General features: G+C 31.6%; 4 protein-coding genes, 1 non-coding gene and 1 pseudogene across 14 annotated transcripts; 2 read left to right on the top strand and 4 right to left on the bottom strand.

The window, feature by feature from the left end:
- Positions 1–6,614: 6,614 nt before the first annotated feature.
- Positions 6,615–12,401, top strand: LOC105777201 (WD repeat-containing protein PCN). The gene is made up of 11 exons (XM_012600318.2): positions 6,615–6,837; positions 6,915–7,058; positions 7,485–7,797; positions 7,886–7,949; positions 8,705–8,818; positions 8,949–9,111; positions 9,339–9,489; positions 9,625–10,238; positions 10,711–10,892; positions 11,072–11,347; positions 11,874–12,401. The coding sequence occupies exons 1-11, from the start codon at positions 6,673–6,675 to the stop codon at positions 12,184–12,186; spliced, it is 2,499 nt and encodes an 832-aa protein (XP_012455772.1). The 5' UTR covers positions 6,615–6,672; the 3' UTR covers positions 12,187–12,401.
- An 11,266-nt stretch (positions 12,402–23,667) lies between these two features.
- On the bottom strand, positions 23,668–25,137 carry LOC105778219 (putative oxygen-evolving enhancer protein 2-2). 2 transcript variants are annotated; one of them, XM_012601880.2, is made up of 4 exons: positions 24,838–25,137; positions 24,431–24,718; positions 24,293–24,343; positions 23,668–24,153 (listed from the first exon to the last, which is right to left on the bottom strand). In XM_012601880.2, the coding sequence occupies exons 2-4, from the start codon at positions 24,668–24,670 to the stop codon at positions 23,893–23,895; spliced, it is 552 nt and encodes a 183-aa protein (XP_012457334.1). In that variant the 5' UTR covers positions 24,671–24,718; positions 24,838–25,137; the 3' UTR covers positions 23,668–23,892. The 2 variants fall into 2 exon arrangements, with proteins under 2 accessions (XP_012457334.1, XP_012457333.1); XM_012601879.2 differs by having other exon boundaries at positions 24,431–24,663; positions 24,838–25,136.
- Positions 25,138–27,662: 2,525 nt separating this feature from the next.
- LOC105776515 (reticulon-like protein B8) lies at positions 27,663–32,782 on the top strand. 6 transcript variants are annotated; one of them, XM_012599198.2, is made up of 7 exons: positions 27,663–27,769; positions 28,042–28,065; positions 28,562–28,780; positions 28,858–29,038; positions 29,170–29,311; positions 29,894–29,963; positions 32,481–32,782. In XM_012599198.2, the coding sequence occupies exons 3-7, from the start codon at positions 28,600–28,602 to the stop codon at positions 32,648–32,650; spliced, it is 744 nt and encodes a 247-aa protein (XP_012454652.1). In that variant the 5' UTR covers positions 27,663–27,769; positions 28,042–28,065; positions 28,562–28,599; the 3' UTR covers positions 32,651–32,782. The 6 variants fall into 6 exon arrangements, with proteins under 6 accessions (XP_012454652.1, XP_012454651.1, XP_012454653.1 ...); XM_012599199.2 differs by having other exon boundaries at positions 27,681–27,769; positions 28,590–28,780; XM_012599197.2 differs by lacking the exon at positions 28,042–28,065 and having other exon boundaries at positions 27,666–27,769.
- Positions 32,783–33,168: 386 nt separating this feature from the next.
- Positions 33,169–48,378, bottom strand: LOC105775310 (zinc finger CCCH domain-containing protein 63-like; annotated as a pseudogene).
- A 1,037-nt stretch (positions 48,379–49,415) lies between these two features.
- On the bottom strand, positions 49,416–50,912 carry LOC105776516 (uncharacterized). Its single transcript, XM_012599201.2, has 2 exons — positions 50,701–50,912; positions 49,416–50,030 (listed from the first exon to the last, which is right to left on the bottom strand). The coding sequence occupies exons 1-2, from the start codon at positions 50,863–50,865 to the stop codon at positions 49,530–49,532; spliced, it is 666 nt and encodes a 221-aa protein (XP_012454655.1). The 5' UTR covers positions 50,866–50,912; the 3' UTR covers positions 49,416–49,529.
- A 5,946-nt stretch (positions 50,913–56,858) lies between these two features.
- LOC105776517 (uncharacterized) lies at positions 56,859–60,578 on the bottom strand. Of its 4 annotated transcripts, none has more exons than XR_008190126.1 (6): positions 60,393–60,578; positions 59,939–60,085; positions 57,939–58,003; positions 57,641–57,835; positions 57,203–57,255; positions 56,859–57,121 (listed from the first exon to the last, which is right to left on the bottom strand). It is a non-coding gene; the product is annotated as an uncharacterized LOC105776517 (transcript). The 4 variants fall into 4 exon arrangements; XR_008190125.1 differs by having other exon boundaries at positions 57,641–57,854; XR_008190123.1 differs by having other exon boundaries at positions 57,641–57,781; positions 60,393–60,576.
- Positions 60,579–72,089: the final 11,511 nt, after the last annotated feature.

The raw sequence follows: 72,089 nt of genomic DNA on the forward strand, positions 1-72,089 counted from the left end.
TAATAAAGTCTCTAACCGAGTTGGTGTCGCCCATCAACTGAGTCCCAACTCAGTTGAAAAATTACCAAAAAGGCATAAACCTATTCTATTTACAAAGTAAGTTATATTATTGGATCATGCTTTTTTTTTCTTTTTATATTTTTATAAATCAATAAAAATTTACATATTATGATATTTGAACCAAACACATTATGAGTTTTAAACTTCCAGCTTTACTATTTCAACCAAAATATCATTTAATTCTTTTGTAAACTTTTAACAAATATATTTGTTATATACTTTTTTCATCTACATTGTAAGTATGCCATAATCTAATTATTATTTTTAAATATATATTTATAACATATAATAAATTTATAATAATATAAATTAAACTCAACTAATTTACAAGCTCAACTCATAAACCTAATTTCAAACTATTTTACTCAACCTAAATTTAAATTAAATCTATTTAAAAAAACCCTAAATTTGTAAAGCTTAAACAACTAAAACATTCTAATTCTCTTTTAGATTGTTGCATCTTGCTTCCCATCTAACCTTCCTTTTCTTTATTTCATTAATTCAGCCTTATCCATCTCCCAACTATCATATTGTTCTTCTGAGTTCTCTTATCTCACTAAGCTTTTTGTAGTTTTCTTGTTGTTCTTATCTAGATCTAGGTTTGTTCTTGAAACAAAATTAGCTTGCAATATGATGGAGTCTACTATGCTTAGAACTTGTTGCAACAATAAAAAGAATAAGAAATGAACTAGTAAGGAAATAATAAAGAGGAAGAAGAAACTACAAAACTAATCTTTGTTAACGCAGTTCAGACACAATGATCCTATGTCTGTGAAGCCCTACTCAAGATATACTCTTATTCTATCTCTAAATCAAACAACAGTAACAATCCACCTCTATTGGCTAAAGCCCATAACCCCTTTACAAGCTAAGTTCATGTAGTGCTAATAGAGAACAAAACCGTAATCAACATACACCAAAGATAACTCTCAACTCCACTCAAGAGAGTTCATTAACAATTAATCAAGAATATAAAATGCTTAATACAAGAAAAATAAGCAAAGGCTGGCAGTGAAAATATTTGAGAATTTAGTAATTTTCCAACCCTCCAAGTCGTGTAGCATCAAGAGAATTAGACACCTATTTATAATGAAAATCAACAGTTTGATATCACAAGGTAATATTTAATAAAATTACAAATAAATCTCTTGGAAAATCCTTCGAATAAATTTGATAAAAATTACTTGATCGGTCATTCATTCAACTAAGGTGATAAGCATAAGGCTTCGATCCTTATTCTATAGAACTCAACTTCATCAAGATAATTAGCTAAAGAGCTGAAAAGTCTTAGTCAAATTTCAACTCTCATTTTGTCAAACATGCCATGGCCAATATCTCTTGGAGATGTCTGGCGATCAACACATGGACTACGATCAGTAGTTGGAGGAACACTAGTATCTAGGTTTGTCATTGCAAGTGCACATTCACTACACCAAATTGTTAACATGAGAAGTTAACAAGGAGGAGTAAACAAGGAAGATGGTGGTGGTTCACCTTAGTAGCGCGGAGAACTGTTATGTTAGATGGATTTAAGGGAAGAGAGAATGGTTGGGAGAAACAGTGAAAGGATGATCAGGGGATGGAATATTCTATTCTCTTGCCCTTCCTCAGTACAATAGGAATGTTTATATACATGAGGTAGAGACATGCCACGTGTCAAGATCTTACTAGCAATAAGTGTAACAACCCATTTTCAGTGAAATTGAAACAGTGGTTTCGAGAGCACAAATTCGAGTCTAAAAAAATTTATTTTAATATTATTTTATGGTCTGCATTATGATAGGAATATCGTATAAAAATTTTGTTAAGAAAATTTTATCGATTGCATATTTAATTAGATGGAAAGGACCAAATTGCATAAAATGCAAAAGTTGAATTCTAGTAGCTAAAGGGATTAAATAGCTATGGAATTCAAAATTAGAGGTCCTTATATAGTAAATAGACCATTAAGAGGAGTTAGTAGATAAGTTTGATGATTCATCCATAGAAAATTAAATAAAGAAAATGACTAAATTGGAAATAGAAATAATTAAAGATGATAAAAATCTAATATCATCTTATATCATCATCTTTCCCAAATAAAAATATGTGGAAACCCTAGCTAAGAGAAAAGAACTCAAGCAAGCTTATTTGGCTTAATTGGGGTAAGTAATCTTGTCTCGTTTTTAGTAATTTTTATATTTCCGATATCGTAATAGCTTAATTTAGCTATCTCGGGATTAATTTGCAAAGTTATTAAAGTACTAGGGTTTTTCCATAGATTAATATGCATGAATTATGAAATTTATGGTAGAAAATGAAAGGTTGTTGATAGATAAACAACTTTTGTAAAGTGAATTTTCATGAAATTGTGATTTAGGGACTAAATTGAAAAGATGTAAAATTCATGGAAAAATTTTTAATTTTATGAATTATATGGGCTGCAAATGCTACATGTAAAAATTAGCTAGGCTTGGAATAAGGATTAAATTACATGAATTTCATTTTCTGAGCCTAGGGACAAAATCGTCATTAATAAAAGTATAGGGAAAAATGATAATTTTTCCTAGGATGTGAATTGAATTGAATATGAATTGTATTAAATTGAGCTAAATTTACTCGTATAGATCCGGATAGACCAAATACAGAATTGGATCGAGGAAAAGACAAAGTAACGGATTAGTAGATTTTGTATACACGAACATTGTCGAGGTAAGTTCGTGTAACTAAATGATATATTTATATGTTTGAATTGAATATTGTGTATGTAAATTGTATAATTTTTATACATATGAAATAGATCACATATCCGACAATGCCCGATAAATATTAAATCCCGTTTGAACAAATGAAATTGATGGATACAGGGTTCCCGAATTGGTTGTGGTCCTACATGTGTTGCGGACACACCACAGCTCAAAAGAGCGTCTCGTTATTAGCCTTCTCGAGCTTCCTGTTAATAGCTCTTCAAAGCATTCCGATTGGTTGTAATTCTGCATGGGTTGTAGACACACCACAACTCTTATGAGCGTCCTGTTATATGGCATTTCGTGAGCTTTTCGATTAAAGGCTTTTTGTGAGCTTCCTAATTAATGACTCTTCGGAGCTTCTTGAAATGGCTCTCATGAACTTCTCGATATATGGCTATTCGGAGCTTCTCGTTAATGGCTCTTCGAAGCTACCCATTATTGGCTCGCATGAGCTTCCTTATTATGACTCTTATGAGCTTCCTGTTATATAGTCCGGTTAAGCTTCCCGTTACATGGCTCACATGAGCTTCTCATTATATGGATCGAGAGAAAGCTTCTAGTTTATGTGCTCGTATGTGCATTCCCGAATATCAATTAACGGATTACAGATTGTACACTTCAAGTGTACTACCTGTGTAACCATCGATATTTCTAATAAATTCAATGGGCAAAATACTGACATAGAATAATTTGAGCTTGAGATGAATTGTTATAGTAATGTAAATGTTATACGAATATGTGATGTGAAAAAACATATGTATATGGAAATTGTTACATGATGAGCTCATCCTTGTTTCTTGATATTCACATGAATTACATGACTAACATGTTTCTTGAGATTATGTGTGTTTAGGCAAATTGTCAAATTGCTTTGGATGTATTTATATGCTTACCTTAAATGTAAATTATATGGGTAAGTTAATTTCCCGTTATACGAACTTACTAAGCATAAAATGCTTACTCTGTTTATTTTCCATGTTTTATAGTAGTTCAGAGGCTCGTTGGGTTGGAAGATTGGCGGAGATATCATCACACTATCCATCGACTCATCTCAGTATATTTAGTAAATTAACTTTGGTTATAATGGCATGTATAGGTAAACTTGGCCAATGTTGGCATATAAGTGTTTTGGTTGTAATTAGCCATTGGAATGGCTTCTAATGGTCATGTTTTGATATATATATATGTATATATATGGTATTATCATGTTTGAAGTATGAAATGGATTAAGCATATATGTGCATTTGGTATATAGGTAAGTATAAGTTTTGGAATGACATTGATAAATTGTTTATTGAGGTGCCTAAGAGCACATTGGTTGTATGTGTAGTATGTCAAGTTTAAGACAATGTTTTGATTTGTTTTAAGTGCTTTGATATGGTTTGTGAATGTGTTTAAGTGTTAATGTAGGTGGAAGACATTTTTGGGTGAGAAATAAGGCTTAAAAATGGCCTTATTTTGTCTACACGGGCAGAGACACGAGCGTGTGTCTCAGCCATGTGTGACACACGGCCTAGCACATGGGCGTGTGTCCCTTGCATCTTCAAAATTCAAAACAGAATGCTCAGGATTTTTCACACGGCCTGGCACACGGGCGTGTGGCTTGGCTGTGTGACCCCTGCACCTACATACGGCCTAGCACACAGGCGTGTGACTTGGCCGTGTGACCAAGTCAGCGGGTACGGACACAGGTTGGGACATGGCTGTGTGCCCTATTTCGAATGCCCACACAGCCTAGGACTCGGGCGTGTCGCTTGGCCGTGTGAGCCACACGGCTTGACCACACTGGCGTGTCGCTTGGCCGTGTGAGCCACACGGCTTGACCACACGGGCGTGTGTCCCCTGCATCTTGGAAAAATTTTGAGATTTTGCAAAAATTCCTGTGAATACCCGGTTCAATCTTGACTTGTTTCTAATGCATGTTTTAGGTCTTGAGAACTCATATAAGGGACTTTATGAATAATATCTGACATGAATGTTAAATAATATAAAATGTATGTATTTGATCTGTTTATTCTGGTAATACTCTGTAACCCTATTTCGACGACGGGCACGGGTTAGGGGTGTTATGGCAATGTCACATCATGTTTTCTTACAGGGGCGGTGATGTGACCTCATAGGTTGGTGGCAGAATATCTTAGGACGGTTAAACAATCAATAGGCTCAAGACTCCATGTGCTCCACCTACGGAGGTTCGTTGGGGCTTACTGTGGAATCACATGATGTTGCAAGTCCTCCTGAAAAAGGACACATGTAGGGCTTATAGAGGTGGTATACCAATTGCATTTTGGATTCCAAGGTTATGGTCGGAGTTGTTGAGGATTGTTTATTCTAATAGGGGAAGCTAACGTGTAGCCTAACTTCTACTAGCAACATCCAACGAGATCCATTGGCGAGTTGATGGAAAACCTAAATTTATTTGAAGGAAAACTTTAAGGTAATTTAATATCTTTTTCTATTTTGTTTGTATTTTTTTATTTTTTTAATACACATGTTTTTGTTTTTATTTATAATAATTTTACATTTTTAAAGTTTTTTATAATTTTTATCAAAAGTGAAATTTTAAATGATTTTCTTTTAATTGGAATTTTTAGAATTAGAACTAAATTGACAAATTTTGTAAATGTTTAGGGCTAAATATATTGAATTTTTAGAATCGAACTAAAATGACAAGTTTTGTAAACATTAAGGGCTAAATTGGTTGAATTTTTAGATTTAGACCAAATTGATAGAATGTGTAAACATTGGAGGCTAAATTTGTTTTTATGCTAATAAGAAAAGCCCATGTTAGACTTCCGTTATTGAGTTAATAGCAATTAACGGAAGAGTGACTAAAATATTTAATTTCTAAAAATTAAGTGACTAAATTGAAAAAGATTGTTAGGTGATTAAAATAGAACTAAGTGCATAATTGAGTGACTATTCTTATAGTTTACCCTAAAAACAATTACTAAATAGGAATTAAGTTAATGTCTAAAATTATACATTTATGCATTTTCATTACTAATTTTTTTATAAAGGATAAGGAATAATGGTTATTTAAAGATTAAACTTAATATCAATGTCAATAAAAACTTAATATAATTTTTTTATCATTTTACTCGTGGTTCGATGAATGCGACTCTGTTGGATTGAGCTTCTCACATTTTAACTTTTAATTTTATTTTTAACATCTATTTTGAATAAAAATATAAAAAACATTATAAATCTATCATGAAATAGCTTTTAAAAAATATTTTTAATAATTAATTAATTAAAATATTTATAAAATTGGTATCAAAATTAAAAAAAGAGTACTATTTTTCTAGAAAGAAATTATTAATAAAAAAGTATATAAAAATTATTAATTAAAGACATAATAACTTATTTGGCCTTTCAATTTTTGAAAATGTCAATTTTAACTTTCCATTTAATTTTTCACCCTTTTAACTTGTATTGTTAGTCAAGTAATCCAAAATGGATAAAAAGTTAATATCTGTTAATTTTGTTGATCATCCACATGACACTTGACATGTATGTTAAGCAATTAATTTATTTTTAAAATTAAAAATATTAAAAAATATTTTTTATAATTTATATTAGATTTATTAAAATTTAAAAATTAATTAATTACTAACATAGTATTCACGTGACAAACTATGTGTATGCCACATCAACAACTAGATGTTTAAAGGTTAAAAAAGACTAAAAATTAAATGAGGACTAAAATGAATTTTTATTAAGGTTGGAAGGCCAAATAAGTCCTTATGCGTTTAATATTATAATATTAGATCGGAGGTTTACTACTAGGTATATATATTTACATCTGTGCATCGCCTAGTGTTTTATTTACTGCTTTCTACCCTGAAATTGGCCTCCAAGGATTGCAGCCGCCCCAGCCACAATGCTCCCCAAAGCTTACAGAACCAGCTCAATCGACTGGAAGCCGTCTCCGGTTGTCGCCCTTGCTACCAGCCCCGACGGCTCCCAGGTTGCGGCCGCTCGTGATGATGGCTCCCTCGAGATTTGGCTCGTCTCTCCAGGCTCTGTTGGCTGGCATCATCAGCTGGTACCGTCAACTCTTTCATGTTATTACTCTATCTTTTTCGTTTTAGTTCAGTTTAATTTATTGGTGGCTTTGTGTAGACTATTCATGGGGATTCTACTTGTCGAGTTTCCTCGCTGGTGTGGTGTTGCGTTGGTTCAAAAGGCCCGTCTCCTGGCAGGTTGTTCTCCTCGAGTATTGATGGCTCAGTCTCGGAATGGGATCTTTTCGACTTGAAGCAGAAGGTTACTTTTCATTATTTTTCCTCGCTTTTGCCATTTGTGGTATTCTCTATTGTATTAACCTATTGGTTAAATCCAACGGGGTTTATTGGATGATTCCAACCTCTCCAACCTCAATGAAACATTTATATTAATTACTTATGACCTTTTTGAATAATGAGATTGTACCCGAGTTCTGAGTCCCTCTCTTATCATTTTCTTCCGGTTGCCTTAGTGTTGGCTTAATTGTTTATGTTGGTTGAAGTATGAGATACTGTTATGATCCAATGAGAGTGATATATGGTTATGTAGATATTGTTGATAGACTCCCATTGAATGCGTTTCTTTCTTTCTTCCTTTCTTTCACATTACCCTTCTAGTGTGCAAGAAGCTTTGAATAGAAGTTATCTTGTATTCATTGTTTATTTATGTTATTAAACCCTTATGCAGATTTTGCTAGAGTCAATTGGAGTTTCAATCTGGCAGATGGCTGTGGCACCGATTAATAGACTGCCAACTCATGAAGAGACTAGGTCTCAGAATTTTGGAAATGGTTATTTGAATGATAAATATGAATGCGATGATACTGATGATGTTGAAAACTGTGAAAGTGAAGATGTTTCAGACTCAGAACAAGTTTATCAGAAACTAGTTATGGAAGATAGATGTGTAGCAATTGCTTGTGATGATGGAGCTGTGCGAATGTACACTATTTCTGATCTTGATAAGTTAATCTACCAAAAATCATTGCCTAGGGTTAGTGGTGAGATATCTACATCTGAGCAAAAATTCTTCCAAGGTTATTGCTTTTAGTTTTACTTGGAGCTTATAGGTGCTAATACTATTTGCAGGACGTGCTCTAAGTGTGACCTGGAGTCATGACTCAAATAGGATATATTCAGGGAGTAGCGATGGGTAAGTTTGTCTTTAAGTGAATATGCTGCATGTTATTTTATGACAACGGTTGATTCATACGGTAATATGATAATTCTGGGAATGCTTGCTTATTAATTTCTCATTTTGATTGATTTTATATCATTAATTTCAATTCCACTGATCTTCTATGTAGGGATGGTAATGTAGCGGGGTGGAGGTGGGGATTGGCTCTTCCACTTCTGCCCCCGTCTTGCATGGATTTTGAAAATATCCATCTCGATGGATAACTGTTAGATTAATAACCGCTCCACACTGCTTTCACTGCTCTACCCCATTTTTTACTAGTTATTTTTAAGTAAATATTGTGTAAATTGTAATAGTTCCTTCATGATATAATCCATTAGTATGTATAACATGCATTTATATAATGAAAGTATATATAAGATTTGTATACATATGATTTTCGTATGTATACATATGTCTATATATACTAAAAGTATAAAAGGGATACAGAGAGTATTTTTAGGGTAAAATATTAATTTTAAAGGTGGTGAGGAGGGGGGCAAGCTTTTTCAGAAACTGCTGCATTCGATTGCCCATCTCCACTTTCAGAAAAATGAAAAAAAAAACAACTCACCATTTGGAGTAGATGAATGCTAAATCCCTGAGACAGATATGGTTTTGCCATCCCCACTTCTATGAGCTGATGGTGCATGCTTTACAGTGAAATTGCTCTTATTTTATCCAATCTAATCTTGTCTAGTGTGGTAACATCTGCGCTAACTTTCTTGCAGGTTAATTAGATGCTGGAATGCTGATTTGGGTCATGAAATTTTCAGAAGTGTAGTAGGTCTTGGAGGTTTGGGCAGTGGGCCTGAGCTTTGTGTATGGTCATTACTTTCTTTGAGGTACATGTTGGATTGTCTATCTCAATTGATCGTGCACATGGTTGCATAATCTGGTGAAATGTATAGGGTTGTTGCATTATCAATGGTTAATGCGTTTCGTTTTGATAGTTGGTTTATTTGTTAAATTCAGGTGCGGAACTGTTGTTAGTGCAGACAGCACCGGATCTGTTCAGTTCTGGAATGGTGATAATGGGACTCTTCTTCAGACACATTCTACCCACAAAGGTGATGTGAATGCCTTGGCAGCATCTCCAAGGCAGAACAGGGTGTTTTCTGCTGGGTCTGATGGACAGGTATGAATGGCAACGAGTGGATTTTTTTTTTTGGGGGGGGGGGATGCTCTATGCTCGTTTTCTTCTAAGGCCAAAATATTAAAAAAAGGAAAGAAAATAATAGGTGTATTTTTCTCATTTTCTACTATAAACCTGTGTGCTTTTTTTATTGTTATCGTCTTCATCATATTGTTAAATTTAATCTTGGTCCTTGTCACTGATGCGTACTGTGTTGTAACATTTTATAGGTTATTCTTTATAAGCTTTCCAGTGAGATGCTTCAGTCTGGTAATGACAAATCTTATGAAATGTTGAAGAAATGGGTGTTTGTTGGTTCTGCAAGGGCTCATACCCATGATGTCAGAGCCTTGACAATGGCAGTGCCTATATGTTCTGAAGGTCTGTTCATGTTTTTGATTCCTAGTCTATATATTGTTTGATTTCTTTCATTAAAATTTTGAGCTTTCATTTTTATTGCTCAATTAGCCAATTCACACACTTCTTGATTTTAAACATTTTTTCCCTAATTTCTAGGTTCTTTATCTGATGAGGCAAAAGACTTGCAAGACGAAAAGAGGAAAAAAGTAAAAAGAATCCGAACTCGGGAGAAGAAGCCCCTCAATTTTAGTTATGGTAAATGGGCTCATTTTGGAGTTCCCATGCTTGTATCTGCTGGTGATGATGCGAAGCTATTTGCCTACTCTGCTATGGAGTTCACTAGGTTCTCCCCACATGATATTTGCCCTGCACCTCAGAGAGTTCCAATACATCTTGTCACTGGCTCAAGGTTCAACCAAACTTCTTTTCTCTTTGTCCAGGCTTCTTGTTGGTTAGATGTACTCTCTGTTAATGCTCCTGATGGGGGTTCTGGCCCATATGGTGGTCTGGTGACCACTAATATAGTAGCTCGGGTTAAGAGTAAGGCAGGTCGAAAAATCATTTGCAGTGCAATGTCTAACTCAGGGGAGTTTTTTGGTTATTCTGATCACATCAGACCTAGTCTATTTGAGCTAAGTAGGCAAGCTGGCCAAAGTACATGGACCATTAGTAAAAGGCAACTTCCTCAAAAACTTCCATCTGCACATTCTATGATTTTTACCTCTGATGGATCACGGTTGCTGATAGCAGGGCATGATAGAAGGATCTATGTAAGCCTCTACCTTCATGGCTTTCAATGTATTATCCTTACTGTAATTTTTAAATTGTCAATTTTCACCCTAAATTACCTATTTCATTATTTATTTATTTTTAGGCTAGTGGAATGAGTATTTCCATCCACTGAACAAGTTTTTGTCTTTCACCTCTTTTCTAGTGGCTTAAGTGGCTTACTTAAGCAAAGATTTTCAACGTCAAACTTGGAAATTCAGATTTCACCTCTTGAAACATTATTGTGTCGGATTTATAACATTTTACCCAAGCATGTAACATAATCTGAATTATGTTAATGTGCACCCAACCTAGTATACTTGCTTATTGTAACATAATCTGAATGAATGGAGCAGACAAGGATAATAACTTACTCTTTGATCTTTGATAATAACCTCGATAAAACATAGAAAATGTGAGTTCAGAAACTGCATTTCTGTGATCTTTGATAATAACTTACTCTTGGTTTTATAGGTTGTGGATTTGGAGAGCTTGAAACTTCTGCATACCTTCATTCCTTGTCGTCAGGAGCATGAGAAGGAAGGGCCCCCTGATGAGCCTCCCATAACAAAAATGTTCACAAGTTCTGATGACCAGTGGTTAGCTGCTATCAACTGCTTTGGAGATATATATTTATTCAATCTGGAGATACTGAGGTAAGAAATAACATATGAGACAATTCTTAAATTGGTATTACGTAATACCTGTCTAGTTGATAATGCCATTTCAAATACATGATTAATCATTTATGTCTATGAGATGAGGAAGGTTGAATATTTTATGATTTTTCGTTGCTTTGTTTTCCTTTTGATTAAGCTTTGTTTCTCTGGACTAGGCAACACTGGTTTATATCAAGATTGGATGGTGCCTCTGTTACTGCCGGTGGCTTTCCTCCTCAGAGAAATAACGTGCTTATTATCACAACATCCTCAAACCAATTCTATATATTTGATGTGGAAGCTAGACAATTGGGAGAATGGTCGATGCAGCATTCATTTACTCTTCCCAGAAGATACCAAGAATTTCCTGGGGAGGTTATTGGGTTATCTTTCTGCCCTTCATCATCCTCCCATCCATCAAAATCGACATCTCTTGTTGTTTACAGTGCAAGGTGCTAATCTTATACTGTTTGCTTCATGATGCTGCAGTGATTTAACATGTCCTTTTTTACTTGCATTGTAGCCGTATCTTAAAATATATACTGACCATTATGGTTAACAAGACCAAGTTAGGGCACACCTGATGCATATAGGTGCTTTATTTGTACTGTTTTATCACGAGTCTTCACTTCCCAGCAATGGTTCTTACACTTAGTCCTGGTTGCCTGCTGGTCCCTTCCACTCCCATGTGTGCTAATATTTTGCTAACATGTTATCTTAAAACTGACAACCTACCGCCAAATGTTTGGGGCAGATAAAGTGTTGTTTCTTTTAATTGCTTTAGGCATTTTGGAGATGTGGTAAATTTAGGGTCCTTTCATAATTTTAAGGCATATATGCTTTAAGTTTAACCACTTCAGTGGGAGACACGGAGTTGAATTATTATTATTTTGCATGGCCTGGAAAAATTCCGTTTTATGAGTGCTTATTTATTTATTTATCATTAAGCATTTTAATGGATGGAAGTTGTAAGTGCAGGGCAATGTGTTCAATTGACTTTGGAAAGGCAGTAGATGAAGATGATGAAAGTCAGTTGGTACATGAAGCATTGTTGAAGCTTCAAGGCTCTATCACCAATAAGAAATTGAAATATTTGTTGATAGATGGTCGTCAAACAGAGTCAAAACATACTAGTAGAAAAAATAATTTTGAGATAATTGGTTTTAGAGACCCAGTTTTATTTATTGGACACCTTTCTAAAAATTCCATCTTGATGGTAGACAAACCATGGATGGAAGTGGTTAAATCTTTTGACACTGCCCCTGTTCAGAGACATATATATGGGACATAACTTCCTGTGGACGAAAGGATGTTCGTCACTTGAGTGCCTTGTTGGGAGAAGAAAAAAATGCAGCATCCAATTCCCCCATTTGGGGTCCCACTTTAACGTTTACTATATGTTGTTACAATGGGGATGGTAGGGTTGGGGGATCAAAAGCATTGTGTTGTGTATTGTACTCAATTTTTGTTAACGAGCTAATATTAGTTTTTCTTTTTCTTTTTCAATCCTTGATTGATAGGTTTATACTTTACCCTTACTGTTGTTGTAGCTGCAAAGTAGAAAGGCATCAACACTAATTTCAGAGTATTCTTAGTGTTTATTTTTCAAGCACACTTACAATTCTAAACCTTGACTAAACAACTAATCAAAAGCAAATTTATGCAGGCCATAGTTTCAGATTGCAGCGTAAGGTGGCAAAATAACCGCTTCAAGTTGGAATTCTTTTAGTTAATTGAACCAAACATCTCAAACTATGGTCTTCATTCTAAATTGTTCTTCAAACTTTAAAATGTTTTAATTGCATCTTAAACTATTAATGCTCTAAAATTAAAAAAAAAATTAAATATTATAAAAATAAATGTCTTAAAACTATTGGTTTTGAGGTTTACTAGGCTTACAAAACTAGTATCCAATCTTTTTTTTCAATTTTACCAATTATGCAATAACATTTTACTTTTCTTTAAAATTTTATTTTAAATTATATCACATAAGATTTATCGTCATTTAAAGATTAAATAAAATATTTTAATAATGTAATGACATAATTGATAGTTGAAAGATGTAATTAAAATATTTTAAAGTTTAGAACCAAATTTAAAATAAAATTGGATTTACTCTATTTTTATTAATGTTATAAGTTAGAGAGAAACTAAGAGATACACAAACCCTAGCAAGAGTTCTGAACCTACCTATGAAAATTGGAGTGTGTCGAGTTGTTGAGAAAAAAAGTGTGGTTTATTTATTTATGTTATTGATTTAATTGAGTCAATACCAACTCATATTATGTGTTTATTTATTTATATAAAATAGATCAATAAAGATATAAAGTAAAATCATATTATGTGAAGTAATTTTGGGTGGAATAATAATCTTTTGTATTTCTTTTCTTTCCTTTTATTTTACTCTGCTCCACCTACATTGAAGTGTCATATTGTAGCTGGTTTTGGGCATGGGAGCTTTTATACTTCGAACTGACCCAACTTGTCTCATTATTCTTTATGTTGTACTTTTGTATTATTTTTAACTTTCGCATAACTCAACTCAACTCAAAATAATAATAAAAATCTCCTAAACCAAATGAAAAGCAAGCAATCTTTTTTAAAAATTAACAATTTATGAGTAAGCATATTATTAATTTTATGAAAGACTTTCTTACAAAAGATCAAATGTTAAAAGAGATCTCCCCAAGATTGGAACTCCTACTATACAATACCATATAAAAAAATCATACCTAAGATTTTGGTGTCAAAATTAAGACCTATTCTTGAGGATATTATATCCCCTTTTCATAATGCATTTATCAAGGGCGCAAAAATATAAGACAATGTGATTCTAGGAGCTGAAATTTTGAGAAAATTGTAACATTTCATATTTGATCTGGTTATAAGATCCGAAAGTGTGATGTCATAATATGTTGCTGAAGCAACTCAGGCCATCTTATTACATAACCATAAAATTTAGTTCATAATTATCAATCAATTCAATTTAAACATCAATCTTACTCATACATATGCATTCGTAATGTTTAGGATCAATTCATCGTGTTTCAAGGTTATGCAGGGTCAAATTTAGAGTTAGGATTCGAATCTAACTCAATTGTCAAATTTGTCTTGAGTCAGGGAACTTCATGTCTCGAGACAAGTCTTATTTTATTTTTAAAATTTTTAACTTCGATGTCAATATGTATCGAGACATTAGAAGTAGTGTCTCAAGGCAAGGTCCCTCATGTCTCGAGACACGATTAATGGAATTGTGTGTGCATGTAAAGTGATTAGGTAACCTGTTATAGTGGGATTATGGGCTAATTCTTATATAAATAGGATGAAAGCTTAACGGAGAAGGACTTTATTTTTTTCATTTCTCCGTTCATCCTTGTTCTTTCAAGAGAAAACCAGGGTGTGTTCTTAGCTATGTAAAGAGTGTAACAACCCGATTTTTAACGGTACCAAAAACGATAGCTTTGGAACTTTGTTTTCTGATGATTGAATTAGTAAATATTATTTATTAGTATTTACAAGGTTATTACCATAGTATACTGAATTCGGTATAATAATTTTAGTTATTGTATAAGTGAATTGAATTTTGTTAGGTAATTTTGCGTAATTAGTGATTAATTAAGGTATAAGAACTAAATTGTAAAAACTGTAAAAGTCAATTGCTATTGAATTTTATTAGCTAAAATGCATAATTAATAATTGTTTAAAGTTTTAAGTGGCAATTTATCACGTTTTAATATTAATCGATGGTTACTGTCTTTATTTAAGCAAAATATATGTTTTAATTAAATTAAAAAATTGATAAAATATAATAAAGCATAAGAAAATGAAAGTGGACATCTTCACTTTCTCATTTCTCTTCACCGAATGCTTAAACTAAAAAGGATAAGCCATGGTTGTTTGCCTCAAATTCTTTCAGGTAAAATTTTCAAAATCGTTTCTCGTAATATTTATGTTTTTGAGATCATTGTAGTTTAATTTAGTTGGCTCGGGTATTAAATCGTAAAACTGTTAAGTTTAGAAATATTACTATTGATGGTTTTTCATTTCTTTTTCTGTTAGATAGCTTGGGTATAAGCTTAGATTTGATTATGGACTAAATTGTAATGTGAATTTTATTCGTTTTGAACTTAGGGACTAAAATGAAAATATTTTGAAATTGACATAAAATTTCTGTAAGTTTTAAATTTAGCGGGCTGTACAGAATGAAATTGAAATCAAATTAAAAACAAAGCTTAAAATTTAAAGATATAGCTATTTCGATTTTAGGGACTATATTGAATAAAATGTGAAACTTTAGGAACTTCGTAATATGAAATAGAATTGATATATTGTTGTAATCGTTGTTAAACGATGTTAAGAATTGATAAACTGAAATGAATTATTATAGATCGAGATTTGGATAAATTAGATGATAATCGATAAGTAGAAGAAATTATAGATTAGTCCTCAACTTCTCATTAGTTGTTGTTTTTCAAGTAAGTTTATATGAGACTTACTTTATTAATTCATAATATATTTGTATTATTTTGTATTTCTTTCTAGCTTGAATTGCTAAGTATATATATTGTTGTTGACATCAAATGGACTAGATCAGAAAAAAAGAGAGATAAATATGAATATGCACACACTATGGAATGAATGGGAAAATGGTTATATGATTGGATATTTTGTACATGATGATATTATATGGCTTAAAATGTATATGATTGCACTTTAGTGCCCCTAATTGCACATTCGTGCCCTTAATTGTACTCTGGTGCCCCTGATTGCACTTCGGTGCCCTTGATTGCACTTTAGTTCCCCCTAATTGCACTTTTGTGCCCTTGATTTGCACTCCCGTGCCTCTGTATGCATTTCGGTGCCCCTGTTTATTTTATCGATATTCCTCGGGATAAATGAACGATAATAGAGAAATGATTTCAATACAGAATAATACATACATGTCTATGATTTAATGATGTGTATATGATGATAACTCACCGTAAATGCATGTGAATTGTTATCGAAAATACGGAAAGCGAGTATATGGCTACAGAAATTGAAAATGGATTGAATATTAGGAATAAGGCCCATTTTTCACAACTCGTGTGAGTAATCTTATCTCGTGTGTCTGAAGGATATTTATTAGAGCTCTCCAAGCAATAAACAAGTTGTGAAAGTGAATTGGTATACAGGTTAAACAATGTATTAAATGTTGTACATGAATTGAGTATGGTATTTTTGTTTCAATTCTTGAGTATATTAATTGTCAAGTAAGTTCGTGTGATCTTTATTTGGACTAGTATTTGTTTATGCTATGTTGTATGTTTATAACTTATAATTAAATCATTATGAAATAATGAATTGGCCGTGAAGGACTAAGTTGTGAAATGTTATTTGATTATTGAAAATTATGGTCCATGAAAATGTATATGGATATGTTACATGATGTATAAGTAAACTAAAAATTTGATTATTTCATGGAATGCATATGAAAGTAACAAGATACCAAAAGATTTATGAATTTAGCTTCATTATGTTTCCATTGCTTAATTGTTAATTTATTAGGGTAAGTTAAGTGAATTTCATATGGATTTACTAAGCATTCATAATGCTTATATTTTTTGCTTTTTTGTCTCTGTATAGGCCATTTCGTGGAATGCGTCGGTTGGGTCAACCCAGAGCTCACACTACCTAGCCTTTGATTCGATAGTCTTTTCTTTATTCTAGACTCGATTATATGGCATGTATATAGGTTTGGTTTTGATCAAGTTTTTTTTTTGTGTTTAGATGATGAATTTGGAAAGTTAATGTAATGGTTTATATGTAATGTTGACTTTAAAGGTTTATATGGTATGCTTTGATGTCATGAATGGTATATATGTCTAGTTGATGTGTTCATGGTTTTGAATCAAGAATGAGTTTAATTATAGGTGATGTTTGAATGAAGTGTTAAGACATGAATGTTAAAAGACATTTTCTAAGTTAGAGACCTATATGGTCAAGATTGATAGATGTTAAGGTATGTTTTGGCATGATTGAAGGTTAGACTTGGTAAGTTTATCATGGCAAAATGTACAATAGCAATATAGGCTATTATGCATGATTGAACCATATGAATGGAACATTTTAGTATCAAGTTTAGTTGGATATTTTGGTAATGTTTATAACTTGTTTGTGATGGTGCCAATGTGGCATATGGTTAGGCACTATTAAGATAAGATGTTACGTAACACATTTTAGCTTGGTTTTGCGGTGTTTAGAATAAGGTTACAAGTTGTCTATCTGTACTTGAAAGTTACCTTAATGTTCGGCTTGATTCAATTACCAAAATTACATATTGTGGTGTCACGCAGTTAGCCACACAGCTGTGTGTCACACATTGGGAAATAGGTTGCATTTAGGTCACACAGTTTTCAATTGTTACACAAGCTAGCCACACACCCGTGCGAGTACTATAGTTATGGTAAGTCATATTACCACACGGTCACAGTGAGTTACAGGTGCCAGTGGCTTTTCACTACTATTATCACTCCCTTTGCAACTATGAGTATCACAAGTCATTGTGAAATCTTGAAAAGTACACAACACTCAAGAAAGAAAAATTAAGCAAGCATCATCGTTATTCAGCCAGAAATGAAATCAAATTCTCAATGAGGTAAGAATTAATCTTGTGAGTTTTTTGAAAGTGTTTATATTAACTAATCAGAATGTGTGAGAATCGAACAAGCACAGCAAACCTAGTGGCACTAGGAGTCCAAAATTGGCTAGACACCAAAGAAATGTGTTGCACGAAGGAAGGAATATGCAACGTGCTTAAACCTAATAACACAAGAAATAATAAAGTGCTAGAATGCATAAAGAAACAATAAAAAACAATAAAAAAATGAAATCCTAAGGCTAAGAGATAATGAAAATCGCTAAAACCCAAAAACTCAAAAATTACGGAGTAACATGACAAACTTCGTTTGAGGTGTTCTTGATTTTCAAAAATTATGAAATTTAAACTAGAGGCTCCTCAAATAATGTAGATTTAATATGGAAAGTTTCTGTACAAAATTCAACCCATAAAATATTTTTAAAATTTTTCTTTATTTTTCTATTTTTTCCTCTTTGATGGTATTTTTTGTGGAAAATATTTTTAATATTCTAAGAGAGTTTCAAGAATTAGTATGTAAAATTTTAGATCATTTGGAAAATATTTACCCACTGAAAAATAATTTTTTTCAAAAAATTTCTAGGAAAAAAATTGTTTTAATGTTGTTTTGCTGAAAATTAATTTATAAAAACACAAAGAACACCCAAAACACCTAAGAAATTGATACCAAATGATATGGGCACATGCAGAATAGGATCGCAAGTTTGTCCAAGTCATGAATTTGGCCTAGGGCTCTAGACGAATAAAGGAAAATTTGGAGTTTGACACCACCTAAAACGCGAACAAATCCAAGTCAGATCTAGAAATTAAAATGGCAGCAACTAAAACAAGTAATTAAGATAGAAAAAGAACAAAGAATCCAAATCAAATTAGGGATCTTGAGAGAGAATCCAATTCAACTCTGTTGGGACTTGTACTTGATGAGTTCTAGACAAACTAAAGTTGCCAAGATGAGAAAAAAAGAACTATAAACATATCTAAACAATAAAGCAAAGAATCGAATGAAAGCACAAGATAAACAATAGAGAAGAGTTGACCAACAAAGAACAATTAAACCTAGGTGTTTTAGAGTGACTTGGGTCATTCTTAATGAAAGTTGTTGAATGGAGATATGAACAAAAGAAACAAAACAAATTAGTAATTAAACAAATTGAATGAAAAAGAAACCTAATTGAAAGAAAGAGAGGGGCGACTAGAAAAGAGTCCAAGACTGATCAAAATTAGGGTTTCTTGAGTGAGAAGAAACCGTTCTTGAACTTCAAAGAAGTCCCCAACTAGATCTGAAAGCAAGGAAACAAAATAGTTTATTAAAATCAAGAATTAAGCAAAATAAAAATGGTTTTGTAACAAAAGATTTAAAACAACAAAAAAAGAAAAGAAATCATATATTTTTTGATTGATTCTTGATGTACTAAGGTGGGAGAACATCTTTTCTTGATGACTTATGACCTGGAATTAAATAAATCAAATATTAGAATAATTAGACAAGAACAAAACAAAATAACAAAGAAAAGAAAGAAGATAGATGGAAAAAATGGAAAGTAGGGTGTAAAAGTTCTAAGGAGCCCTGAAAACAAGATGGATCTACAGCCCCCTTCAAAAGACTCTGATTTTCCCTCCGAGAAAGAATACATGGCAAGAAAAAACTTAAAGATGATTCCCACAATCTGAAAATATTGTTAAAACTCTTCTAAAAGAAAACTTAAGAGAAATTTTTGAAGAGAAAAACTTAAAGGAGAAAAGTTACTAAAATGAATGAATACAAGAGGGGGGGGGGGCACACACCCTATTTATAACCTACCAACCCCTAACTAATCTCCTAAATTTAAGGAATGTGATAAGTATGTCAACTAAGCATGACAACTCATTAACTAACTAACTAACTAACTAACTAACTAATTAACATGTGAAAATAAATCTAAGTGTGGAATTGAATGGAAAATTCGTCTAAGGGTCTAAATGGGATCTTTGGGCTGAATTTTTACATGCTGATCCACTAGTTAAGTACAATTAAGCAGAAAAATTAAAATGTTTACAGATTGGGCCACTTTAACAAACTGGCATGATATTTAATTAAGTCATTCTCCAAACTTCATGATGGGCTTATGGATATCCCGATGGGTCGATTTTCATGAACTTGGACTTATGATCCATTCGCTCCCGAAATTGGTTCGTTTGAGCTAGTACATGTAATCTATCGCGTACCAGCCTCAAGATTCAATTTCTTGGACCAAGAATTCTAAGATTTGAAATTTTGATCTTCTTGATTCTTGAAATCACTTGAAATAGAAAAATTAGATCAAGATTCAGTTTCTTGATTTTCTTGAAACAAGAAAGTAAATCTTGATTTTCTTTTCTCTTCGCATGCACTTCTAAGGCCTTTGTAACGAAGTATTGTATGGCCCCATTCGATTTTGCTTTGATTTCTTTTGCCTTTGACCTCGTTATTGGGCCTTGAGGTAGTGTAAACTTATTATGTCCATGGGCCTAAGATTGGGCCTTGATGCTTGCATCAGGATAGCTTGGCTTAATTACCTTAGAAACAATTTGAATTGTGTGTGAGGTATCTGGATCCCTAAGAGGAATGTAAATGAACAGAGTGTTAGATGAACAATTAATGAGTAGTTCAATTTTTATTCATTTTTGTTTGTTTATCAAGCTAAATAAATGAACATGAATAAAATTTTGAGGCTCATTTATTAAACGAACTACATACAAACAAAACTTGTTTAGTTCATTTATGTTTATGAACAAACTTGTTTATATTTATTTAAAACTCGTTCAATAAATAATTTAAATCTCATTCAAAGCTCATTTAGTATTTGATTATATATAAAATCACCAACTTCAAAAGTGTAAATAATGAATAACATATATACCCTTAATAATTTATAAAAGTAATTATTTAAATGGTAATTTCACATTTTCTAATATTAATTTTATAAGTAATAATATTTAAATGGTAATTTCACATTTTTTTAATATTAATTTTTTGATAAGTAATAATAATACTTTTTATTTCACCTATTAAATATTAATTTTAAATTTTTATAATATGAAGCTTAAGGTGGGTTTGGATGGGGGTGGAGTGTGGTGCGTTTAGATTACTTTTTGTCTCACGCTATAGTATCGTTATAATATCTAATTTCACTGTCACTGATATTTTTACGCTGACCATAGATAAACACACCACTTATCCAAACACACCCTTAATTAATAATCAAATTGTCGCTTAACGAATAATTGAATATAAAAAAAAAGACGAAGAGCTGAGCAAGAAGTCCACACAAAATTACAACACACATCGGTTTTACGGTTTTTTGTTTTGGATTTCAACATTTTTAATAATAATTTTCCAATTACTTCACCGTCTTTAATTTCAACTATTAAATTTTAATTTTACTTGGAGCAAAACAGGTTATTTAATTCATTTTTTCTCAAGTAATTATAAAAGTTTAAAGCCTTTTATGAGTTACAGATATAGTAATTCTCTAATTGGTTAGATGCCTTTTAATTTAATTAAAATTCGTTAATCAAATATTAAATAGTTGATTTTATTTACTAGGATAAATTCATTTATATTTTAATTTAATAGAAATAAAACATTAATATGAACTTTAATGGAATAATACAACAAAAAAAAAAAATGAACGTCTAATAACTAATTTAGCCCTCCAACTTTACACCGAAAATCTTTTAACCTTTGAATTTGTATTTTTTTGGTCAAATCATCCTAAAATGATGGAAAAATTAGTAAACGCTAACTTTGCTGATATAGACATACATGTGGACTGCCACGTGGATGTTACATATGCTTAATTAATTTTTAATATTTTTTTAATTTTTTATAATATTTTTTATTTTACAAAATTTTTAAATAATTTAAATAACTTTCTATTTTTTTGGATTTTTTTTGAATTTAAGAAAAATATAATTGTTGATGTGACAATCCATGTCAACAAAGTTAACGTTTGTTAACTTTTCCGTCCATTTTGGAATGATTTGACAAAAAAATACAAGTTCAAAGATTAAAAGAGGTGAGAAATTAAATGGAGGGTTAAAATGACTTTTGTTGTAAAGTTGGGGCTAAATAAATCACTATGCCAAAAATCAATTGAGATTTTCAATATTTAATTTTAAAATTGCCAAAGATTTAATTTTTAAAATTTTCTTAGAGCAAATATGTCATTCACTATTTGTAATTTTTGAGTTGGTAAATATTTTGAAAAGAATTATTACAAATTTTTAGACTTTATATGTAATTTCAATGTTTTGATATATTCTTTTAATTTTTAAAGTTTCTAGAATTTTTTAAAAATTAGACAATTTTGTAATTTTAAAAGATTAACTAAAACTTTTTTTTTTACTTTTGAATTTATATTATATTTTAGAATTTCTTAAATTTTTAGTTTAGAAAATCCAACTTTTCTATTTTCATAATAGAATTTATATATAAATTTTAATTTCTATTCACATGGATGCCATATGTAGTATTCTAAGTGGATGGAAGTTCCATGTGGCGTTATGTTGATCGCTTTTTAAACACTTTAAACATTATTGGACTAAATCGATTAACAAAATATAATTTTAAGTACCAATATGATAAAAAAAATTGGGTACTAACATAGAAAAAGGATATATTCTGGAGACAAAATCATGCTTTAAGCCATAATTTAGTTGTACTTTTCTTCTTTAACAAGATGGGCACAATATTTTTAATTTTTTATCTCAAAACTTTTTAACTTAATAATTTTTAAAATTAAATATTCAAATTGTGATATTTTATTGGTGGTATTATTTAATTAAAATTTTTACCAATGTGAAATTTTTCTATATAATATTTTTAATTACACTCTAAACAAAGTCCTAACGAAAGAGATAATAATTGATAACTCTCAAATAAGCTATTACGTGTAGGAGTTTTTGGGATTACAATTGTCCTAAACTAGCATTTGGGATTTTAAATGTGTAACATAACAATGAAATAAATGAGAATATTATGGAGTGCAAACACATACGCGTAAATAAATGGAGCTTAGTATACCAATATTAGACATTGATAAAAGCTTTTAAGATATGGAGGATGCAAACGGTAGTTAGCAAAAGTGGAAAATACGCGAATGAGTATCTTATCAATTTTGATATTAAAAAATGTAAGAGAGTTTTGCACAAAAACTTAGAACAAACAGAAAAATCAACAACGAAGTAACTAATCTTCAATCAACGAATAGTATTGTGTTATATAATTAATTTATATATGCTCTCTAATATACATTATGGTTAATTTAATGATTTATGTATGTAAATTTGTTATTTATTATGAAATAATCTTTTTACGCAAGTATTTTAGTTGGTGACTAAATTATGAATAAATTTTATATATCATACATATCAATTAAATTATTATATGTTTGAATTATTGTTTAAAATTATGAGAATTAATTATTTGAATGATAGCATTTTAATTTGGCATAATAAAATGTCTACTTCTCATTTGGTTTTTGTTTAGTTAAATTGTTTTCTTCAGATGAAAAATTAACTGAATAGTATATTTTAAGTACTCTTTGGGTCGTATCTTTTATAATTTTTAATTTGCTTACATTTATTTAGACAAATAGTAAATAAATTACTACATTTTATAATTCTTTTAAAATAAATTAGATTATAAGTGAGGTATTACTAAAATTATTTTTATTTTTTAATAATATATTATTATTATTAATATTTGATTATTATATATATATGTTTATTTGTTGTTTGTTTATTATAATTGTTTGTGAACATGTTCAATTATATATTTATGAATACATTCGTGAATATATTTGTTTAATGTTCACAAACTTATTTAATTTTAAATAAACAAATATGAACATAATTTTGAAATTCTTAATAAACACCAACACATTTAGAAAAAAAAAGGCATAAAATTAAGTTGGTTTCTTTAAAGTTTGATTCATTTCCAGCACATTATCTTATGAGGAGGCTAGGGAGAGTAACTCAGATTTCATAGAATTCTAGTTGATCAGGCATTAATAATCAATTAGGAGTACAAGGGAATTCCAGTAATCCAATGCCATCCTCAATTTGATTCTTTGTTTTCACCATGCAATTTCACACACAGAATAGACGTAGAGGGACCATAGAAAGAGGAAAATACATTAGGGTTCCGCCTTGATAATGTGCCAATTAAGAAACATATATACAGATATCCAAAAGTTTCCTAACGACTAGACAGAAACAGAAACCAGAAGCTTTGGAGGAAGGGGGAGTAGGATGATATACAAACTTAGGTCCAACATCAGATAATTTCTAACAAGATTTACATGAAATTATTCTCTAGTTAACAAGTAAGACTTTTAACTAAGCAACACTGAAGGAATTTGCAGCACTCTCCACAAACTTTCTAGCTCCTTTAAACCACCGCTTGTCCCCAGCTTGTGCTTTGCAAATGTAAAGTTTACCATTGTTTACGGTGGCTGTAATTAGTTGGTGCTTTCCACCTTCATCTCCATCAGCAGTTCTCGTCAACACCGACAAGAAGTAGTACTGTTTCCCTCCGATCACAGGAGTTGAAGTCTCCAATATGTTTGCAGTTGCCACTGCATTTGAGTCAAACCCACCCTGCATGCCATTCATTTCAAGATATCAGAGATTTGCTCGTAATTGGGAAAAGAAGCATAGGAAATATGTGGGGAAATAAAAATACGATTCCCTAATATGAGTATGTGCTGATATATATATACACATGCTAGTTTAATACCTCAGCATCAGTTAAGCCAGAGTATGCTTGTTTTCCAAGCAGATAGTCCACCTGAAAAGATCCATGAGAAGCAAATAAATCAGGGAAAACACGTTATATATGTATATGCAATGAAACGAAATGATAAAAAAAGAAAACCTTAGAGAGGAAATTTTCAGGGGAACCGAAGTCAGTAATGGACTTCTTATCAGTAGGAGTGACCATGACAGCAACATTGGTGGTGGAGTCGAAGTTGTCCTCGTATCTCAGGACTTGACCTGGGTACTCAACCTCTTTGCTTGGGTTCCATTTTGATGGTATTGACAGCTTGAACCCTTCCCCATTGTATGGGATGAACTCTGTGTTTGTTTTTGGCTTTCCAAATACATTTGCTGTCATCCAATCAACTCGTTATTTCCATAATCATCATCTACAATCAATTCCTCCCTATTTGAATATTTTTACAGGAAAGGGACTCATGATCACATAATGTATCATAGAAGAGCATTAAACAAATAAAATGATAGAATTAAGGAGAAAGAGAGAGAAAGAGAAAGGAAAGTTACCAGCTTCACCATAGGCAGCATCAGCAGGAGAAACCTTAGAGCCAACCGCTGCAGTACCGATGAGCAGAGTGAGAGCCAACCTACGGGAGATCAGAGCGTTGCTTCCCGAATCATCATTTTCTTGGACTGCCTGTTTCTGAGATGTGCAAGCCAGCAGTTGATTTGACTTGACGATTGCAACTTGGCGCTGGGATGTGGAGGGTGGAGTTGATGATGATCTGGGTGCGGAGGTGAGTGCATGGTGGTGCAAGAAGCATGCGGTGGAGGCCATTGCTGCTCTAATGTAGTAAACAAAAACTAAAATGAGTGGGGTGATTTTATATGTGAAGGGGGAAATCGGCATTGTATTAATTAGGATATTAGACGACGAAAAAGGATTGGATTATGGGAATGGGGGATAAGGCTGATCAGCCTCTTATTGGTGCCACGTAGATTGAATAAGGTCCATGTCAGATTTCCATTTTGGATGTATGTCCAGCGATGGAGTTCCAGACTTCACTCCATCCTTCACATCATGTAACCATGTTTAATTTATAGCTCTCCCACTCTTATCTTATCCAAAAAAAATCATCTGCCAATTTAAAATTAACACGTGGATTTCTTGATTAAAAAAAATTTAATAATTTATGATTATTTATATTGTTAAATAGGGATTTTAACAATGAAAAGCAGCATTGAAATATGAAGTTGGGATATCATCCAGAAATGAATCACCATCATGCATGATCGCAATCTTCCAACTCCTAAAAACACCAAAAAGAGTAGTATAGTTTAAATATCCCTTGAATTCTCGATATTTGCAGTGTGTCAGTCAGGGGCCTTTCTTTGGGTTCTTGTTTCAAGTTTTGAGTTTCATCTTTTAGCTTCATATTTCTATTTAAATCTTTTTAAAATTTATATAACTTAATCTTTGAATATGCTTAGATTTAAGTTTAATTACGGATAGATTTTTATAATAAGGAAAAATATTTGGTGCATTTTAGACTCTTGTAAAATATTTTTAAAATATGAGCCATAATGATTCTTTTAGTCCTCTAATTTTACAAAAAAAGTCATTTTAGTCTTCTATTTAAGTTGTTTTCATCTTTTAGTCCTTAAACTTACATTTTTTGTCAAATTACTCTAAAATGGATGAAAACGTTTATTAACTTTGTTGATGTGGCATACACATGACTTGTCACATAAATGACATGTCAATATTTAATTATTTTTAAAAAATTTAAAATATTAAAGATCTTTAAAAATAATAATTTTATAATTTAAAACTTATACTTTTTAAATAATTTTAATGATTTTAAAATTCTAAAATAATTTTTACAGTTTTTTTATTTTTTAGAATTTTAAAAATTATTAAATGTTAATGTGTCATCCATGTAGCAATTCATGTATATGTCACGTCAACAAAGTTAAAAAACGTTATTTGTTTCATCTAATTTGAGTGATTTGAGAACTAAAATAGATGAAAATTAAATAGAAGGTTAAAATAATGTTTTTTGTAAAGTTGAAGAGCCAAATAAGTCATTATGCCATATATATATATATATATTTTAATAGTTTATTTTGTAAAAGATATTATTTTAATAAATTTTCAACTGAATGGATGCTCGGTTAATTTGTGAGACTAATTTAATCAATATACTATAAATATATATAGAAAAATATTATTTCATTTATCTGCCTGCCATTATTGAACCAAACTAAAATCTACCTACCATTCCACTATTTAAGAAAATAAATCAATTTTGGAGAAATAAATAGAAAACGCATCATGGAAGAAATGTTTTATGCTAAAAACGCGCTATAGAGTGTGCTTTCTGACTCATTTAATACATCAATTTCTCGGGTTTGATTTCTCTCCTACTTATATTTTTATTTTTATTTCATTTTGTTTCAAGCCAATAGTTATATAATTTTATAAATAAAGAAATTTGAGAACGATATCTTTATTAATTAAAGACATTAATTAAAAATAAAAAAATTGAAACAACATGAAATAAAAATATAAATGTGAGTAAAGAGAAATCAAACCTAATTCAAGGATAAAATTACTAACATTTAATCATTTAACCAAATGAATCGATCATTAAAAAGTCGAAAACATATACAACAGATTTATTTTTATCTTTTCTCTCCCAAATTAATTAATTTCCTAAATATTAGAACCTGACTTATTTCTCTTATTTTTCTTGGCCTTTTCATCAAATTTGACCCTAATTTAATCAATATACTATATATAAATATATATATATATATATATATATATTATTGCATTTATCTGCCTGCCATTTTGAACCAAAATAAAATCTACCTACCATTCCACTATTTATGACGCCATCACGAAAATAGCATTTTAAAGTTAAAACACTTTTAATTTAACATTTAAACTTTTTATTTAGAAAAGTTGTATATTTTTGGTTAAATTCTATTTTAGTCCATATATTTATCTAAAATTTAAATTTAATCCCTATAATTAAAAGATAAAATTAAATCTTCTTACTTTTCTAATTTAAAAATATCATTTTAATCATTAATAATTTTAATATTTTTCATCAAAATTTACTAGCTTGACATGTTGACTAGACTATCCTCAAATGATGTTACATGTGATATACAAAAAATAAACAGGTTTATGTTGATAAATTTTGATAGAAATTACAAACAATCAGAATTATTAAATTTAAAAAGTAGGTGGATTGAAATTTTTTTAATATTTAAAGTAAAAAGACTAAATCTCAATTTTCAGATAAGTACAAGGACTAATAGCAGATTTTAACCTATATTTTTTTGTTCGAAGTGAATGTGATACCAACGTTAACGTACAAGAGAAACGTGGAAATAATTTATATTTGATTCCTCCATTCATTTCTTGCTTGTCAGTATCACCCACTATCCTCAGACGTATCATCAACATCTCTCTTTCTCTCTCTCTCTGGTTTGTGTTTCTTTTGCATCCTCCTTTTTCTTCTTCTTTTACAATTGATGATATTTTCTACAGAAATTGCAGTTCTTTGATCATGATTTTTTTCTTTTCTTATATTTGATTCTACTAAAGTTCTTAGTTTTAAAATCTGGGTTTTATTTATTTCAAGTTGTTGGTTTTTGTTTGGTTCTGAGGTTTATCTTGTTTGCTCGAGTCCTTACTTTGGCTGCTTTGTCTTTCTTGAACTTTGATATTTCCGACGATTTTTTTTTCTTAAATTGCAGTAGCAAATTACCGCAACTTTGAAGGTACTAATTTTTTGTTTGCTTCATTTCTGCTACTTTTTCTTTTCTTTTTGTTTTTGGGTGAAGTTCATGTACGGAAACACAGTTCCAATGTTTCTATAAAGGGTTACCTGTGATGTTAAAGCATTAGTAAGAACAAGAATCTGTTTTGATATTATCTTTAGCAAATGGCAACCATAGGTTTTATTGCAAAATATTTGCTCTTATGAGCATCTCATGGTGGTTATGATACTGGGTTCATCTAGCTACGCCAAATTACTTGAAATTGGTTCATATATTTCAGTTGAGTGGTTATATGTGTCTACTGAGAAGCCAAAGCAAACGGAACTTTTTTTTTTTTTTTTTTGTGTGTGTGTGGCTATAAGCTTAAGCATTAAGACTCCATTTTTGAATTTTTTTTCCATAAATATTGCAAAATATAATATTAAAAGTGAACTTCAAATGATTTGTTAGATGTTAATATTTTGATGAGATTTCAGAGCTGTTCTGTTTATTCCAGGAGAATAAATTTGTCTGTTTTCTTGAAGCACAAGAATAATGCCTGAGAAAATATCAGAGGACTTATTTAACAATCTAGTAGAGACCATTGCAGATAGTGTCTCTAAGCAGAAATCTGTGTCCTTTTTTGAGGAAGAGAAATCAAACTCAGTTGTCTCTGGCTTCAATCGGCTTTTTGGGCGTCAGAGGCCTGTCCACCATATTTTAGGGGGTGGAAAATGTACGACTTTCTACTCTTTTCTTGAAATTGCTAAAAACCACCTGCGTTGATCAATGTTTTTACTGTAAATTGTGCAGCTGCTGATGTTTTGTTATGGAGGAACAAGAAGATCTCAGCCAGTTTTTTAGCTAGTGCAACTTTAATATGGTTTCTATTTGAATGGCTTAATTACCATTTCCTGACTCTTCTATCCTTTGCTTTGGTTCTTGGCATGGTTGCGCAGTTTGTTTGGTCAAATGCCTCGGGTTTACTTAACAGGTAACACAAATAGACATATGCTTATGTGCTGCTTTTATTTTTTATTATTTGTTGCTCTTCAAGGTTTTGGTACCATGTGTGCTGCTGATAGGATTGCATAATTTTTATTGTAAATTACTTCATGGAAACAGGTCATCTTCTCAAGTGCCACGGCTTGTTTTGCCTGATGAATTATTTGTTAGCATTGGGAGGTCAGTTGGTGCTGAGGTGAACAGAGGCTTACAATATCTGCAGGATGTTTCATGTCAGGGAAACTTGAAACAATTTCTTGTGGTAGGCTCTCAATATTTTCCTAGCACTCTTCCCTTAACGACATATGCTTGCAAATTAAATGTTCCCTGCTGATCCATATGCCTTTAAAAGTTTCTGCCATGTATTTGTAGAAACATTCAGCAAACTCTTAAATATCGTTAATGCAGGAGGAAGAAATGTTATGATCAATTTCTTTATGCATTATATTTATTGCGGCATTCTTCACTCTTTCTTAATTTGGTTCTCAAATTACTTCCTTATTTATTTGGTTGTAATTGATTGTTAGTGTTGAAAATTATTAAAGTGAAATATGTCAGTAAATGGCCCTTACTAACATTTTACTAATGCATGCAACTTTAGAGACTCAATCCAAGAAAAAGTTCAAAAATCAAATGAAAAATATATTTGGTGCAAGTTTCAGCATGTTTGATCCAAAAAGCTGAAAATAACTGCAATGTTTTAGACTTTTAAAGAATATTGTCAACTTTGCTACGGTCACAGCGTGTGGGTAAAGACCATTATATTGAATCTGCATTTCTAACTAGTTTCCTCCGTCACACTAGATTTGCTGGAGTGGATTATTAATGATCAAAAACTTTACAGGTTGCAGTAAGCTTGTGGGTTGCTGCTGTTATTGGAAGTTGGTGCAACTTTTTGACTGTTTTGTACATTGGTAAGAAATTTTATTAAATTATCTTGCATTAATAGCATGGTAGTTCCATACAAGGGGAAAAAAAGCATGGTAATACTCTAATGTGTGGTTGTCTGCTATGTTACTCGGACTTGGGTGTGAGTGGCAGATTTGGGTATGTATCTAACACGGATATGTTCAATTCTTTCTTAGTTTTTCCATATATTTGGAGGGTCCTTGGAGGGGGGGGGGTATGTCCTGGTACCCTTGTCCAAAAATGTGCTGGACATGGGTGGTTCAAGAAAAACAAAAAGTTGGAACAACATAGGTTGTCTGTACCATACTGTCTTAAGCAGAAAATATTCTGTTTATGGAACCCACCTTTGGTTCATTAGTCCAATAAATTTAGTATTACTCAATGCCTGCGAAATGATTATCTAGTTGCATTTACAGTTTAACTTATTTATCTTGGTTGACTTGAGCATAGCCATGTTTGTTAGCTTTATGCATTGAACAAACACTTGCCCTTTCTCTTTTTGCATTCGAAATATTTACCTAAGATAATTGTTGCCTCACGGACATAGGCTGTGGTCCCCAACTAAACAAGTAAAACCATTGCAAAAATGATTTTGTTCTGTCAAGTTGAAACTGAGATTTCCAAGATTTATCAAGTGTAATTGGTGATTGATTTTTCCAAAGTGGGAATCTGGCATTGAACTTTTATTTATTTCAGTCAAGTTATTCCATCTAATTATCTTGTGATAACTGATGAAGTTCAGCCTACCAGACATTAATTGATTTGAACGTACAATTAAGTGTATCCATTGGCTCTAATATTGCAATCTAGAGAAGAACAAGTTTTGACACGGAAACCTTTTTCCTTTCAGAGTTCGAATTGTTATTAGTGTCTTCAAATGAGCCTTAATATTCAAGTTACAAGTTCCACGCCTAGATTACCTTTTCCTTCTTTAACTTTCCAATCTCTTTTGCCCTCTTTCTTTTTTAGCTGCAGACAAGTTAGATTACTGACAATAACCACCTTAGTCGTGGCATGCCAAGGGAGGATCTGACTTAGTATGGTTCTGGAATAGTTGAATCCAATTAGCCTAGGTTCTTCCATGCGTGGTATGCTGGTTAACCAGGATTAGACTTGTGAAGGCATGTCAGTGCTCATTTGGTTTTGGAATGGTTGAATCTGATTAACCTAGGCTTCTTTTAGGCTCATAGGTTTTGATTAACCTATGCTGGCTAGCTTGGATCAGACTTGTAAGGTGTTTGTGCATTGAACTTGCTAGACTCTGTCCTGCCTATGTCATGCCTGATCTGGTGCCAAATTGGCTGGATTTGCCGGTGCAAGGCTGCTCATGTGCAAAATCCTGGATTGTTGCTATCAAAATTAGACATGTTCTATGGATAGGAATTTCAAAATGAAAAAGAGAAGGAAAATGAAAAAAAATTAGGAATTAAAAGTGAAAGAAAAAGCAGAACGCTATAGACTGATACCCCTAAATTCAAATGAATAGCCCCTTTCAGAAGAAAAAGAAACCTTCTAAAAAACGTTGAACTCAGAAAATTCCATGTCAACTTTCTTCTATTTTCATTGCCACATTAGATGCCAACTAGTTTATTTATCGTACGTGGTTATCATTAAATGAGTATTGGACTTGATTGAGTCTAGCATAATAAATTCTGTTTCCTAATTGGATAAAAATAATGGTTTCACGAAGGAAAGAGGTTCTAGTTGGGTGTATACCAAATAGGAAAAATGGACATTTAGTTTGGGATTGAGGGTGTAGTATTTTTACCTTCTAGCTTGATTTTTTCACTGTATGTCAGAACTACATAAATATGTATGTCAACTTTGACACCATTGGAAACAAATTTTCTTCATAGAATCTGAAGACTTTATGAAAACTGTACTATGGGAAATGTTTTAGACAATTAAAATTTTCAGGAATTTAAACCTCTTATTAGTCCAGTTGGTCTATGCTATTACTCTTAAGAAGTGGATTAAGCAGGTCTAAGGTTCAAATCTTACTATCTACAACTCTTTCCAAGTTCCATCATCCTAGATTGTGACCACTTCTGTACTGAAAAGCTTTAGGTATTTTACTTTTGGGCTTTTGCATCATGATGTAAATGATGGCATGCTCTTCACATTGCATTTAACTGGTGGTCCATGTGACCTATATATATGGTTCTGGAGATGCTTATCTTTTCCTTTTCTATTTTACATCTTATGAAACAAATTTCCTGTCCCAGAGGACAAAAGACCACCATTGAAAAATCAGACTGACCGGACCTGCCGGTTGAACTGGGAACTGTTGCATAGTCCAATCTGGTATATGTTATAAGAGCTAGAGAAAAACCAGAAAAAAAAAGAAGAAACTTAGTTAATCCATTGGATTTCTATTAAAGACCATGCAAGTTGACTAAATATTCATTAACTATTTATTATTAGATACTATTTAATTTCTTTTTAATTATGAAAGACAGCTTTAGCCTTTTGCTATATATGTGCAGGGCCTTTGATGTTGAAGTTTTTATTTTGCTTCTCAGGTTTTGTTGCGGCCCATACATTACCAGTTCTGTATGAGAGGTATGATGAGCAAATAGATGGCTTTGTTTACAAAATGCTTGATCAGTTCCAAAATCACTATAAAAAGTTGGATTCTGGTTTTCTGAGCAAGATCCCCAAAGGAAAGTTCAAGCTTAAGAAACATGACTAGGTGCATTTGGTCACTTCCATTAGATCCTTAGAGTTTCTGTATCACATATATACATCAAACACTTGAATAAATGGTGTTATATTTTTGTGAAATTATCAGTTTGAATATTGGAAATATCTTTGCCAACCTCAACTGCTGGGTCGATTAATGATCTGCTATGTCACATTGTTACTCAAACTTAGGTGTCACCGTTAATATGGTTATGGATATGTTTAATCGTTCTTTTCCCCCATGTTTGTTCATGTATTATTTGTAGGCTATTTGGGGGTCATATCCATGGACGTTGGACAAGGTTATTTCAAGAAAAATGGATGGTTGAAGCAACATAGGTGATCTGGGTTTTAGTTGTACATATTTTCTCAAATCCTACTCCCTCTAAATTAGGATAAAACAAGCTGAATAAACTATAATTCAGAATCAATATTTTATACCCTCAAGACATATCCACCTTGACATCATGAATGAAATAACGAACATCTTAGAATATATGGAAAATTTAGAAAAGAAACAGAACAATGTCGTGAACACATTGTGACACCATGAATGAATTTCATTCCCATTCTTTTCAAAATTGAATTACAATTAGTGGTGCAACACAAGAAGCAACACACAGGGAATCTATAAAAATAATGAAAACAATATTGTCGTATGCATCGATCTTTTTGTATCTATAGTTCCGTGTATGTAGTAGTGTGCAGCCAAAAACATGAATTAGCAGCCAACAAGAGAAGAGATGCAGTAAGAATGAGTGACAATCATGAGCCAGAGGTGCTGCCTTCTTGAGGCTTTAGCCGCCATTTCCAAACAGTCAATGCGTCGCTTGCATCCCCTGTGAAGAATAGGTTTTTCGGTCCTCTTTCAATCACTCTCACTTCTCTTTTCGAAAATATTCTACCTTTCTCACTGAACCTGTGACCACAAATGGCAATATTCCTTGGTTACCGATGCATTCAATGAGGAAAACTTCTTTTAGGCCAACAAGAAAAAGCATTTCCAGACATCTAGAAGAAATATAGGAGACATATACTCACGATGGCAACTCATACAGACGAACAATATTGTCATTACAGGGGCAGAAAAAAACTGGCTTGGTTTCAGCATCATTCATTCCACATAGTGCGAGTACACCCTGCAAGCCAAAATCCATTTTAGACCCTTCTTTTTTAGAATAAAGAGAATCGTATAATGTAGCATTAATTCCTTCAATACAAAAAAAAAAAAAAAAAATCCAAAATATTACAGATGCCAAAATTCGAATTCCATAATTTCTGGATTTTATATTTTGAGGGTGGCAGCATGAACTAAGCTCCAAGTGTCTGTGGTAAAGAAGGTTTGTGTTTCTGAGAAAACTAGTATAAACAAGAGAATTTGGTTTTGAAATTCCCAATTTTTTCAACTAAAGAGGAGTCTCTTGCAGTAGTAGTAAAAAAAAAAAATCCCGAGGGTAGGGAAGATAGAGAAGGAACATGACAAAAATTACGTTTAGTCCGACAGTTAGGTTTCATAACTTTGTATTTTAAACAACGATAAGCATAACCATTGTATTAAAAGTTTTTCCAACCTTCCACTTCTCCATAGACCTGTCCATGGGCCGGGCGGCCTGGCCCGGCCCGACGGCCCTCCCGAAATATGGGAGGATTCGGGTAAAAATATAGGCCCGAAATATGGACTTGAGCAAAAAAAGAGGCCCGTTTAAAAAATGGGCCGGGCTCGGGCTCAACTTTTTTGGCCCGAGCCCGACCCGGCCCGGCCCGAATATAATAAATATATATTTTTTATTTTTATTTTTTAATTTTAAAATACTTTAAAAATATTTTTATTTTTTTATTTTTAAAATATTTTTTTTGTGTTTATTAAAAATCGGGCCGGGCTCGGGCTTATTCTTTTTTTCCCGGGCCGGGCCTGGACAAAATTTCAGGCCCATATTTCGGGCCGGGCCGAGCCAGGGCCTAAGAGTCGGGCCAAAAATTTTTTCCCGGCCCGGCCCGGCCCATGGACAGGTCTACTTCTCCACCGTACCAAACAATTTTTTTTCTCTTAATAAATTCAATAACATGAATAGGTTACACATGTAAATTCAGAAAATGAAGAACTTACATTTTCCTCTTTACGAGTATAGATCACCTCCCAATTTTGTCTTTCTGTTGCAAACCAAAGTTTAATGGTGCAGTCAAGTGAGCTTGAGAACAAATAGCCATTACAATGAACAAGAGATGTCACAACATCAGCATGTCCACTTAAAGTCTTAATGCATTGAAATGTGTCAATGTCCCACACCTGGTCAAGAGAAACAAAACCAGAAATTCAATGCAAGTATAAAAACTGCACAAATGTTGTAGCAAGTGGAATTTCAATAAGCCAGTAACTGCCAATTCAAATAACTAAGGATTTGAACATTTATTTCAATTCACATCGCATATTTCTAAGGAAAACACAGACTAGCAGAGGAACTGTTAAAAAAGAATGTAGATTAATTTAAGATTATTGTAATTATAAAATAATTAACTTGTATAGATTAGGAAATGACTAAAATTACTCCTAGATGGTTGGGCTGCCATTACCTATAGGTGCCGTATCACAATTGTAAAGATAGAAGAAATAATATTCTTTTCTTATTTCCCATCTAGTTTCTATTTGGCATCAGTATTGGAAAATTTTTTTCTAGCTCCTATTGAAACCCTAAAAATATTTTCAGCAGTTCTTATCCATGTTAGAAACTTCATCAAACTCTACTTTCTCATCTGCCTAACCAAAATCTACTAGAAATCATGTTTCCAACTTTGAATAGCTGCCAAGAAGCACAAGCCAGAAAACACAATATGTGCTCCGGCCACACCTTCGTAACTCCAAATACCCGGATTTGTTATAGTCCCCCCTGTAATACTCCAACCGCCCCAGGAATTGGTTATTCCTAAGCGAGTCATGAAGGGTATAAAGAACATACCTTGTCTCCACATTGGATTAAGAACGGGATCGGAGGGATAAAAAACGGCTAATTCATATAGAGCCATTGAACCGGCCCAACCAACAACCAGAGCAGTATGCATTATATGAATAGAAAGCAAGCGACCAGGATCATTCAGTATGACAGTATGAACACGATACCAAGGCAAACCCATGGAAATACCCCTTTATTAATGAAAAATAGACACTATGTAACTTTATTGCATTGGAATACCTCCCCTTTTCGGTGGATTCTTTTGGAGAAAGGATTAATATTTGTTCTATTCCATTAGTAATTAAGGGAAGAATTCGGCTCAGAAGAAAAAAGAGAAGCATATCTATTCCATACCCGATAAGTATCAATACGCAATTGGGGTTGATCTTATTTTTTTATGAATGAACGCATCCCTATTTTTCATCATTCAAAGGACCTATTGGTAAGAATTATCTTTCATTCATTCTGTCTTTCTTTATTTTAAGGCCTTATTCTATCTATGTATAAAATATGAGGCCAATATTATTAAGACCATTATTATGCTTCCAGATCAAAGTGAAATATAGTATTTAATTCTTTTTCTTTCCTTTAATGCTTATTGGTGTTCCAAAAGTTCCTTTTCAAAATTCGGGAGAGGAAGATGCAGTTTGGGTTGACGTATAGTGCGACTTGTCAAATATATTGGGTCATATGGGATTCCCCCGCTCTCTCGCCCGATTGAGATCACCACTATCAAATTAAATGGCGATAATTTTTTGTGTTGGTCTCAATCCGTCTGAATGTATATTCGGGGGTGAGGAAACATTGGCTACTTGACAGGAGATAAGGAAGCACCAGCAAAGGAGGACCCCTCTTATGCTCTTTGGGACGCTGAAAAATCCATGGTTATGACATGGCTTGTAAATTTCATGAAGGAAGATATCAGTTCCAACTATATGTGCTATTCTATAGACAAAGAACTCTGGGATAATGTTAATCAGATGTATTTTGATTTGGGAAATCAACCCCAAATTTATGAGTTGACTATAAAACTTGGAGACATTCGTCATGGAGAGGACAACATCATCAAGTATTTCAATTCATTGAAAAGATTATGGCAAGATTTGAATTTGTTTAATGATTTTGAATGGAAGTCTCTAGAAGATTGCAAAAACTATAAAAAGATGGCAGAAGATCATCGCACTTACAAATTTCTTACTGGATTAAATGTTGAATTTGATGAAGTAAGGGGGAGAATTATAGGTCGGAAAGCTCTACCTCCCATTTGTAACACCCCAAACCCAGCCTAGATGCTACGGTTGGATTGTAAGGGTTACATCATATAAGAAAACATTAATTCTTAACTTTGGAGATAAACTCGCTTTTAACGTAAAGAAAAAAAACAGAATTGATTAACACATTGAGAACGCATCTATTCCAAAACACCCATGGGTACTTTAAAAGAATATGCGTGTTAATGACTTTACTAAACAGATCCCTTTTACTTAAATTGTTTTGTGTGATAATACGTTATAATGATTTAGTCAAAACTTGGTAGCAGCAAAACGTTATAGCAATTTGAACATTTAAAACCTTAGTTTTGTTGTTAACCATGTTGTTAAGGTTAAAAGCTCGTTTAAAATAATAATTTTCGCAAAACAAACACCAAAATGAGTTTTAAAGTCCCAGACAAAAATTAAATGTCTAAAAGCCCGAAAAGTCCATAAAGATAAATCCGAAACATACTAAATCAATAAAGAGTAAACTGAGCTCCAGAGTCACCTTCTAATCCTAAACTTGTGGATCACTTGAAATAGGACAAAACAGATATGTGAGCTAGAAGCCTAGTGTGTGAATTGGCCTATAACAAAATTTACTTACACAAATAACCAGTTCAGAATTTCCCACATCATATAGCATATCGAAATCATATTGTTTCACATATTAGAATCGTATCATATAACGTATCATATACCCTTCGCCTAACCAAAGCACATAAATGTTTGTCACAACCAAGAATGAAAACAAACACTAATACAATCCCTACCTTGAATGAAGAACGGCTAAGAATCCTAATATCAGAAAATTAATATGATGATACGTATACTTTGCTCGGATTATGCCCCAACAATCGAACTCCACACAACAATTACCACTAAAACACAAGATGACAGTGAAGCAAAAAGCAAAACGAAAGAAAAGAAAAAGAAAACAAAAGGAAGAAAAAACAAAGAAAAGAAAAGAATAAAAAGAAAATAAGAACGTAAAAAGGGAGTGGGTGATAGACGGTAAAATTAGGTGAGTGATTTTAGGGATTTTGAAAAATTAAAATAAAATAAGATAAATGCAAATTTGCTTTAATCCAAATTTTAACCTACTAGATTTTTAAGAATTTAATTTGAACACTACTACTCAGACAAAATCAAAGCAAAAATATTCCAAACTTGTGTAACGCAAGATTCAAACACAAGACTAAAGAGTAAACTAACAAATACCTTACCACCGAATTAACAAGCCCATTCTTATCAACAACTTGCAAAAATAATGCCAAAATTAAAAGAAAGAATTCAAAATAAGGGAATCAAACTCAAAACCTAAAACATACATCCAAGACACTTAACCAACACACCTTATCAAATTATTTAACATGCTTAACAACCAAAATCTATGAAATTTGGGGTGTTCCACCATTGGTGAAGTATTTCTAGAAGTTAGAAGAGAAGAAAGTCGTAGAAACGTGATGCTTGGAAAAAGGGAGACTATTGTACCACTTGAGAGCTCAGCCTTAATGACTTATAATGCCAATAAAGCCTAGTTGAGGCAAAAAGAAAAAAAGTTTCAAGTGTGGTGTGATTTCTACACAAAAACTACGCCATACTCGATAAATCTGCTGGGAAATTCATGGCAAACCAACAAATTAGAAGAGTAAAACATCTCGCGACAAGCTTAATAGTGATTTTTCCTCTACAAGTGAAGTTGAGATAGGTTCATTCAATAAAGAGCAACTAGATCAACTTCTAAAACTGCTAAAATCCAATTCCTCATCTGGTATTCCTAGTGGTTCTCTCGTTCAAATAGGTAGCAACTTTAATGCTTATCTTGTAGTCCAAATTCTTTGCCATGGATCATTGATTCAGGAGCTTCTGATCACATGACCTCTCTATCACACTTGTTTGATACCTATTCACCCTGTTCTATGAAAGAAAAAGTTAGAGTTGCAGACATCAATTTTTCGTCCATTGCAAGAAAAGAAAAAATAAAAATTTCAAAGGATATACACCTTGAATCTGTTTTGAATGTTCCTAATTTTTCCTGCAACCTATTATCAGTCAAAAAATTAACTAAAAATTCTAATTGTTATGTTATTTTCTTTGATTCTCATTGTGAGGTTCGGGATCGGAACTCGGGGAGGATGATTGGTAGTGCTAAGATGATTGACGACCTATATTATTTTGATGATTATTGTTCTGCGAATAAAACAACTCAAGGCTTGAGTGGTATTAGTTCAAGTTAGGTTCGTGACCAAATTATTTAGGACATCCTAGTTTTTCCTATCTAAAATACTTGTTTCCAGATCTGTTTAAAAATTTGAATTGTTCTTCTTTTCAATGTGAGAATTGTGTTTTATCTAAAAGTCATCATGCAACTTATCTTACAAAACCATATCGTGCATCAAAACTGTTTTACCTAATTCACAGTAATGTATGGAGACCTTCCAAAGTTGCCGCCATGTTTGGAAAAAAATGGTTTATAACTTTTATTGATGATCATACTCGTCTATGTTGGGTCTACTTGATACATGAAAAATTAAAATTAAAAAAATGTGTTTCAAGAATTTTATAAAATGGTTGAAAACGAATTTCAATCTAAAAGTAGCATTCTTCGTTCTGATAATGGAACTGAATATTTCAATGAGTTTTTGGGAAATTTTTTAAAAGAAAAAGAAATTTTATATCAGTCTACTTGTCGTAATACTCCTAATGGAATTGTAGAAAGAAAAAATGAGCATTTACTTGAAGTGGCTTGTGCCATTATGTTTTCTATGCAAGTTCTAAAATATTTGTAGGGAGAAGCTATTTTGACTGCATCATATCTTATCAATAGGCTGCCTACTCGTGCTCTGAAATATGTCACACCCGTAGATCATTTTAAAAGATTTTTTCTTGAGTGTAGAATCTATTCAGATTTGCCATTAAAAATTCTTTGGTGCATTGTTTTTGTTCACATGCCTAACAGGTTTCGCTCTAAACTTGATCCAATAGTAGAAAAATGTGTTTTCATTGGGCATGCTTCGAACAAGAAAGCTTATAAGTTTTACAATTCAATAACTAATTTTATTTTTGTAAGCATGGATGTCACATTTTTTGAAAACTAGCTTTATTTTCCTACAAAATTTTTTCAGGGCTAGCAAGAAAGAGAAGTGAAAAATTTTTGAGAAAATTTTACACTCTTGCCAAATATTGTTTTTAATGATTTATCATCAGCTCTAAAAAAAGTAACTCAAGATGTTAGGCACAAGGAACATCTTAATCTATCACATGAGTCACGAGTAAGGGGAGAAATACTACAAAGGACAAACCCAGTCCTGAACTTGAGCTCTTGGTTTATTCACGGAAAAATACTCAGAAAAAGGGTAATAAATTATTGATCACTCTACCACAAAACCATTCAAAATCCTTGGGGGAAAGTTCTACACCTGATTCTAGTAATCTCGATCCTATTTTGACTTCAATTTTTTCTGTTGTTGTCTCTAATTCTAATTCATCTCTTTCCAACAAACCTTTTGATCTTGACATCCCTATAGCCCTTAGAAAGGGAATTCAAACATGTTCCCAACATCCTATTAGTAATTATTTATCCTACCATAAGATTTCAACTCGTCATAGAGCATTTGTTAGTAAATTTTCTAACGTGTTTGTTTCGAGAACTATTCAGGAGGCTTTAGATGATCCGAATGGGAAGTTAGCAGTTATGGAGGAAATGAATCTTTGAGAATGATACTTGGGAGGTAGTAAATTTACCCAAAGATAAAAAAATTATGGTATGTAAATGGGTATTCAACGTGAAATACAATGCTGATGGAAATATAGAAAGGTATAAGGCAAGACTCGTTGCTAAAGGGTTCACCCAAACCTTTGGCATTGATTATCAAGAAAATTTTGGTCTTGTTGCGAAACTCAATTCAATTCGAGTTTTATTGTCCTTGGCTGTGAATAAAAATTGACCTTTGCATCAGTTGGATATTAAAAATGCTTTTCTAAATGGGGATTTAGAAGAAGAAGTCTATATGAGTTTACCTCTAGGTTTTGATAAAGGGTCAGGAGAAAATAAGGTCGGTAGGTTAAGGAAGTCTTTATATGGGCTCAAATAGTCACCTAGAGACTGGTTTGAATGGTTTGGAAGGATGGTAAAAGCCTTTGGTTATTGTCAAAGTCAAGCAGATCATAACACATGTTTTACGAGCATTCATATATAGGAAAAATAGCTATTTTGGTTGTGTATGTGGATGACAAAATCTTGACAGGTGATGATCATATTGAATTAGAGAAGTTAAAAAAAGGATTGGCTAAACAATTTGAGATAAAAGACCTAGAAGCATTCAAATATTTTCTTGGGATGAAGTTCTCTCGATCTAAAGAAGGTATTTTTGTTTTTCAACACAAATATATTCTAGACTTGCTCAAGGACACATGTTTGCTTGGATGTAAAGCAACTGAAACCCCATTTGAGCCCAACTTGAAATTGGAGCATGCTAAAGGTGAAAATATGGTGAATGTTGACAAGTTTCAAAGATTCGTTGGGAGGTTATTTTACTTATCCCATACACGTCCAAATATTAAATTTACGGTAAGTAAAGTGAGTCTGTTCATGCATTCACCAGGATAAGATCATTTTGAAGCTATATACATAATTCTAAGATATCTAAAGGGGACTCCTGGTAAGGGGTTGTTTAAAAGACGTGAACATTTGTTGGCCGATGTCTACACTGATACAGATTGGACTGAAAGCACTATTGATTGAAAGTCTACATGGAGAAGTAAAAAGGAAAATGTGGTAGCTAGAAGTAGTGCCGAAGCCGAATTTAAAGCAGTTGCCCATGGTATTTGTGAAGTTTTGTGGATTAAAAGGCTAATGAAAGATTTAAGAATTTCATGCTCTTTGGCCATAAAAGTCTACTGCGATAACAAGGTTACAATTGCAATTGCTCACAACCTTACTCTTCATGATCGAATGAAATATGTAGAAATTGATAAGCATCTTATCAAAGAAAAACTTGAAAAGGGACTGATTTGTATGTTATTGTCCCAACAACTGAATAGATTGCAGACATACTTACAAAGGGACTGCATAAGAAGCAATTTGATCACTTAATTAACAAGCTGGCAATGGAAGATATTTTTAAACCAGTTTGAGAGGGAGTGTTAAAAAGGAAAGTAGATTAATTTAAGATATGCTAGCTCTAAGATTATTGTAATTATAGAATAATTAACTTGTGTAAATTAGGAAATGATTAAATTACTCCTAAATTGTTGGGCTGCTATTACCTACGTATAGGTGCTGTATTACAATTGTAAAGATCGAAGAAATAATATTCTTTTCTTATTTCCCATCTAGTTTTTATTTACCCTGATTGTTTTATCCAGGGACCCAGAAAATAACATTTTGTCTCCCACAGGCCACAGCCAAGCATGAGACAGGTCCATTGTGGCCTTCCATGGACACAGCTAGCTGAAAAGAATCAGTCTCACAACTTGCCCTCCATGCAATAATACCGCAATTCTACAACAAGCAAAGGAATTGAGTAACTACATTGTCTCCAAAATAGGGATATTATAAACATAGATTGATTGAAATCAGACTGATTACCTGTGCCCCAGCAATAAGCATATCACCAGCCACAATCATGGTAGAGACTTGTCCAATTGGCCCTTTTAGATTTAATTCAAGTGCCGAGTGAATATTTAATGCCTGCAAGACCCCAAAACAGGCCTCAATTTAGTTTAATGCCAAAACAAAATAGGATAAAATGTATCACACTTAAAGATAAATTGTGGACAATTAACCATAATGTGTGTTAGAATTAAGTGACCCAAATCCTTATTTAAATAAAATATTGTGGTAAAATAAAATAAAAGTAAAATCCCTATAGAATTATACTTCTTTTATTTTATTTTATAATAAGGTTTCTAAACCTTATTAAACTCCATCTATTTGATATTATTTGAATAAGGAGTTTCACTCCTATTAGAATAAGGTTTACAAGCCTATAAATAGGCATAGTCTACTCCTCTTGTAATTAAGTTTTCGACATAGTGAATTTCCTTCTCCTCTGTCTGTGGTTTTTTCCCGAAAGGGTTTCCATGTAAAATTTGTGTGTTCTTTATTTTTCTATTTCTATTTTTCTTTGCGATATATTGTCATTACCGATATTATATTTTTCTCAAATTGATATCAGAGCTTCCGAGTTGTTCATCTCAATCACGGTAATGACGTCTTTGAACTACAAAATTCTGCTGTTGGATCGCAACACCAGATTTGCATTATGCCAGATAAAGATGTAAGCAGTTCTTGCACAGATGAACTTAGAGGAAGCCCTACTAGGGGTAGATAAGATGCCTTCAACTTTGACGGAAGAAGAGAAGAAGCGCAAGGATCGAAAGGCGTTAACACAGTTACATCTGCATTTGTCTAACGAAATTTTGCAGGATGTGATGAAGGAAAAGACTGCCGCTGGATTATGGAAGAGGTTGGAACAAATATGTATGTCGAAAACTCTAACTAGCAAACTACATATGAAGCAGCGTCTTTATGCTCATTGTTTGGAGGAAGGTGCATTTGTGCATGAACACTTAACAGTGTTCAAAGAAATTCTCTCAAACTTGGAGGCCATGGAGGTTCAGTATTATAAGGAAGATCTAGGGCTGATTCTACTTTGTTCGTTGCCCCCGTCTTATTCAACCGTTAGAGATACGATTTTATATAGCCGCGAGTCTCTCACAGTTGATGAGGTTTATGATTCTTTAACCTCGTATGATAAGATGAAGCATCTTGTGGTTAAAACCGACTCGTGGAGAGGGTCTTATTGTTCGTGGGAGACAAGATCGGAATCTTGATGATGATCGTGGAAGGACACAGGAACGGAATCCTCGCAGTAAATCTAAAGGTAGATCGAATTCTTCAAACAGAGGTAAAACTTGTAACTTTTGCAAGAAGAAAGGGCACATTAAATCTGAGTGCTATAAGCTACAGAATAAGATCAAAAGGGAGGCTGCGAATCAAAATGGAAAACAACTAGAAAATTCTGGTAAAGCTGATGTTGTAGAAGATTACAGCGATGGTGAACTTCTAGTCGCTTCTGTCAACAATTCCAAAGCGAGCGAGGAGTGGATCCTTGATTCGGGTTGCACCTTCTACATGAGTCCCAATCGGGATTGGTTTACAACTTATGAAACAGTGTCTAAAGGTATTGTGTTGATGGGAAATAATGCTTCATGTAGAATTGCAGGTGTTGGAACAATTAGAGTTAAAATGTTTGATGGAGTTGTCAGAACACTCAGTGACGTACGACATGTTTCATAATTTAAGAGAAATTTAATTTCATTGAGCACTCTTGATTCAAAAGGGTACAAATACATAGTTGAAAGTGGGGTTTTGAAAATTTCCAAAGGTTCCCTCATTGTGATGAAAGGGCAGAGAAAGACTACCAAGTTATATGTTTTGCAAGGTTCTACTGTTACTGGTGATGTAGCTGTGTCATCCTCTTCCTTGTCAGATGATGATATTACTAAACTTTGGCATATACGCCTAGGGCATATGAGTGAGAATGGCATGGCAGAATTGAGCAAAATAGGACTTCTTGATGGGCAATGAATTTGCAAACTGAAGTTCTGTGAGCACTGCATTTTTGGGAAGCAAAAAAGAGTTTGATTCACCAGAGGAATCCATAACACGAAGGGAACGTTAGAGTATATACATTCTGATCTATGGGGGCCATCCAGAGTGCCTTCGAGAGGTGGAGCTAATTATATGCTAACTTTTATTGATGATTTTTCCAGAAAAGTGTGGGCGTTCTTCCTGAAGCAAAAAAGCGATGTCTTTTCCACATTTAAGTCTTGGAAAACCATGATTGAAAAACAGACAGGAAATCAAATAAAATATCTTTGCACAGACAATGGCTTAGAGTTTTATTCTGATGAATTTAATAAACTGTGCCAGTCAGAAGGGATCATGAGACACTTGACAGTTCGTCATACTCCACAGTAAAACGGCGTTGCAGAATGAATGAACAGAACGATCATGGAGAAGGTTCGATGTATGTTGTCAAATGCCAACTTATCAAAGTCATTTTGGGCAGAAGCAGCCTCTACTGCATGTTTTTTGATCAACCGATCTCCATCCGTTGCCATTGAGAAAAAGACTCCACAAGAGGTATGGTCTGGTAATCCTGCTGACTATTCTGATTTAAAGATCTTTGATTGTCCCGCGTATGCTCATGTGGATAATGGAAAATTGGAACCAAGATCTATTAAATGTGTTTTTCTTGGTTATAAAGCTGGTGTAAAAGGGTATAAGTTATGGTGTCCTGAAAATAGAAAAGTTGTGATTAGCAGATATGTTGTTTTTGATGAAACTGCTATGCTACCTAACTTATCTATTAAAGACTCTTCCAATAAAGAAAATCAAAATCAGGTGGAGCATCAGATTGATCTAGAATCTACAACAGAATCGACTACTAAAGCCAGTACAAAACTTCAAAATAGAGTTGCTTCTTCACCACAATACTCTATCACCAAAAATAGAACTAGAAAAGAAATTAAACCTCCAAAGAAGTATGCCGAGGCTGATCTAGTTACTTATGCTCTAAATGTGGCTGAAGATATAGATGCAAATCAAGAGCCATCTAATTATTTTGAGGCGGTTAGTTGTGAAGACTCAGAAAAATGGATGTTTGCTATGCAAGAGGAGATGAAATCACTACACAAAAATCAAACATGGGATCTTGTGAAACTTCCTAAAGGTAAAAAGGTTGTTCGTTGTAAATGGGTGTTTAAAAAGAAAGAAGGGACTCCAAGAGTTGAAAAACCCAAATATAAAGCAAGGCTTGTTGCAAAGGGTTACAGTCAAATTCCAGGAGTGGACTTCACAGATGTGTTCTCTCCAGTTGTGAAGCATAGTTCGATTCGAGCTTTGCTTGGTATTGTGGCCATGCATGATTTGGAGCTTGAGTAGTTAGATGTAAAAACTGCATTTTTGCATGGAGAACTTGATGAGGATATTTACATGCAACAACCAGAGGGTTTTACAGTTTCAGAAAAAGATGACTATGTTTGCTTACTGAAAAAGTCCCTTTACGGTTTGAAACAGTCACCAAGACAGTGGTATAAGAGGTTTGATTCCTTTATGACTTCTCATGATTTTAAAAGAAGTAGCTTTGACAATTGTGTTTACTTTTAGAAAAACAGTGATGGTTCTTTTGTGTATCTACTCCTTTATGTTGATGACAAGTTGATAGCAGCGAAAGATAAAGGAGAGATAAGAAAGGTCAAAGCCCAACTAAGTGAAGAATTTGAGATGAAAGACTTGGGACCAGCAAAGAAGATACTTGGTATGGAGATTCTCAGGGATAGAAAAGCAAGTAAATTGTATGTAAGTCAGAAAGGGTACATTGAGAAAGTTCTTTCCAGATTCAATATGCAGAATGCTAAGCCTGTTAGTACTCCTTTAGCAGCCCATTTCAGACTTTCATCGGCTTTGTCTCCACAATCAGATGATAAGATTGAGTACATGTCACATGTTCCATACTCTAGTGCAGTGGGATCTCTCATGTATGCCATGGTTTGTTCACGTCCAGATTTATCATATGCAGTTAGTGCAGTTAGCAGATACATGGCGAATCCTGGTAAAGAACATTGGAAAGCAGTTCAGTGGGTTTTAAGATACTTACGAGGTACTACCGATGTTTGCTTACAGTTTGGAAGAACTAGAGATGGAGTCATTGGGTATGTTGATACTGATTTTGCTGGGGACCTCGATAGAAGTAGATCTCTCACCGGTTATGTCTTTACAATCAGAGGTTGTGCAATCAGTTGGAAAGCCATTTTGCAAACTACAGTTGCTTTGTCTACCACTGAAGCTGAGTACATGGCGATTACTGAGGCTTGTAAAGAAGCTATATGGTTGAAGGGACTCTTTAGTGAACTCAATGAAGACCTTCAAATCAATACAGTATTTTGTGACAGTCAAAGTGCATCTTCCTTACAAAAGATCAAATGTTTCATGAGAGAACAAAACACATTGATGTTCGGTATCATTTTGTTCATGATATTATTGCTCGTGGTGATATTGTTGTGAGCAAAATTAGTACTCATGAAAATCCTGCAGATATGATGACTAAGTCACTTCCTATAACCAAGTTTGAGTATTGCTTAGACTTGGTTGGTGTTCATTGTTGCAAATAAACCCTTAAGGGGTTTTATGGAAGAGGTGGAGAAACTTGTTCGTTGAGAGTTCGCGATGAAGAACTTGTTCATTAAGAATTCGTGTCAAGGTGGAGATTGTTAGAATTAAGTGACCCAAATCCTTATTTAAATAAAATACTGTGATAAAATAAAATAAAAGTAAAATCCCTATAGAATTATACTTCTTTTATTTTATTTTATTTTAGAATAAGGTTTCTAAACCTTATTAAACTCCATCTATTTGATATTATTTGAATAAGGAGTTTCACTCCTATTAGAATAAGGTTTACAAGCCTATACATAGGCATAGTCTACTCCTCTTGTAATTAAGTTTTCGACATAGTGAATTTTCTTCTCCTCTGCCCGTGGTCTTTTCCCGAAAGGGTTTCCACTTAAAATTTGTGTGTTCTTTATTTTTCTATTTCTATTTTTCTTTTCGATATATTGTCATTACCGACATTATATTTTTCTCAATGTGGGATCTAACCTTGACTACATTTTTCAAACCAATGAACACCAGGAACCTTCAGTAATCAAAGACCCAGCTTCATCTCCGAGATCAATAAAATGAAGACACTTTCCAGTGTGGCTGTCCCATATTCGTGCAGTTCCATCGGAGCTTCCAGAATAAAGCTTGTCATGCCCTGAAGGAAGGGCAATCCCTTTAATGGCCTGTTTAGATGAAAGCGTATAGAGATTAGCTAAGGTATGCAATTTGCTTTGTTACGTAAAGATGTTTAAAAAAACCCCAACATCAAATGACCGAAGAAAGAATAGCTTCTTGTGGCCCTCAAGCTTTGCCAACATGGCGAATCCATCCCCACGAGACCAATAATGCGAATACCAGCACTTTTACAAATGGTGATGAAACAAAATAAAAAGCAGTAGGATCGGAAACAGAAAATCAAATATAGCAGAGTAATGCAGATAACTCAAAATCTCCCTCAAGACTAAAGTAGAAATAAAAGTTGAGGGTTTCAAAAAATCCCTTGTTTAATTTGTCGGAAGAGAGGACCGACCTGGAACAAACGGGTGGCGAGGAGGCCTGTCTGGCGGAAGAGATGGTTGAAGAAAAAACAAAATAAGAGCAACGATTGAGAAGAGCCGGCGAGATTAATCGGGAAGCTATAGAAACCTTAAAACTATAAGATTTGGTGCTTGCTTGGCAAGCATGAGGGAGAGATGTTAGTGAAACGCGCTAGTTTTAGGTTTTGGCTAAATATCAATTTAGCCCTTTAACTACATAATAACTTATGCAATGTCCCACTTATCTATCTATTTTCTAAAATCTGTATTCTGTATCACTATAATCTCTATAAAAAGCAAGCTGATGAATATACCTTTTTTTTCATTATATTATTTATTAATTTTTCAGTTTTAAAAATATATTTTATTATTTATAAAGATTTGTAACACTTTTATATAAAGATTTTAAATTTATCATAGTTATAAAGAATTTTTTCATAGAAAATTTTAGTTATGTTAAAAGACATTTCTTTTTTCTATGTTTTAAAAAATACATTTACAACCAATAGAATATATATTATCTATGAATTATTATTGTCAATATATTGATTAAGAAAATAAGAAAATTGAAAATTGAAATGCAGGAATATTAATTTAGATATGCCAAAAGTTATTATTATACAAATGCTTAATAATTAGAGATTATTTTATTATAATATTTGAATTATCAAAATTATTGATATATTTTAATTATGCTTATTTTGAATAATTTATAAAAATTATATTGTTTTGTCTAAAATAACTTATGAAGAAGGAAGAGAATCATGTTGATAATGTATTATAAAATAAAAAGTAAAAAATAACAAAAGAGAATTATTTTATTGATGAATATGTATACATAATTAATTCTTCCATTTGTGATCAAAGGGGCCCTGAATCTCAAATTTCGTAGTATTTAATGATGAAGGAGAATACTAAAATGTAGTGAAGGTAAAGTATGAGAGTATGGAATATAATATAAGTGGCATTAATTTAAACACGCACTTAAAGAAAGCATGCATGGATGGAGAAGCACTGTTCTCGCATATTATAATTTTTTTAATAGATGTAATTTATTATGTAATTTATATTACATAAAATTATATATAAAACTAATTATTTATTAAGCAAAATTTAAAATCTATTTTTGAAGCGAAACTGAATATTAACAATACATACATAAAACCGACCCAAACTTGAATATCAAAGGAAATAAGAAAAGTTTCGTCAATCCACCAACCTTTGGCTATCAACTAATCCAATCAAAGGTAGGGCAACCTGTGCCAATGAAAAATATATTATATACAGAGAATTAATTAAAATAAATATAACAACTGTTAAGAACATATATCACCTATGGAGTCGTGTATGTTAAGAAGAGGAATTTAGCTCAAATAATAGGTTTTGGATCCACTATATTTAGACCAAAATTTTCAAGCACTAATTAATGATCATAAGAAAATATTACATTTTCGTTGTTTCCATCAGCTTAATGAAATTATCTAGCAGATGCAAAGTCAAGTCCATACAATCCCCATAACAATGCTCCCGATGATAGTGCCACCGGCAACGGGCCAAGCATCCACAACAACATAGGAAACGAGACGCAGAGCATCCGGTTTCCGACGAGAGCCAACCCGAACCCTCGTTCGAATATGGTTTGCGTGTAGGAATGATCGGACGAGAACTGATCATCATCTTCATCGAGGGAAGAAGCATTTATCAAGAAATTAGCATCGATTAGAAACCCGATGGCCACGGAGCAGCAAAAGAAGCTAACCAATAGGAACACTGATGCTGAACCGTACTTTAGAGAATACACCCATTTGGAATGTGACCCGAAGATTTCAGCTTTCAAAAGATGGCTGGCATTGTATGTATTGCTGGTCAAAGCTGCCAACGCTAAGTTCACTAGAACGGCTATTGTGGCTGTGAGTATGGTGGCCATTAGAGTGTTTCTCAAACTTTGGACTGCCAACATACCCTTCTTATCATCACCCTGCAATACACGTTATTTCATTCATATAGAATCACAGGTGAAGTGGTAAACCACCTCTTCCGAGTTAATTTCTTAGACAAATCCCTGCTTACTCTTACCCAATGATAAGTTTAGCCCTCAAAATTTACATATTTTATCAATTTGGTCCTTATTCTTTTTTTTAGTTAAATTTAGTCATTAACATTTCAAAAGAAGTCAAATTGTTTTTTTATAATGAAATACTAACTAAAATATTAATTTTTTTTAACGATGCTGATGTGGCTACCCGTGTGGCAGTCCACTTGTATTTCATGTTGGTATGATATTATTTGTTTTATATATTAGGCCAACAAATGATTTAAAAATTATAAATACATTCAAAATAAATAAAAATTGAATATACATATTTATAAAGTCCATAAAATTCAAAAAAATTAGCATGAAATATATATGGATTGTCATGTACGCGCCATGTTTAAAAATTTAACATTGTAGTCAGTATTTTTGTTAAAAGTAACAATTTGAATCTTTTAGAAGGTTGATGATCAAATTTACCTTTTTAAAAGGTTAATGATCAAATTGATAAAAAAATATAAATATGAATGACTAAATTTATTATTATGTTAAAAACAAAAACAGTGGCATGCAACAGTAAAAACATAGAGATGGCGATGATGAGGTGCTTGCTTACCTGTTTGATTTCTTGAAACCAAGTGTTTCTGCGTAACTTTTCGAGTCCAATTTGGGTGGAAGAGGGTTTTTGCTTGAAGGATTTCCAAAGATAGACATGGTAACCCAAAGTGAGGAAGAGACTAAAGGGGATCAACAGTGTGTCCAAACAGAGGATGAATCCCATTGTTGGAATACAATATAGGGAAATTGCTATAGTTGTTGTAGCGGAAGGAAAGAGTATTTATGGTGAGAGGTAGATAGTGATTTCCACGGATGGACATAGTGGAGGCATTTAGGTGGCCAAGGTAATCAAATTCTATGCATACATATAAATATATGTCGTGGAGTACATGTCAATGTACATGCATGAGAAAGGAAGGCTTTTCTAAGGGGATAGGCTTTTAGTGGCAAGTCCACTAATAGCAACCTAAAGAAAATTACCTACAATCACAACTTTTCGTTTTTTCTCCGACCAAGTAATATTTTTTTATAAATAAAAGAGAATAGGACTCCACTCAGGAGCAGTGCACCAGTGGCTTTGCTTGCTCTCTTTCGCCATATTTCCTCCAACTTAAAATTTTATTACAAAACTTTGACTTTGATACTTCAATTTTATCCCCTTGCGTCTTCCCTAATATATTTTCTTAATTAAGCAAAATCCGGGTGTTGTAAGATTATTTTTGATTAATAAGATTATAAGGCTGTGAGATTATTTATCACATTATTATGTATTAAAAATGTTTATGGCCCGACACGATAAACCTAACCCACTTTAATCGAGATTTGGGCTATGCCAAGTTAGGCTCAAGCTCCAGCCTAACAGCACGTTTGGTTCGCTGTAATGGAATAGAAGCGTAATGGAATAGAGGTGTAATGGAATAGAGGCGTAATAGCAAATCAATTGTTTGGTTGAATGTAATAGAATAGAGGCGTAATAGTAATCTTATGTTTGGTTGAATGGAATAGAGGTGTAATAGCATAATAGAAAAAACTAAAATGACTAGAATACCCTTAGCATAAATTTGTTTGGGTAAATGATTATTGTTATTGTTATTTAAATTTTAATAAGATTATTAATATCAACAATAAATAATTTAATCATATTTAAACATAATTATTATTAAATATAATATAATTAAAATATATAATTTAATAAAATTCTTAATAATTAATATTCTTATATGAATTTACTCAAATCATAATATATGAACTATAAAATATAAATTAACATAATTATTATTAAATATATTATAATTAAAATATATAATTTAATAAAATTCTTAATAATTAATATTCTTATATGAATTTACTCAAATCATAATATATGATACTATAAAAGATAATTTAACATAATTATTATTAAATATATTTTAATTAAAATATATAATTTAACAAAATTCTTAATAATTAATATTCTTATATGAATTTACTCAAATCATAATATATGATACTATAAAAGATAATTTGAAATAATTAATATTAAATATATTTTAATTAAATTCTTAATAATTAATATTCTTATATGAATTTACTCAAATCATAATATATGATACTATAAAAGATAATTTGAAATAATTAATATTAAATATATTTTAATTAAAATATATGATTTAATAAAATTTAAAATAATTATAACTAATAAATTTTCTTATATGAATTTGTATAATTTAAAATAATTATTATTACATATAATTTAATAATAATATATAATTTCATAAAATTCTTGATAATAAATTTTCTTATATGAATTTATACAATTTAAAATAATTAATATTAAATATAATTTAATAATGATATATAATTTCATAAAATTCTTAATAATAAAATGTTCTTATATGAATTTACTAAAATCAAAATATAACTTGAGAATTATATTCGCACAAACATAATTAACTTATATTAAGAAAAGGTTAGATGAAAATAAAATTCTACATCATAATCCATATGTTATATAATTTTACAACATCAAAAGTTTGAACATTGATTTTTAATGGTGAGAAAGAAATCTTGACCCATTCCAATCAGCATAATGAAGGTAAACTAAAGAAAACGATCATTTGAGTTGGATGATCCGAATTTTACTCAAAGCTTCATACCGCTGATCGTCGGTTAAACCTTCAATTTCCCACAAGGTTGAATATAAATTTGAAGTTTTCTCTTCCATCTTTTGATATTCTTCTGACTTCTGCTGAACTACCACCTCGGAGGCAATACTCCTACTGATTTGATCGCTAACGGCCTTGATGTTTTCGGCCAATAAAGTGGCAGCCTCATCAAATGAAGAATACATATTATCACGAGCATCAGATTTCTTCTTTCTCTTGTTTGAAGATGAGGAACCCCCTTGGTCTCTATCTCCTCACGGCTCCGAACCAGAAACATCCATGTTGTCCAAAGAGACGTCAGCTTCGTAGTCATAGCATGTGTTTCTCTCTTCATTCATATCTATAGTAGGTACATCCTCAGCATATATTTCTTCAAGAACATCAGTAGCTGTTTGAGTATATTTTCCAGTCGCTCGATCTCTTGCGTATATGGCAGTAAGCTGGTCGTAGTAAGGGAAAGTACGATGTCTGAATTGAGCGGCTTCTCTGTGACTCTAAAAAAAATGAAGAAATCATATTAGTTATAAGTTTGGTAAAAAAAACAAATAAAGACTTGAAATACATTTTACCTTTAAATAGGAGTCCCAAACTGCATCTTCAGCAACAACGAGCTGCCTATGCTCGTCCCAACCAAAACCGCTATTATTTTGGCCATTAAGCATGGCATAGACGATTGACCATTCCCTTTTCAGTAACCTAATCCTCGATTCAATATTTGGTTTCGCCTTCAACATTGCATTTGGTAAAGCCTTTTCTAGCATTTTCTCCAACTCGTTTAAATAACCGGCTTTGAACCTGGTATCAGCATTAAATGTTCCAACGTTGTGCAAGTCCACCATGCAAGAAACTAATGCTGCATCTTCTTCTGGAACCCATTTTCTTTTGGGGAATTTAGATTCAATCTAGTTCATGAGTGCTTCTTTCACATATGTTGCATTACTTTATTTTATTTTATTGAAATGTAATATTTTACCAATTAGTTTATAGGATTTAAAATTGCATAAAAATTGCACTCAAGATATATAAATCATTTGCCACAAATAGAAATAATTAGAGAAAATCAAACAGCAATGTAACAACCTGATAGTCATAGGTGTCGGAAATATGTTTTCGAGACCCTATTTCCATAAATTAGACTCATAAATATTTATTAGAAATATTTACGAAGTTAGTTGTGTGGTTAATTAGGTTTTGGTTAGGTGAATTTGCATGAATTAAGAGTAACTAGGTAAAAGGACTAAATTGTATAAAGGGTGAAAGTTGAATTATAGATTAAAGAAAATTAAAAGGACTAAAGAAGCAATTATGCCATTAATTTACAGTAAAATATATATTACAATATTATATTATATTAAAACTTAATGTTTAAGTATATATATTATATATTATATTATAATATAAAACAAAGAAATAAAAGAAAAGGAATAGTAAAAGAAACAAGATAGAAACTAAACAGAAAGTAAAAAAGAAAGAAAAGGAAAGAAAAGGAGAAAGGGCAAAGTTAGGGATTTCAAAGTTTCAAGTTTAATTGGTTAGTCAATTTAGTCCCTTTTTCTTATAATTTTATATTTTGAAATTTTGGTATTAAATACTACCCGACCCATGTCAAAATTTTAGAAATTATTGAGTTTTAGATGTTGTTAATGTTGAATAATTTTAGTATTAGGGACTAAATTGATAGATTTTAAATTAGAAATGAAAAGGATTAAATTGTAGAACAAATAGTAAATTTTGTGTAATAGGGACTAAATTGTGAAAAATTCAAAATTTAGGAATTTATGTGAAAATAGGGAGTTGAATTTTAGTCTAAAGTGAAATTTGCATGAAAATAAAGAATTAAATGTGAAGAATAAAAGTTAGTCTCAGTTTAGGGACTAAATTTGAAATTTGACAATATTTGAGTAAAATTGAAATATTCAATATGAAATTGAATGTGTTGTATTGATGATTTTTAATTTTTTTAATTTCGTAGCTAACGTAGTACCGAAACCCTTGAATAAAAAGGGAAAAGATAAAGTCGATGAGGAATAGCTCGAAATTTCTGGTTTGTATTTTTATAATCCGAAGCTAGTTATTAATTGTTGTAATTTTTATTTAATGTATATGGTAAGTGTTGAGGTGAGGAATTGATATTTTGATAATTGATTGAATGAATTGAATTAGTAGATATATATATTGAATGGATTGATTTTTGAATTGAAATGAATTTATGTGTAATTATGTGATTATATGAAAAATTAGTATTGGATATTGATTATATCTGAAATGTGAAATTAAACCCTATTAACTGTATCGGGCTGAGTCGGATATAGATAGCATGCCATAGGATTGGAAGAGCTCAGGGATTTCTTCGACTTCGAGTCGATGAGACACTGGGTGTCAAATTATTACTTCGGATATATTCGATGAGGCATTAGGTGCCAATTTACTTCGGTTTAGCCGATGAGACACTGGGTGTCAAATTATTTCTTTGAATTATCCGATGAGACACTAGGTTCCAAACTGGTGTGTTTGGTTGGATCCGTGTATCCGTCCGGGTCCAAGCTGTGTTAATAGGGGTAATTAATTGAAATTGTATTATGATTGATGTTAGATGATATTGTATGTGAAATGAAAATGGGATAGTGAATTGAAATTTGGATTGAGACACATGAATTGTGTATTCATGAATTGGATATGGAGTGAACAAAATTATTGTCTAAATGATGTGTATTATATTGTGAAAAGCTATTTATATAGCAAATATGAGAATTGAGATATTGTGAAACAAATGAAATGTGATATGGTTGTTGTAATATTTAGATTGTATGTTTGTGATTTTATATTTTTTTTTATATTCAGATTATAGAAATAGCACTGAGTTTTTACTCAGCCTACAGTTTTGTTTTCCGTGCGCAGACTAGGTACTTAATTTTGATCGCCGATTCAACATCCAACAACGGTCCCGAACTCAAACGTGGTGATGTTTATCCTTTTTGTGTCGACATGTATCTAAGGTGTCTAATTATTAGTCATTTTATGGATTGATTGTAAATAAGGGACAATAAGTATGAGTTTGATTGGTTTTGACTTGAATATTATATAATATGAAATGTTTTTGAAATTATGTCTATTTGATCGGTAATGCTTCGAAACCCTATTCCGGCGACGGATGTGGGTTAGGGGTATTACAAGCAAAACTTAGTTGAGCCTTGGATAAATAACCCAAGCATATAGTTTAGGAATAAAGGTGGGTGTCTTGAAAGGAAATCAAATTTTCGGCAGAAATTCACCCAATTACAATTACATGGACAGCTTACATATTTTAAAATATCTAATATTTATCTACTGAAAACATGTTTTTTTTCTTATAAAATATCAAACACTACACCAAAATAGGCTTTTAGCGGCGCTTTCTTAGGCCTTTAGCGGCGCTTTTTAGCGCTGCTAAAAGCGCCGGAAAAAACGCCGCTAAAGAACGCATCACTAACTTTAGCGGCGCTTTTCCCACAAACGCCGCTAAAGACCACTACCTTTAGCGGCGCTTTTCTCACAAATGCCGCTAAAGACCACGACCTTTAGCGGCGCTTTTTCCACAACCGCCGCTAAAGACCACGACCTTTAGCGGCGCTTTTCCCCACAAATGCCGCTAAAGACCACGACCTTTAGCGGCACTTTTCCCACAAACGCCGCTAAAGAAGAAACCTTTAGCGGCGCTTCTAGCAAAAACGCCGCTAAAAACATAATCTTTAAAAATATATATTTTAATCGAATAATATTTATTTTTATGATAAATATTATATTATGTTTTATTTTTAAGTTTAAACTTTAAATATACTTTTTAAGGATAAATAAAAAAATATTATTTAAATTAAATTTTCTATGAAAAATTTAACTTTAAAACTAAATATAAAAATTAATGAATTTAGTTTTAGAATTTAAAATAATAAATTAATAACACAATTAAAATCCAAAAGTTAGAACTCAAGTTGTCGTAAATATTAAAGTAAAAATAAAAATTTAGAATCAAAACTAAAATAAACAATGGAAAGATAGCTCAAATGTAAGTTTTTGCTGCAAGTTACACAGACAATAACGAAAAATTAAACACCACACATAAAATTCATCAAACTAGTTAAGAAATACATGGTGCAACCATGCAGTATAAATACAATAGAATCATAGGGTAATTTTGCATAAATATCTTCAGAGTACCAAGAACAATTTGTCACAAAATTATAAAACATGATAAAAAAAAAAGAACAGGTAGCAAACAAGCTATTTGTTACTTTCTGTTTTGCTTCCAAGGCTTCCTCAGCTGCCTTCATCTTGGTAACAGAATCATCTTCATCATCCCTGCTTAAGAAAACACCACTAATTTAAAAATGAAATCAACAAAACCAAGAATTAATAAAGACATGGAAGAAGCTAGTTCACCAGCTATATTCTGGAAACCAGCTTGCTCCAATTTATTGGCAGCAGCAGTAGACCTTCACATTTTAAAAAGAAGTTCAGTTCCATCAATGATTACTCACATTGAGGCTAAAATGAAGATAAGGGCATCGAAATAAATTCAGACCATTCATTAGTTGAGTATATTCAACTCCCTAAAATTTTATGCATTATGTTAATGAAAAATGAAGTGCAGTATGATATGCTACTTGCTTTACTTGTGCAAGTTCAGCGAACAATATATGCATGACATTAAACAGGTGAATAGATCAATGCATAAGCTCCAATATGCAAGGCAGTTACCAGCCAAACACAATACAGAACATTCAAAGATAACAACTAATTATTCCAAAAACTTGCAAAACTGCCAAAGCACAATGCAGAAAAAAACTAGTCTACAACTAAATCATAAAAAAAAGCTACCTTCATTTGCTTGCACAGGAGGGCTCCGATTCCATGAGGAAGAACTACCAGCCACGGTTCGTTTAGATAGGTAAGGCAGAATCTCAGACAGAACAATCTCCGCAACTGCGTCCACATCCTTAGAGTTCTCGATAGCAACAGCTTTTAGAATTCGTGAATCAACATGTGCAGTAGGTGTAAGAAAATATACTTGCACTGCATGTTTGTTACATTTCTTTTTCCAAATCACCACGCTTTATGTTATACACATACATAAATCAATTACAGCATGGGATTAAAAATGAGTAAAAAGAAATACCTGCGGGAAAATATCCATCAAGCATTTATAAACCTTTTTAAACCCCATAGTGGAAAGCTATTAACCTGCAAATAAAGTAACAAAAATTTACATGAAATCTGTAATCAAAGTAAAATACGATGAAGGAAGTATTCACGATGAGAACCATAATTTTAATCACGTTAATCAAACGTAAAACTATAAAAGCTTAATTTTAACAACAGAATTAAGGAATAAATTTTTAAAAAATATTACATGCAAAATGACCGATCAATTGATAGAATTCCTTCCAATTAGTAATGGAGAAATACAAAGGAGGGAGATATGATTAATATAAAATAGTGTATCATAGAATCAAATGAACCGAAAGTAGAAACCCTAACGCCAAGTCTGGATATTAAAAAGACAACAAAAGCTAATTTTGTATTAAAGAAAAAAAAAGAAACTTTCTTATTTGATTATTTTTCATTAAAAAATAGAATAACAATAATCAGAAAGGAAGCCTAACATGAAAAGAAGGAAAGACGAGTTACGAAACAATACTCTGTTTGGCTATATGCATCAAACCAAATTTCTAATTCATTCATATATAGCTATGTGTTCCAGTCACTAGTTCAATACTTGCGTCTTTTTTAACTATTCCTAAGTGATTACCTCTTCGTAGGTTCATAGTGACGGGATCGTCTTGCAATGTAGCTCATAAAATAGAGAACATGATAAGACTGGTAGAGTTATCTCAAATCTAGAATTACCAAGCACATCTCACCACCCCATACAATCTCTAATACTAGAAGGAGAAATAACTTGTTAATCTCGTCTTAAACAGAAAAAACATTCTACAACAGGCCATAGGTGTCAAAAGGAAGAGAAAAACAAAGAGAATTTCTAATAAAATTAAAATTATTTATTAGAAGGGCAAAAACCTGCTACAATTATTAATGAATTAAAAAACATGTAAAAAGGATTCATGAGAAATAATTACAGACAATAGCAACCTCTGAATGAAAGAAGTTAAACAAAGACAATGAAACAAAAATCTTTTTGAAATATTACAACCCAAGCACCTGTTGAAAATCCTTTAGTGCTTCCTTAAACTTCCCCATGCCAAGATAAGCTGCTCCTTGTCTGTAATAACCCTGTAAGTTAGAGAACCATCAGAACAAGAACAAAAATATATACTGCATAAGAGGCTGAATCACTTCAGTAGATAAAGCATGCCTTTGAATATTTAGGATCCTCTTCAATTGCCTTAGTAGCATCCTGTATGGCACTACCATACTCTTCGAATTTGGTGTGAGCTTCAGCACAATTGAACACAACGAAATTGCAAAAATCACTATCATAATCCTCGTACATGCATTTGACTATAAACATTCTGCACTTTCTCTATGCAGAATCAAACACTTTAAAAAAAAAAAGCCAATGGAAGAAATACTTGTTAAAAAAAAAAAACTAAACACAACCAGAATTCACTTCAAAGAGTTCAAACAAATTTCATGCCCTCCAAGCCAATGGAAGAAATAACCCACGTTGCTTAATAAAACCTCCATGTTGTTTATAACAATTTTACTTCAAAATAAAAGTGTTCAATAGGTATAACAGACAAGAAGACATAGTCCAGACTAAAGAGGAAATATATCAGCACTAAAGATGAAATAAAAGACCTCCCTAAAATCTACTGAAATAGGAGAAAGGAAAATGAAAGAAAATCTCCCGAAAAGCACCCAAAATAGCTCACTGAACCCAAGAACCAAAAATAAATTATGAGATCCAAAATCGATGGGGTGAAAGGAAAAATTTAACATTAAAAAATGAAATAAAAAATAGAGAATTAAAACAAAGAATTAAACGCGTTCCAAGTCAATTTCAAAAGGAGGATTGGGGATTCTCATCTCATATTCCAGATACTCCCTAAGGGTCCATATGTTCAAGAACTGCAAAGATGAAGCAAATAACAAGTTCTAATTTTTCCAAAGAATTCATTATAATAATTCCAACTGTAAATTCAATTGCAAAGTAACCTGATATGGCTTTCTGGCCACAGTTTTTCCGTCAGCTTTCTCATCAAATTCTCCTTCCTTCCTCTTTGCCTTTCCTTCACAATTTGCCACTATATGGCCCATCTGACCGCATATGAAGAATTTATCTTGCCCACGGGTGAAGACAATCTGAAAATATTTCATAAACCCTGTTACTTTTGGGCCAGGAGGGAACATGATAATAGAATGATAAAACATCCTTCGAAGTAAATGATAACAGAGAGAAAAAAGTGGTATCATTTTCTGAGTAAACGAATAGAAAACGTAACTGAAATGCAGAAGAGAAAGTGAAAAATTAAAACAGATAAAGAAGTTGTATGTTGAAGGAAATGGAAATAAATGATTGAGAAGAAGTTGAGAAAAGCAAAGTCACATGAAGAATTAAAACAGATAAAGAAGGAAATAAATGATTGAGAAGAAGTTGAGAAAACTTTACCTTGGGTATGTTGAAGGAAAGAAAGAGGCTTCAGAGTCACATGAGAAACAGATAAAGTATGAGCTCTTTTGAGCTGTATACAAAAAGAGGGAGAGAGGGGAAGATGATGATGAAGACGGTGGTGGCAGAGAGAAACACTTGGGTGTTTTGGGGATACCAATTTTAGGGGGGAAAATTTAGGGGTTTCAGGGGGAATTTTGGAATAAAAGCATGTAAAAGTGAAATAATTTTTGCGGCGTTTAACGCCGTAAAAAATTATTTCATTTTGAACAAAATAACGCCGTTTTCCTATGTTAAATTTTTTATATTTTTTTATAAATTGATTTATTAATTATACCTAAATATCCATATCAATCTATTACTTTTTTTAACTTATTTATTAATTCTATTTAAACTAATATTTAAATATATCAAATGGTTTAGATTAAATTTTTAACTATAAAAGCATTAATTAATTGTATAAAATTTTATCATTTAACAAATCTCAAGTAAACCTTAACCTTAAACCCTAAATTAACCATTCAATACATATAAAGTCTATCTATTATATATCTCTTAAATAATTTAAACTATACTCATAATTTCAATATATTTAATTTATTATTATCTCTTTTACAATTATATAAGAACATATTTAAAATATAAATTAAAAAATAATTAATCTAAACCCAAAACCTTAACCCGACCCCTAAATCCCTAAACCTTAAATCCCTAGCCCATAATCCCTAAATCCATATTCCCTAAACCTTAAAATATGAACTCCTAAACCGGCCTTAAATTTTAAATTAATCATACACCCTAAACTAAAAACCCTAAACAAATTTATTATTATCTCTTTTACAATTATATAAGAACATATTTAAAATATAAATTAAAAAATAATTAATCTAAATCCAAAACCCTAACCCGACCCCTGAATCCCTAACTTTTAACCCCTAACGCATTTAACCCCTAAACCCTTAACCCCTAAACCTTAAATCCCAACCCTTAAACCATAATCCCTAATCCATAATCTCTAAACCCATACTCCCTAAACCTTAAAATATGAACTCCTAAATCGGCCTTAAATCTTAAATAAATCATATACCCTAAACAAAAAACCCTAAACAAATTTATTATTATCTCTTTTACAATTATATAAGAACATATTTAAAATATAAATTAAAAAATTAATCTAAACGCCCAAAATCCTAACTCGACCCCTAAATCCCTAAACCCTAAATTCTTAACTCTTAACCCCTAACGTTTAACCCCTAAACCCATAAACCCCTTTCTCAGCCTAAAAAACCTAGCTAGTATTAATTTCTAGTGGGTATTAGACCAAGTAACAACCTCATTTGTCCTTTTTCATTCATTTTCAATTCTTACTCTTGAGTAGGTATTATTAGGTCATTGTTGTGTTCATGTTTGATTAACTAAATATAAAATTATTTTTGGTAATAAAATTATCAATATATAATATTATTTATCACGATATTTGGTGTTTTATATTACTTTCTTTGATTTATTTAATCGAACTATCAAAATTTATTATTCTTAAAAAATTTATTCTATTTTTATTCTTTACAACACAACAATTTAAGTTTTATGATATTTTATTTTACTCATAATTTAATATATTTTTCTAGTAAAGTAGTTTAAATAAACTGTGATTGAAAAATAATAATAAATAGTTAGGAGTTAGGAGTTAGGACTTCTCTTTAATAAAAACATTTTGTATTAAACAATATTATTTGTTATCATTTAAATGTAAATTTGACTAATATATAATAAATACAACGAAATATCAATTTTTTCAACTTATAATAAAAAAATATAATTGAAACATTACTTGAGAATATATCAAAGAATGAGATAATTGAAATGGTTTTAGATTTTATTATTATTAGCGGCGCTTTTTCAAAAACACCGCTAAAGGCCCGAGCATTAGCGGCGCTTTCTCAAAAACGCCGCTAAATGCCCTAAAAACTCAGAAAACGGTGTCGTTGGGCTTGGGCTTTTTGCGGCGCTTTTTAAAAAACGCCGCTAATTCCTATTTTTAGCAGCGTTTTTCAAAAAGCGCCGCTAATGCTTGACTTCATAGTTTTTGGGATTTTTTCTTATGAAAATCTAAAAAAACTTCATAGTTTTTCACTTTCCAAAATTGAGCTTGCTTGGTTTGCAATATGAAAAGTTATTCCAAATATGAGTTTTTCATCTTTCATTTCTGAAATTAGGTATGTTTTTCATAAATTTGATCTATTTTCTTCTTCTTTTTATAATATGTTTTCGTTGTCGCATCCTGGTATGAAACTGTTGAATGTTTCTTCTTATTTCACTGTCGTTTTCTTTTTGTTGTTTGTTTCATCTTGATTTTTCTTTTGGCATGAGTTTTTGGGAAGCCAAATATTTTACTTTTCTTTCTAGTATGAAAGCTAATGTAAAGATCTTTTCCATGGGTTTGTTTGTTTTGGGTTTAGTGAGAAATTTTTTTTTTCTAAGTTTTGATATAATGAAGGTCTGGGGGATTTAGGCACAATGCCTTTCTTGTTTTTTTTTTATTTTCATATTTTTTTAATCACTTTTGGTCTTTTGATAAAAGATAATCTTTACCATATTAGAAAAAAAAAACCTTTGTTATGATTGACCTTCTTTTGCTTTTGTTTATGGCTTTCTTCATCAACTTGTTTAAAGACTTTTTAATCATGTTCTTATTACCATTATTATTTCCAATTCAATTTATAGGGCGTAGGAAAATTTTCTGGAAATGACTTTGATTGTGTGTAGAATGATCTAAATTTAGCAAGAGATAACAATAAAAATCAAATTTTGGAAAGGTATATTAGCTTAAGTGCCAAAGCATTTCAATGATACAACTCCTACAAAAAGCTCTTGTAAAATAAAAATAAAATGCAGCTTTGAAAAGAATGGATGTAATAGAAACATGAAAGGGATGTTGCATACCTAGTAAACGTTTGTAATTATTGTAGAACTTCCTCTTTATTGTTTAACAATCTTCATAAAGCTTGCCTTATCTCATAAATTAGTTGATCTTCTTCATTCACTGACAATAATTTAATTAACATGATTAGGCTTTAAACCAATAGCAAAGACATGCGAAAATAGTTTTGTCGCAAATTCAAAATGTTTGGTTTCAATCAAGGCATCAAATAGGATATTATAGTGAACAATATAAGGTTTTAATTCACTGTTTTGCATTGCATGAAATAGTTCTAATGCCACATCAATTTCATTATTTCAATCAAGCCATTGAATAGGATATTTTATTTGCAAATGAGTAACCAACAATTATTATTTTTTATTATCATAATATTGTCTTAAAAGATACTCATTCAAACACCCCCCAATAATACAATTATCACAGTTATTACCACTCAACTAGTAAGCCACATCTTCCATGTTTTGTAAAATGAGACAATTAGACATATTTTTATTTATTATAAAATGTCAAAAGACAATTACTTTTTGTAATAATCAAATATTTGTGTGAGATTATTTTTTGTAGATGGACCGTAATAAAGATCATAATGCAATTGTTGGTGTTGTGGTTTTAGTTTTAGCTTTAGCTTTTGGGGCTCTTTGGATTAAAAGATTTAAAACTAGAGAGCAAATTGCTTGTCACCTTCGTGTGAATCGAGATTATGAAAGAGAAAATTATATTGATGGTATTTTATATAGAGGTGACTAGCATTGTATTGATGTGATAAGAATGGGACCTATTGTTTCTTTTAATTTGTGTAACATTCTTACTAGGAACAATTTGTTACAATCAACTAGGTTGGTGAATGTTAGGGAGCAAGTGATTATATTTTTACATATAATTGGTCATAATGTAAGGTTTCAAGTGATTGGATCAAGATAATATAGATCAATTGAGGCAATTCATCGTTACTTTAGGGTTGTATTAAGAGCTATTTTGAAATTGTATAAACTAGTCATTAGATTAACTGATGAGTCAACTCCTAATGAAATCAGAAATAATCCAAGGCTTTATCCTTATTTTAAAGATTGCATTGGAGCATTAGAAGGAACTTGTGTTCGTGCATCTGTTCCACTTTGCATTCAAGGAAGATTTTGTAGTCGTAAAGGGGGGACGACACAAAATGTATTGACTACCATTACATTTGATTTGAAATTTTCCTATATTCTAGCTGGTTGGGAATGTAGTGCATATGATTCTCGTATTTTAAGTGATGCACTAGCATGCCCAAGAGGATTTAGAATTCTGGAAGGTAAGAATTAACATTAATTATACAAAATAGTTCAATTAAGCTCATAATTTATTAGTAATAATTATGTTTTGTAAAATTGTAGGTAAATATTATCTTGTTGATGCTGGATATGGCATCCAAAATGGAAATATTTCTCCATATCGTGGTATCCAATATCATTTAAAAGAGTTTAGTGATTAACGACCAAATCACTGTTGAACGTGTTTTTGGAATTTTGAAGAAAAGGTTTCGTGTGTTAGATGCTGAACCATTTTGGAATTTCCAAACCCGAGTAGATATGGTGTTGGCTTGTTGTATCATTCATAATTATATAATGAGAGTTGATCCTAATGATTTACTTAATCAAGGATTATATGATGAGTCTGAGTCTGATTTGATAATACCAACTCTTATGGAGCGAGAAGAAAGAGAAGAAGCAAGAGAATGGTCTACTAAGAGAGAGGAAATTACATAAATCACGTGGACTGATTACATGGCTAGAAACATTAGTTAGGTTTAGGGCTTAGAAAAAAAACGTTTCTATGTTATGTATGTTTTAATATTAAAATTGTTGTTTTTTTAATGTTGATTGGATATTGATATTGATATTGAAATTAGCTTGTTGGATATTGAAATTATTGATAATGTAAATTATTAATTTAGAATGGGTAAGGATGACAATAAAGCAATTCAGGTGGACAAAACCAATGAAACATATTTTTCTCAAAATTCTTACAGAGGAGGCCCAAAAAGGAAATAAGCCTTCTAACATTTGCAAATCAATTTCTATTAAGCGAGTTGTTGCAGTTATTTCTAAAAGATTCCAAGTTCAATGTGATGCTAAGCATGTGAAAAATCATCTGAGGATTGGAAAAAAAAACACATGGCAAATTATATGCACAATTTGAGCCAAAAGTGATTTTGGATGGGATGATAACATGATAATTATTACATGTGATAGAGCAACATATGATGCAACAATGATGGATATATATATGTTAAATATATTTTAGTTGCTTTTTACTTGTTATTTTAATTGTGTATAATATCCAACAAGCACACAAGAAATATGAACCATTGTCGAACAAAAGCATTAATCATAATAATGAAATGGGTTTGGTTGTTGGCAAAGATATGGCAACATAGAGTTTTTCCAGAACATTTGCTGACATAGGCTTGGATGATGGTAACGAGGATTCAGTGCCTTTAAATTGCAACAGTGAAAATTTTTAAGAGGTAAGAACAAAAACATCTTCATCTAGCACGTCTAAACGTAAAAAAGGAAAAATACTCAAAAAAGTGTCATTGATATTTGTGGGTGAGCAACTTGGTAAGATTACTCATGCATTGGAACAATTTACTGAGGATAAGACAACACATCTTTACGGAGAAGTGATGTCAATGGAGGTGGAAGGATTTGATGATGACTTCTTTTGTAGTGTGTTTGATTATCTTACAAGTCATGAATCCAAGGCCAAAGCATTTTTGGCTAAAAGTATGAAGCATAGAAAAGTTTGGCTTCAAAAATTTTCCCAAGGTTAAAGATATCGATGTTTTGATGTGGTGTAGTACTAATTATGTGATATAGTACTAGTAATGCACTTGGACAATATTGTAGTCACCATGGTGTACTACTAATTATGCATTTGAATAATATTATTAATTGTTTTTTATAACACAATCAGGAATAATCTATTCGCTTTGGTTGTTTTCAATTTATGACTGTTAATATTCTAACATAATAATTGAGTAATATTATATATTTAATTTTATGTATTTATTTATAAATAAATCATTGCAATATATGCAAGAACAATATAAAATATAAATTTATAGATATAAAATAAACTCAATTAGATAATGAAAAGATAATAAAATCTCGAATGTATGTTTGTTTTATTGAAAATGACTTTTATGGAATATTTTAAGAAATCGCCAAACAAAAAATATTTTACAGATTCATCCAAACACCGAGAAAATATTAGTTTTCTAGAAAAGTAAGTAATTTTCTAGAAATATTTTCTGAAGTCATTTTCAATGAAATAAACAGAGCCTTAGAACCAAAACACCCTTTATATTTTTAAATTTCTCACGTTGCTATAGTTGTTCTTTTCTCTTTTTATAAAATAAGTTTATGATGATTCTTAGTTAGAAGAATGATTAATATATAGTTTGTTCCTTAAACATGTTTAAAAGTGATTAGTTGGTACTTGAACAATTTTTTGTATTTAGTTGGTTCCTAAACTTGTATTCCGTTACCTAGATTGGTATCTCCACACTAACATTGTTAGTATGTGCTGATGTGGCACTGATGGCCAATTCTATAATGATACATGGTAGCCTCTCAATATGATATGTGGCAAACATAAATTTAAAAATTTAAATTTTTTTAAAAATATATAAATTAATTTATAAATGTATAATTTTTTGGACTAATTTAGGTACTAACTAGGTGCTTTTGGATAAGTTCTGGGGGCCAATTACATGTTAATCCTTAAAAAATTAATGTTAACAAATTGGGGCAATGTGTGTGACGATATACAAGTTCAAGTACCAAATGAGTACTTTTGGACAAATTCAAAGGGTAAACTACATATTAACCCATCTAAGAAAATAGAAATTCACCGCTTAGCCTTACATTATTTTTTTGGATTGGCATAGTGACTTATTCTACCCTCTAACTTCACAAAGGAAAAAAGAAGAAGGTCATTTTAGCCCTCTATTTAATTTTTGCTTCTTTTAGCCCTTAAACTTGCGTTATTTGTCAAATCACCCCAAAATTGATGGAAAAGTTTACGTTTTTTAACTTGCTGATGTGGCATACACATGGTTGCCACGTCAACAATGAATTATTTTTTTAATTTAAAAAATTTTAAAATATATATAACTATTTTAAAATTTTTAAAAATATATTAAAATATTATATTTTACATTTTTAAAAATTTAATTAATTACCAACATAACATTCATGTAGACCACTATATGGATGTCATATCAATGAAGCTAACAAACATTAAATTTTTCATCCATTTTGAGGTGGTTTGACAAACAATGCAAATTCAAAGGCTAAAAGAGGCGAAAAATTAAATTGAGGGATAAAATGACATTTTTTGTGAAGTTGGAGGGATGCCAAGGTATAATGACTTATTTGGCCCTCCAACTTCACAAAAAATGTCATTTTAGTCCTCCATTTAAATTTTTTTACCTCTTTTTGCCATTGAACTTGCATTTTTTGTCAAATCACCCAAAAATAGATAGCAAAGTTAAAGTTTTTTAACTTTACTAACATGGCATAGACGTGAATGACATGTCAAATTTAATTAATTTTTAAAATTTAAATTTTTAAAAAATTTATAATTTAAAATAATTTAATGATTTTAAAAATAATTTTGTAGACTTTTTAAAATTTTAAAAATAATTAAATGTTAACGTGTATGTGGTATCGAAAAGTTAAAAAGTTAACTTTCTATCCATTTTAGGGTGATTTATCAAAAAATATAAAATTTAATGGCTAAGAAGGCGAAAAATTAAATTGAAGAGTCAAATAAATTATTACTTCTATTTATTAAAACAATCTAATATGGTACACGTATGATGTCGCAAAGTCCTATCAGTCATCCAAAACGATTGATAAATGAGTTGCTACTATTGGAAATAAAATGTTATATATATTTTTATCAGAGGTGTTACCTAATCAAATTGGTCTTATTCTATTTTGTTAAATCGTTTATTTTATAAATTTATTTTTATTAATATATTATTTGTAATATTTTAGATAGTTTTTGACAGAGTTTAAATATAATAATTTGAATATTTTGTTTTTAATTATTTTAATTATATTTTAAGATTAAAATCAATTTAACATTTTTATATTAAGTGATAAATAATTATTTATAAGCACAATACTGTTGATTGGAATTTTATATGAAATAAAATTAATATAATTATAAAAAATTGAAAATTTTTCAATAAAGGTTTTCTATACTTCATCAAATATGAATTAAATTTAAGTTTATTAAATTTTCATCAACCTATTCAAATAATATAGAATCTGTAAGAGATTTTTATTTTGAACCATAATTATCTGATCATAAATAAGTTGTGTTTGCATTTTTTATAATAATGATTTGAATTTATGTTGTTATTTTGAGTAAATGAACATCGACCAATAAACACGAATTGACTATATTTTAACGTTCTATGTGTGTATATTGTGGTAACACGATATCCTTTTTTATATTTTGATTTTGGATTCATTTCAAATGCCCTTTAGATTTTAAATTAGTTTGTCAATTTTAAAATATTTGAATTAAATTTTAGTATTATATTAATTAGGTCCTTTTGTTAATTTAGTGTTCAATTTTAACTTCAAATTATATAAAATATGTGAATTCAATTGTAGATATATTAGTCTATTACAAAAGCAACTTGGATATGATTAGGAGTGAGTAAATAATCAGCTAAACTGAATTAAGTCGATTTATTTGATTAATCAATTAATTTAGTTTCATCAATTTATTCGATCGCTTTTCAATTTTAGTCTTTTAGATATTCAAATCGATTAATTCTTTTATAATAAATAAACCTAAACATATCTATACCCAACCCAATATCTAAATGCTAAACCCAACTTAATATATAAACCCAAAGTCAATTGTCTAAAATTACCTATGCAATAAAATAATAATTAATTAAAAAACCTAAAATTGAACCTAGAACAAGAAAAACTAAAGTAAAGAAGCAAAATGTTAAAGAATACTAGAAATCCTATCTGTCGAGACTTTTTTTTTGAAATCAACTTTTTATTTAAAAGAAACCAAAAACGGAGTTGCCACCAATCACTTTTAAGAGGCATGATCGAGTCACCTTCTAATTTGATCGTTTTAGTAAGAGGTTTGATTTATTAAAATAGTAATAACATAATTATAATAATAACATTGACATTAATAATCATATCATGGTGATAATGAATAAATGATGTAATTTAAGATAAATAAAAAGTGATTTTTCCTTAAAAAATAAACATGACATGAAAATATCAAAATAAATAATAAAATAACAAGAAATAAAATAAAAATAAAAAAATAATGATAATAATAAAAATTGTGCAAATAAAATGATGCGGAATCCCGGATCTAGACACAAGAGAAATACAAATTAGAAATAAAACGAGAATAAATAAAATTAGTTAAATAATAATAATAATAATTAAAAAAGGATAGATTTGCCCTATGGAACCCTTGGTTAACTTGTAACCAAAAACGCCAATGATTGAGCGGCTCCCTACGAAACACCTAGAAGAAGAACCTCTAGAAACACCGATGAACGGGAAAAAAAATTGAATATTTGTAACTCCGAAATACCCTCGAAAGTAACAAAATCCAAACTAAATAGCAAGAGAAGAATCAATCTACTCTCAAAAATTTGCCTCACACAAATTTGGAAGAAAACAAAATACTTTCTTTTTTTTATTGCCCTCCAATGTGTAGGAAGCAAGCCTATTTATAGGCAAATTACAAGAGTAATTGAATCCTAATAAAACTCTTTCAAGAGTAATTGAATCCTAATAAAAACTCTTTAAAATTATCTAAGAAAATAAATAAATAATAATCTAACCAATAAAATTACTTAACTCATAAGTGATGTGTCCCAACCAATGAGAATTAAGTAAATAATAATAATAAGATACATAAAGGATTAATCCACCAATTTATGGGCTTTCACTATTCCAAGATTGGTCCAGTGAATTGCATTCCCGTGTTTGTCAACGTCACGAACATGGTGACTTAAATTTGTAGCAACAAAGTCTTGGACAAAAGCATTCATCTTTGATTTTAATTGTCGTGCCTTGCTTCGAGTGATTGGACCACTAGGAAAAACAACCCCTTGAGTGTCACCTCCTTGGCTCGTATCATAAAAGAATATAAACAATTTAAATTTTAAGTGTAAGAAAAAAATTAATAAACAAATAAATGAATAAATAAATAAAAACAATTTGTAGAAAGGTTGAAATTAAATAAACAGAGGGCTTAATTGAAATTATAATGAAATTAAGCAGTGTAAATTGTAAATAAATAAATAGACTAATAAGGACTAAAATGGAATTTAAATGAAATTACAAGCGTAAATCATAATAAAACAAATAAATTAAATAAGAAAACATAAATAAGGACTCAAATAAAACGCACATAAAAGAGGAGGGACCAACTGAGAAATTATTCCCAGGCCCTCTAAACGCATCGTTCCGTAGGGGACGAAAATGAGCTAAAATCAAAATTACGTGGTAAAAAATTAAAAAAGAGAAAATAAATAGGACTGCATTGAAATGTCATTAAAAAGGGGAAGGACCGAAAGCATAAATAGACCATTAAGAAAAAAACACGCGAATCTGCTGGGTCAGGTCGGGTCAATTTTCAAAACGACGTCGTTTTGGGGTTTATGGACCCAAGCCAAAACGAAGTTGTTTTGAACCCCTATTTAAGTCAAAATTAAAAAAAAAAAACATTTCAGCCCTGGTTTTAAAAAAAATCCGAAATCCTTTTTTTTTCTCTAAGATTCCCCTTTGCTCCGGCCATAGACGCCGTCGCATGTCCGTTGTGGCCACCAGCCATCGGCCACCACTGCTTTCGATGGCCGAAAAAACCTAAAATGCCCGCTTTTAACCTCTTTTTCACGAACATCCCCGTTTTGGGGTTAAAAGCACTGTGATCTTGACAAAATCGGGCCAAAAGTGAGAAACTCTTCGGTTTCTTCTTCTCTCCGGCGACCGAAACAAGTAAAAACCATTTTATTGTTTTTCTATTTTTTTGAAGAATAAATAAAAATAAATTAAAGAATCACCTTTTTCTTTTTGTGTTCGATTTTTGTATTTGATTGTTTTTTTTTCCAAAAAATCCTCTCTACAATATTTTTTTAAGCTCTTTTATAGCCGAATTACAACATTATTTTTTCTATTTTTCTACTGTTCTTGTTACTGTTTCTCTTGCGTGTTTCTTCTTTTTTTGCAAGTGGTGGTTGACGGTGGCAGACCTCAGGCAACGAGACCGCTGGCGAAGTGGAGCGGCGGCAGCGCAGGCTAGGGATTAGGGTTTCTGACAATAGTTTAGGTTGTGGGCCACTGGGCCATTAGGGTTTTTATTTTTATTTTTTGGGCCATTTGGGTTTATAAGTTTGGGCCTGATGATTTGTGAATGAACTTGGACTCTTAATGGATTCTGTTGTTTTTATTTTTTTTTGTTTGGGTTTTTTTGGTTGGGCCCGGGCAAAATTGGGCTTCTACACTATCATGTGTATATGGGTGTGAAAACCACATATTTAGAATACAAATGCGTGTTTAAAAATAACATATAATAAATAATGAAACATATGATTTGAAACTAATTATCATAATAGCACATGAAATATGCACGATATTAAAATTTTAAAAAAAATAGATTAGATTGTGAGTAAAACGAAATTTTAACACATAAATACATCAGATTAACAA

This window comes from Gossypium raimondii, chromosome 10 (genome assembly GCF_025698545.1).
Source record: "Gossypium raimondii isolate GPD5lz chromosome 10, ASM2569854v1, whole genome shotgun sequence".
NCBI classification, from domain to species: Eukaryota; Viridiplantae; Streptophyta; class Magnoliopsida; order Malvales; family Malvaceae; genus Gossypium; species Gossypium raimondii.

Bases quoted from the DNA above. Each gene is read 5' to 3' on its own strand.
- LOC105777201 (XM_012600318.2), top strand. From the start codon at position 6,673: ATGCTCCCCAAAGCTTACAGAACCAGCTCAATCGACTGGAAGCCGTCT. The intron at 8,819-8,948 runs GTACATGTTGGA...TGTTAAATTCAG, and splicing joins TGGTCATTACTTTCTTTGAG to GTGCGGAACTGTTGTTAGTG. The intron at 11,348-11,873 runs GTGCTAATCTTA...TTGTAAGTGCAG, and splicing joins CTTGTTGTTTACAGTGCAAG to GGCAATGTGTTCAATTGACT.
- LOC105776516 (XM_012599201.2), bottom strand. From the start codon at position 50,865: ATGGGATTCATCCTCTGTTTGGACACACTGTTGATCCCCTTTAGTCTC. The intron at 50,031-50,700 runs GTAAGCAAGCAC...CGTGTATTGCAG, and splicing joins GGTTTCAAGAAATCAAACAG to GGTGATGATAAGAAGGGTAT.
- LOC105778219 (XM_012601879.2), bottom strand. From the start codon at position 25,108: ATGGCCTCCACCGCATGCTTCTTGCACCACCATGCACTCACCTCCGCA. The intron at 24,664-24,837 runs GTAACTTTCCTT...ATTGGATGACAG, and splicing joins TGCTGCCTATGGTGAAGCTG to CAAATGTATTTGGAAAGCCA. The intron at 24,344-24,430 runs GTTTTCTTTTTT...GGATCTTTTCAG, and splicing joins CTGAAAATTTCCTCTCTAAG to GTGGACTATCTGCTTGGAAA.
- LOC105776515 (XM_012599198.2), top strand. From the start codon at position 28,600: ATGCCTGAGAAAATATCAGAGGACTTATTTAACAATCTAGTAGAGACC. The intron at 28,781-28,857 runs GTACGACTTTCT...TAAATTGTGCAG, and splicing joins TATTTTAGGGGGTGGAAAAT to CTGCTGATGTTTTGTTATGG. The intron at 29,312-29,893 runs GTAGGCTCTCAA...AAAACTTTACAG, and splicing joins ACTTGAAACAATTTCTTGTG to GTTGCAGTAAGCTTGTGGGT.